Raw genomic sequence first — 72089 nt, 5'->3', positions numbered from 1 at the left:
TATATCTAGGTTTTGGAACTTTGTTAGGAAGTTAACCACCTGGAATGGGATTAGAGAATCCTATGAAAGGAAAGGTCTCACCTGAATAATGAGGCTGAAGGGTTGACATTCCACATCTGATGTCTCTGGCCACATTCTGAAGTGAAGCATGGTGAAGTGGTACTCATTGCATTGATTAGATTAGGATTAGTTGATGCAATATCATTTTGTCTGAACTGAGAGAAGCATGTAGAAATGTGAGCCCTACCCTAGAGGTTCCAGGACTGAGAGAAATATAGGCTCTACAGAGGAAGTGGGAGGTTCCTGCTATCTTAGGGTTAATAAGACAATAGATAGTTATTGCTATAATTACATTATTTGGCAATTGGGTTATCTTTGAAATATCCCTTTGTTAGGATTTGCTATATCATACACAGCATCACCATAATTTATGTTTTTTGACATTATTTATGTATAGTTGTGCTACCAGTTGCTTCTTTTCTTCCTGGTCTAGGCTTTTAAGAGAGTCAACTTATCAAAGAATCAGCCTATCTATTAAAAAGACTCAGTCTGTGCTTTAAAAAGTTTGAGACATAAAATCAGTTTTTCCCCTCTCATATTAATTAAGTGGTGATTTATATGACTACAAATTAATAGCAGTGTACATAAACACCATTCCCACCACCAAAAGACTGTGTCCCATCCCATCCCTCTCCCCACCCCACCCTGGGTAGCTGAACATCCACCCTCATCCTCACCCTCACCCCAGGATTATTAATTTGGTGCACTACTCCAAATTCAGTCAACTCCTGCTTTGAGTTTCCCTTTCTGTTCTTTCTCAACTTCTGTTGATGAGTGGAATCATCCCATATTCATCTTCATCTTTCTGACTTAGCTCACTTAACATAATTCCTTCTAGCTCCATCCAAGATGGGTCAGAGAAGGTGGGTTCCTTGTTCTTAATAGCTGCATGGTATTCCATTGTGTATATATACCACTGCTTTCTCAGCCACTCATAAGTTGTTGGGCACCTGAGTTTCTTCCAGGTTTTAGCTATTAAGAATTGTGCTGCTATGAACATAGGTGTACACATATCTTTTTGGTTGGGTGTTATGGAGTCCTTGGGGTACATACCCAGGAGAGGAATTTCTGGGTCATATGAAAGGTCCATGTCTAGCCTTGTGAGAGTTCTCCAGACTGCTCTCCACAGAGATTGGACCAATTTACATTCCCACTAGCAGTGCAGAAGGGTTCCTCTGTCCCCACAGCCTCTCCAGCATTTGTTGCTGCTGTCCTCTTTGATGTATGCCATTCTCACAAGGGTGAGGTGGTATCTCAATGTTGTCTTTATTTGCATTTATCTGACAATCAGTGACCTGGAGTAATTTTTCATGTGCTTGTTAGCCTTTTGGATCTCTTCTGTAGTGAATGTTCATATCTTCTGCCAATTTTTGCATGGGGTCATTTGCTTTTTTGGTGCTAAGTTTGCTGAGCTCTTTGTATATTTTGGTAATTAGTCTCTTGTCTGATGTTTGGCATGTGAAGATCTTCTCCCATTCTGTGAGGGGTCTGCTTGTTTGTGTGATAATTTCTTTCTATGTAGAAGCTTTTCAATTTGAAAAGTCCCATTGACTTGTTTCTGCTTTAGTCTTCCTTGCAATTGGGTTTGAATCATCAAAGTGGTCCTTGAGGTTTAGGTTGGAATGTGTTCCACCAATGTTTTCCTCTAAGTATTTGATAGTTTCTGGTCTAACATCCAGGTCCTTGGTCCATTTGGAGTTGATTTTTGCTTCTGGTGAGATAAAGTTCACTGTTCAGTTTCATTCTTCTGCATGGGAAACCTCCACTTTCTTACCATCTGCTCATCTCTTAAACTCCTGCAAGTTAGGTTCAGAGTCCAATCTCTGCTGTGGCTGCTGTATGGAAGGTTTCTATTGATATACTAACTACTAAGTACAGTGGATTCCTCCCCTCCTTTCCCCTGCCTCCAGTGCAGGTAAAGGCTAATCTAAGGTTAAACAAATCAAAGTGGTAATAAATGTTTCTAGAATTGAGGAGGCTGCCTAGTGGTTGGATGTTTTCTAAATGATGATGGTAGCAGAAATGTGGGTTGGGGAGATACATTACCAACAGTGGCAAAGTCATGGTGACACCAAAAGTCACCATGTCAGGGAAATTTAGACTGATGTAAAGTGATGGTAATGGGGAGGAGGACAGTCTGTCCCATGATGAAAAAGAACAATCATTGAAAAAGAGTTGTGAGAGCCATGAATGAGAGTTCACCATAAGTAGGAGTCAAGTTTCAATCAAAATGATGAGTGGACGGAAACATGCATTTTGCTCATGGTACAGATATAACGTGGAAAAGCAGATGAGGGAAATGTAGGGAGGGAAAAAAATGCTTGGAATAGAGACTGGATGGGAATGAGATTATGAAAGGTAAACCAATGGGCAAAGTTTGTTGTAAAAACAAGGAGGAGATTTCAATGGATTTAGGATTTATTTTTTTTCCCCACTTAGGGTCATCACTGGAACTCAATAACTGCACAAGTCTACTGCTCTCTGAAATTATTTATTTACTTTTCCTTTAGGTAGGGTATAAGTGACAGAGAGATAGAGAGAGACAGAGAGGAGGGGAGACATAGAAGCACTGTTCCACCATTCATGAAGTCCCCCCCCCCAACTCCTAGGCCCAAACCTAAAAAACAAACAAACAGACAAAAAAACTCAAATGTAGGTCTTAGCACATGGTGATATGTTCCCTGTAGGCTGAGCTAGCTGCTGGTCTGGGTTGATTTAGGACTTTATTGGCCTGTTCTGTAAAAAAAAAAAAAAAAAATGGTGATGGCATAACTAATCATTTTAAAACCTTCAAGATTTCAGCATTACTTCAGAATATAAGACCATTCTCTATAAATATATTTATACATATTTGTAATCATCATTATTAGAAGCCACTATGATTATTGCTGGAGTTCAGTGCCTGCGGTTTCCCCCGCCCCCCATTCTCTTTGATAGAAGGCATAACAGAGATAGAGAGGGTCAAAGAGACAGGTAGAAAGATACCTGCAGGGTGGTCTGAGAGGTGGAGCAATAATAAATCTTTGGACTCTCAAGCATGAGGTCCAGAGTTCAATCCCCGGCAGCACATGTGCCAGAGTGATATCTGGTTCTTTCTCTCTCCTCCTGTCTTTCTTATAAATAAATAAAATCTAAAAAAAGAAAGATATCTGCAGGTATGTTCCACCACTCATAAGGCTTCTTCTCACAGCTGGAGACTAGGGACTTCAACCCTGGTCCTCATCTTGATAATGTAAATATTCTACTAGGTGCATCACCACCCAACTCCAACTATATATAAACATATATATATATATATATATACATACTTGCACATATAAGCATACATATACATGTATACACATATAAACATGCATATGTTGGTATAACACATTTTCCATTTACAATGGCACATTTACATATAAGATATTTAACAATTGCCTATATTTATCAGAAAGTCATACATTATCCTTTTTTCGGTTTGATATGTCTTAGTGAATATTTTGTGTATTTACTATTATTTATTAGCAGTGTAATTTTAGGACAGTTGCTTAACTCTTCTGTAACTTGGACTTCATCTTCTATTAAATGGGACTAAATGGAAATACATATTGTACAATGTTATGCAGACTGAATGAGTTAATAATGTGAAGAGTACTGAGAATAGTATTTGGCACACAGTGAATCATTTGAAAGTCCTGGCTATTATAAGTTTTATTATGAGCTGGTATGTCAAAGCAAAAGGGCAGATAGTTGGACAAATAAATATTTGTACCACTACATTGAAATATTGATAATATGCTAATGATAAAGAAAGGAAATTCTGAGAGGCAGAACTTTGCTACTGGAGGACATTTTAGGATGAACTAGTTACAGCTTCACAGTGGAATGCTGCAAATTTATGGGACTTACAGGACTTGCTCTATTTCTTAATCATGTATCAATTAAATGAAAAGTGAGAATGGTCTCTGTCCCATCACAAATGTCTCTCTGCTGAAGGTCCTTACTACTTCCTTCTCTGAAATATCTACTTCATCCTGCCTCAAATTATCTTCTGAGTGAGTACTTCCTCATCTTAGATCTTAACATTCATAACATAGACTTCCACAATGTAAAAGCTTTGCTAACCATATTGCACATAATGTCAGGTTTTCCACATTAGTCATTATTTATTAAGTGATAGAATAAAATGATACTCCTTTTAATGTTTGCACTTCTTTTGTTATTATTTTATTGCCACCAAGGTTATTGCTGGGACTTGCTGCCAGCACTATGAATCTGTAGTTCCCAGCAGCCATTTATTCCTTTTTAACTTTTAAAATTTCTTTATTATACTTGATAGGACAGAGAGAAATTGAGAGGGGTGGAGAGCTAGAGAGGGAGAGAAAGATAGCTACCTGCAGACCTGCTTCACTTTTCATGAAGTGCCCACATGCAGGTGGGGAGTGGGGGGTTGAATCTGAAATCTTGAACATGGTACTATGTGTGCTTAACCCAGTGCACCACCACCTGAAACTCCCTGCATTTTTTTTAGTAGGCATCCTATACCATGTAAGAGACTTTTGAAGTAGTGGCTTACTTAATTTTTCACCTAGTAAAAAAATAAAAAGGAAAAAGTTTTCATATTACCAATTTTATCTAACATTAATGATAAGTGCTAGTTTTCTAGGTAATTAAGATTACTGTGCCTTAAGTGCTAAGACTTTTATTTTAGCTATCTTTAAAAATATATGGGTGATGGTTTACTCAGTAAAGCATACACATTACCATGGCAAGGACCTAGATTCAAACCACTGATCCCCACCAAGTGGGGGTCATGGGAAAGATTCATGAGTGATGAAGCCGTACTTCAGGTATTTCTCCTCTATCTCCCCCTTACCTTTCCCCATCTTTCTATGTCTTACTCTTTATCAAAAAGAAAAGGAAAAAAAGTGGCAGCAGGATCAGTGGAGTCATTGTGCAGGCAAAAAGTTCTAGCAATAGCCTAGGTGGCAAAAAAAATGTGTATATGTATTTATTAAATGTGTATATCCTAAGTATCTTAGAGTAATTATTGAATAAAAGGTAATTTATCTTGATATATGAATACTATGATTATAATGATGAATATCAATGGTTTTCCTTAAAGTTTAGTGAAGTACAAGTTCATCTGTATGATCATACATAGGAAAGATTGGGAATTAGGTTGTTGAGCTCAGAGGGCACCATTAAGCTAGACATTTTTTATGTTTTCTGTACCACACACACACCTTTTCTTGCAACTTTTTGTTCTTACTGTGTAACAGCTAACTACAGAGGAAGCTTAGAAAAGTTTCTGTATGTTCAGGGACTTATTAGTCATTTGTGCACCCAAAATAATTTAGGATCTACTATATGTCAGACACTCTTCTAGATGCTTGGGATTTATCAGTTACAAAGAAGCCTGCAGTACAGTTGAAATCTTGTAGTAGTCAGCATAAAGATCTTCAATGAATGTTGGGGTGAAGGTAATCAAGATCTGAGCTCCTGGCTGCCCCTATATGAACAGGAGAAGGAGAGGTGAAAAATCTTTCAAAAAAAAAAAAAAAGACATGACTAATGAACAGAATCATAATGAAAATATTGACAGCTGATAACTTTCCCCATCACTGAGAAATGAGCTATTTCTGTATACTTTTAAGAAGTGAGTGAAAAGTTCAGTGGAAGCCAACAGCTTTCCCAATGATTATTGTAGTAGCAATAATCACAACAGAAAAAATAAAAATGATAACAATAAAATGAACAGTAGCAAATATTTACTGAGTAATTTTTACTCTAAGCTTGATATTTGATCCTTCATTGACAAGTGAGAAAAATGAAACAGAGAAGTTATAAAATCTGTCTCAGGCACAGAGATTTTGAGTCTCACATCTAATTTCACTGTTCAGAGGGACTGGCTTATATATATATATATATATATATATATATATTTTTTTTTTTTTTTTTACTTGCCAGATAATGACTTTGAAAATTCCATCTAAGTTAATACCCAATTAGGACATAGTCACTCATTTCTAAAATGATTTCTGTTTAGATTGATCTTGGTGCATTTGAAACAGCTGATAAATGCTCTTTTATCTGATGATAGCTGTTATATTCACCCTAAACTTTCCCTTTTCTAAGTAGTCCCTCCCAGCTGTCTCTGGGCACTTATTATTTTTAATGTCTTTTTTATTAATGATTTAATAATGATTGACAAGATTGTGGGATAGGAGGGGTACAATTCAGAGTTCTGTATCCCATCTTCTCCATTGGAAGTTTCCCTATTCTTTATGCCTCTGAAAGTATGGACCAAAGATCTTTATGGGGGTGTAAAAGAAGGTGGGGAGGTCTGGCTTCTGTAATTGCTTCTCTACTGGACATGGGCATTGACAGGTTGATCCATACCCCCAGCCTGTTTCTGTCTTTCCCTAGTGGGACAGGGCTGGGGCTCCAGCACACACTGGTGAGGTCATCTGGGCACTGCTTCTAATAATATCACTTGTGTATCATAACCATTTATATTATATTAATATATTATATTATATTAATTATATTATTTTATTTTATATTTATAATTATTTTATAATTATATTATATTAATATATTATGTTATTTATATTAACCATTTATATTATCTTTAACTTCAAGAATTACAGTTCCTAAGAACTAGATTTTAAAATAGAAATGGTCAAGAAAACAATAGAGGGAGTCGGGCTGTAGCGCAGTGGGTTAAGCGCAGGTGGCGCTAAGCTCAAGGACCGGCGTCAGGATCCCGGTTCGAGCCCCCGGCTCCCCACCTGCAGGCAGGTCCCTTCACAGGCAGTGAAGCAGGTCTACAGGTGTCTGTCTTTCTCTCCCCCTCTCTGTCTTCCCCTCCTCTCTCCATTTCTCTCTGTCCTATCCAACAACAACGACATCAATAATAACTACAACAATAAAACAAGGGCAACAAAAGGGAATAAATAAATTAAATAAAATAAAAAATAATTAAAAAAAAGAAAAAAGAAAACAGTAGAGGTGTTAGGAAATATATTAGGTAATTCTAGGGCTCCCAGGTTCTAGTTCTGAGGACCATCTCAACTGACTTGAACTTTTGAGGTTTGGTGGAAAGCAAAATATGACACACAGTTAAATGAATTTTTTTGAAGTAAAAGAGACAAAGATTCATATGAAATGTCCTGATGATAGAATAGAAGTTATCTTAAATTATTCTACAAAAAATAAACTTCCCATGTGTTCTGATATACGTAACACTGATTAAAGTTCTTGCAGAAAAAAAATTATATGTGTTGTATTAGCAGAGCAGACTACACTCTCATCTGCCAACAGCTGAAAAGCAAATTCTTGTGGTAATTTTGAAATATAAATAATGCCATAATGACACTTGTAATTTGCGATATCATCTGCTAAAGTAAAAGAAAATTATTACAAATCGCACTGCTAGTATTTGAGAAAATGAAATCTAATGTTACTAAATCAAATTCCTATGAATTTCACAAGGTACTAGGAACATTGTAAGATTCCACTGTGCTTTAGCAGGTCCTCATTAAGTCTGCTGACTACTGTGATTTTATTGCTCCCCTGGGAGGTTTATTGAATTAATGCTGCCAGGAAGACTTAGTGTTTTTTCTAACCTCCCTGGCAAAACTGACTTCTCAAATAGGTCTATGGCTCATAGATGTGCTAGGCTAGGCTATGACCATGCATCTTTGGCACCTTCATGAAAAGTGTTGACATTCATCATTTTTTCTTTTTAATACTCCACTGTAGTTGTTTCATAGTTGACCTCTTTTTTAAATATTTATTTCTTTATTCCCTTCTGTTGCCCTTGTTGTTTTATTGTTGTTGTTATTGTTGTTGTCATTGTTGGATAGGACAGAGAGAAATGAAGAGAGGAGGGGAAGACAGAGAAGGTGAGAGAAAGACAGATACCTGCAGACCTGCTTCTCTGCCTGTGAAGCGACTCCCCTGCAGGTGGGGAGCCGGGGGGCTTGAACCGGGATCCTTACCAGGTCCTTGAGTTTTGCGCCACTTGCGCTTAACCCGCTGCACTACCACCCGACTCCCGCATAGTTGACCTCTTACAAACAAATTTACTTTGTATTTTAATATAATGGTTTGCGATTGGTTTCTGTGTATCATCTTTGCTATATTACTTAAGTTTTAATTGTTATTTCTGAAAGGTATTTCCTTTTTTATCATTGTATTGGGATTTATAGTATAGTTATTGACACGTGAGTACAATTTCTCATCTTCCCATGATATATATCTGTAGAACATTCTCACCCTCAACTTAGATTTTATTCCACCACTGTGCATCCGGACTCCAAAGCCACCCTCTTCAGCAGAGTCATTTGCTTTGGTGCAACACATCAAATCCACTCCAAGTTTTACTTTGTGTTTTCTCTTTCTGTCCTTGTTTCTTAAATTCCACCTATGAATGAGATAATCTGGTATTAACCCTCTTCTTTTTGGGTTATTTCACTTAACATGATTTCCATCCAAGAAGATATGGCTTTATCATTATTAATGACTGAGTAGTATCCCATGGTGCATGTAATGCAACTTTGTTAGCCACTCATCTGCCCTTTGAAACCTGGTTTGCTTCCAGGTTGAAGCTATTATAAATTGTGCAGTTGTGAATATAGGTCTCTTTGGATTGATCACATACTTGGAGAAACTGTCAAAAAATGATATAACTTCTTTTTTGACAGTTTCTACAAGTATGTGACTCCTCCCTTCTGGAACATGTATGATTTCACTACTCTGGGAATAGAGCAGATAAAATTAGGGGTCTTCTAGTGGGAAGAATCTAGGAAGTCTATTATGTTCCAAGGGGCCCATGACTTAAGTAATTTTTGCCTAACCCGATAGCTAATATACATGTGGACTAAAAATATTGTCTGAGAAGATGGTTTCAGAGTTTAAGCAACATTCTCATTCATTTTTGCCCATCTACCAGATTTCCATAGCAGTCAATTGATTCCCTGCTATTTTCTGTGAGCACTAATTTTCATGTTATTTTATTGCTTTTATCTCCTACCAGAGTCCTCATTGCTCTGTACTGCAACTATATTTGGCTTGTTTACCTCATCTGTTGCGTTGTAAGATCCTGATTCTTTTTCTTAAAAACAATTAATTAGTTAATTAATTTATCAAATGGAAACACTGACAAAACCATAGGATAAGAGGGGTACAATTCTCACCACCAGAACTTCATATCCCATCCCCTCCCCTGATAGCTTTTCTGTTCTCTATCCCTCTTGGAGTATGAACCCACGGTCATGGGATACAAAAGGTGGAAGGTCTGGCTTCTGTAATTGCTTCCCTGCTGAACATGGGCATTGACAGGGTCAATTCATACTCCCAGCCTGCCTCTCTTTCCCTAGTGGGGCAGGGCTCTGAGGAGGCGTAACTCCAGGATACACTGATGGGGTTGTCTGCCCAGAGAAGTCTGGTTGGCATCATGGTAGCATCTTGAACCTGGTGGCTGAGAAAAAATTAACTATAAAGCCATATAAATTGTTGACTAATCATGAACCTAAAGGCTGGAATATTGTGAGATCCTGATTCTTAGTCACAGTTGTCTGGCCACTACCTAGTTCAAGGTCAAGTATGTAGTGGGTGCTCAGGGAACATATGCTGAACAAAGCAGAGCATACCTGGTGCCTGTTACTTGGGAAAGGTAGGCTTTACCTAGCACGTTATGATTGGGCCCTCCTCAATCGCTATCGAACAGGCCATGGCCGGTGCGCCGTTATGTTCCATCGCTGGGGAGCCAGAGATGACCCGAACTGCCCCTGCGGCTACAGACAGACTATGACCCACATAGTCAACGACTGCCACCTCTCCAGATTCAAAGGAGGTCTCGAAACTTTCCATCAGGCTCAACCTGACGCTGTTGACTGGCTATGGAAGAAGGGCAAACGCTAGAAGAAGAAGGTAGGCTTTACTGTAGGACAGGTGATTGGTCTTAGGAAGCAGAATTTTCCATTTAAAATCTTAAGTATCCTACAGATTATTGGGAAACTGACTCAGTGACTGGCATATTGCCACACTTTGTAATCCTCTAGAAATTGCATTTTGAGAACGCAGTCTCCCTTTGTGACAGGCAATTAAATAATACATGACTAACTGAGCAGAAATTATATAGGTATTTTGATTTTTTAAAGTGTTAGGGTCACTTAAAATTTCAAAGTATTTTTTATATCCATAATGTATTGGTTTAGTCTACAAATACTTCAGTTTCTTCTGTCTAGTTTTATTCATGTACCTGGACTTGGGTAATTGTCTTAGATTTGTAGGATTCAGTCTCTGTTTTTTTTTTTTTTTTTCTTTTCTTTTATAAGGCAGGGCTGTGAATGGCAGGGTTGAAATCAGGGTATTGTTATAAAAAGTAGACAATGATCTTTATTTGAAATCAACGAGAAATTTGTTATCCAGGAATTTGGGTCCAAATTCTCTTATTTGAACAAAATGTACACTTGTACTTTAGAGTTCATTAATGGAATATAAGGTAATGACAAAAAAATGAAATTGGGCTTTTTATTGGCATAACTAGGAATTTATGTGGTCCCAATAATACCACTCTCTCCCCTGTCTGTTTTAGTGCAGTTTCTTTTCCACACTGCTCTTTGGAAGTTTCAGAACTGAGTGGTAGACTTAACAAAAAGTAGAGGAGTTAAGGACTTTATTGACATTCTTAAGTAATTTAACTCTACAAGGATGGCATATTAACAGAGATTTTTTTTTATTCGTCTATAATACCTAGATGAAGGTTAAGGAGTCTTTGGCTTAAATCTTCATTCTCCCTATAAGTTATTTTCTAGACTTTTATTGATTTTCTGAGTTTTGCATGCATGGTCTCTCCAGACCTGAGCACAAAAGTAGTTTCTCATTAAGATGCTTTGTTCTTTGGTTTATTGTAATGGTTGGGCCAATGTACATGATCAGCTGCAATGTAGTTCACACATACATAACTGTACTCTAAGTTTCAGGGTAATTTTTGAATCTTTGTGAATATTTATGGGGACTCTAAGAGTACAATTATACCTAAGTAAAAATAAAAAATTTTGATTTATGTTTATAAATAAATCACCAGTAGACAAAAGTCTAGAAAATGTGATCAAGAAGATACTAATCTTGGACCTGGGATGTAGGGTAGCCATGGCACACAGCATTTGTGTGCATGGAAGTTCAGGGGGCCAAGTGGAGATGCACTCGGCTGAGCACACACATTACTATGCACAAGGACCCAGGTTTGAACCCTCCATCCCCACCTGTGTGTGTGTGGGTGCTGCTTCTCAAGCAGTGGAGTGGGTCTGCAAGTGTCTCTCTTTTCCTATCTTCTCCTCTCCTCTCAGTTTCTCTCTGTCTTATCAAATAAAAAAATAGAAAGGAAAAAAAATCCACCAGGAGCAGTATATTTATAGTACTAGCTCTGAGGCTCAGCAGTGACCCTGGTTGTAAAACAAAACAAAACAAAATAAATTTAAAGTTAAATCCCTAGTACCACCAATAATGAGAGCTATATAGTGATCTGATCAATATTGAATGGCTGAGGAGATATCTTAGTCTTTTACAGTATCAATTTATATGCTGGAAGACTCAGAGACTGTAGATTCCATTCCTGACACCACTTTATGCCAGAGATGAGTAGTGCTATGATTTTCTCAGTCCTGCCTCTCCCATATTAAATACATTTTAAAACTTCCTTTTAAAGTATAAAATGCTAATCCTGAGAAGGGGAGCTAGGGTGGTCAAATAGAATAGGTCAATGTATTCCTCCTGGCATCAAAGAAAATCCATACCATGACATGAAAAATCCCACAGAAATCTTATCCAAGAAGTCCCCCAATTTGAAGTAAGGAACAGACTCTGACATCCCAGAAGCTCTAAATGTTGTAAACAAAGTAAATCCAATGTATCTCACCAATGTGCACAATTCTTGCACTGACAAAGATATAAGATTGAGAAAAATAAAAGCCACCTTTAAAGGAACCCCTCTGAAACTACCAACTGATTGGCTAGAGGAATCTCAACAGGGCAGAAAAAATTGGCATAAAATATTCACAGTTTTGAATGGAAAAGACCTCCAACCATGAATAATCTTTTCTGCTAGGTTTTCACTCAAGTGTGAAGGATTGAAGAAGAGCTTTCCAGAAAACAACAATTAAAGGAATTTATAAAAAGTACTGAATGGCTTTACTTATATAAGTACTTATATAAGTACTGAATGGCTTTACTTATATAAAAATAAAATATATAATACTTTCACCCATATGAGGTAAAGAAAGAAAGAAACCAAGGAGAATGAAACCTAATGGAGGCAAATGTTAGTACTTGGACCTGAGAGCTAAAATTCCTGAAAGATATTAGTTAGAGGAAAGACAGGTTTCAAAGAAGGAGTGGGTCTCTGGTCTTTCATGGAGATCTACTGGCATTTTAGTGGTATGTGTGGTATAGTAACATTCTGAAAAAAGAGTGAAACCATACTTCTAAAACACAGTTTTATAAACCAAATTTTCCAAAAACAAAGACAATGTAAAAAACACACTAATGTTTTACAAGATAGTGGGGTTTGAACTGTTAAATTGAAAGTCCAAGTTTTCTGCATTTGATAATTCAGCAACTTACCTATGTGTTTGAAGTATAGGCAAGAGCAGTTGCATGAGGAGCCAGATAAATAAACAAAACAAGAGACATATTAATATGATAAGCTCTATGATAAAAATAAAGTCTATTGATATGGAAAACAAGGATACCTAACACAACTTTGCTTTTAAGAATAATTTATTGAGTTTCTATTTCAGTGTGAAGCACTGAAATACCGTATATAGCTTGTATTTAATCTTCAGTATATCACTATACATTTATTTTATGGTTAATAAACCCAGTGGAAACCTAGCAGAGACACTGATGTTGCCATTAAATTTGATCATCACTTTTACTGGCATGATTTTACTTGCCATATATCATGAAGTGAGATCATAGCAATAACATTCTGGCATAGAATTTGGCTAGAATTAGAACCATACTTGGGCTAATTCATTTCCCCTGATCCAGACAAAAAGGAAGGCAGATTATAATAGGACTGCTGAGCTAATTACTTAGTTCCAAGCTGTGATTCCAAAACCACAAAAGAAGAAGGCAGAAGAAATTCTAATAAAAAATATGCTGCAACATGGCCTCAGGTCATATGGTGTAAACATTTGCATGGATTTTTGTTTTGTTCTGCAGTCTAAATTCCATGCAGTAATCAGGAATATGCAGCACATTTTGAACAAAGAAATCTATACCCAACAAAGCAAAGAGGCCAAGTTGCCAGCCAGACAAATCCTAGAAACATATAGCCATTTACCAGGCAGATTATAGTGACATATGGCCCCAATGTGGAAAGTCATTTGGGTGTGTTTGCAGTCACTTTTTGCAGACACATGAAACTAGTTTCACTGTCAGTGCAGTATCAAAAACATAGCACAACAATATGTAAATTATAGCCTTTTAGTCAAAGAATGCATTGTCTTATTTTTATTTTTTTGTAGTCATCAGAAGTGAGCAAAAACTAAAGCCCTGATAGAATCTTTTGCATTTCAAAGGTGTAGGTTTGACAGCTATCCAAAGGCCATATCCTAGGGATTCTGAAGTATTTTATTTTACCCAAACACATAGTAGCCACCCACATTTTCTGAAATTCTGTTCTTCCCAAAAGCTTGGAGTTGTTTGAATACTAATATATTCCAGTCTTTACTGGTATTCATCAAAATGTACCTTTGCTCATATCCTCTCCTCAGATTTAGATGGGGTCATTTTTGTTGTTGTTACTGAGTATGGTGAGCTCTTTATATATTTTTATTATTAACCTTTTCTTTGATGGATGGCATATAAAGATTTTCTTTCATTCTATAAGGAGTCTCTTTGGGTGGTGGTTTCTTTGCTGTGCAAAAGTTTTTTCAACTTGATATAGTCCCATTGTTTTGTTTGTATGTTTGTTTTTCTCTTCCTTGCAATTGGACTTGCATCACTGAAGATGTCTATAAAACTCAGATAGAAAAGAGTCCTGCCAATATTTTCCTCTAAATATTTCATAGTTTCTGGTCTAACATCCAAGTCCTTGATCTACTTGGAGTTTACTTTTGTGTGTGTTGACATATAGTGGTTTAGTTTCATTCTTCTGCACATTTCAACCCATTTTTTTTTCTAACACTATTGAAGAGACATTCCTTTACCATTTAATAACTTGGGCTCCCTTGTCAAAAATCAGATGTCCATAGGTGGACTCATTTCTGGGCTTTCAATTCTATTGCACTGATCAGTTTGTCTATTTTTTTCCAGTACTAGACAATTTTGATTACAATGGCCCTATAATATATAGTTTGAGATCTGAGAGTGTGATGCCATGAGTTCTGTTCTTTTTTTCCTCAAGATTGCTTTGACAATTCTAGGTATTTTTTGGTCCCAGATAAACTTTTGTAGCTTTTCTAAAAGGCCAACAAACATGTGAAATAACGTTCCAAATCATTGATTCACAGAGAAATGCAAATAAAGACAAAATGAGATAAGGATATCATACATCAGAAAAGATGGTACCAACAGATGCTGTAGAGGTTGCTGGGGTAAAGGATCCCTCCTGCACTGCTTGTGGGAACTTAAATAGGTCAACCCTTATCGATAACAGTGTGGAGAACTCTTACAAAGTTAGAAATGGATTTACCCTATGACCAGACAATTCCTTTCCTGGGATATATTCTGAAGAATCAAACATGTCCATCCAAAAAGATCTGTGCTTATAACAGCACAATTTGTAATAGCCAAAACTTGGAAGCAACCCAGATGTCCAACAACAGATAAATGGCTGATCAAGTTGTAGTATATATACACAATGGAATACTACTCAGGTATTAAAAAATTTTGATTTCACTGTTTTTAACCCATCTTGGATGGAGCTTGAAGAAATCATGTTGAGATAAGCCAGAAAGGAAAGGATGAATATAGGATTATCTCTCTTATAGACAGAAGTTGGTAAATAAGAAAAGAAAGGTGAAACACAAAGCAGAACTTGGATGCATTTTGTATATTGCACCAAAGTAAAGGACTCTGGGGTGGAAGTGGGAGTTTCAGGTCTTGGAACATGATGGTAAATGAGGACCTAGGCTGGAGGTGAGTGTTCTGCAGAAAACTGGTAAATTTTATACATGTACTAACAACTTTGTTTACTGCAAACCATTAATCCTCTTAATAAAGATATTTTTTAAATGTACCTTTGTTTCTCAAAACAAGTAGAAACATTCACAATCTAATAGTCAGGTTGATAACCTGTAAAGCTTAAATGTAATTTCTGTGAAAGATAAAAGGAATTCTTCCTTTTCTTAGATGGTTGCTGCAACAAAACATTCAGGCCAGTGTGTAAGTATCTAGGATTGATGTAATTGAAGCTTCTTATCTTGATTTGTCTTGTTCCCCTCATTTTTGCTTTTCTGATGTGCTGCCTTTCCCCCTTAACTCCTAACTATAGTTGCTGTTTCCCATTTCATGAAATCAAATAGATGTAGAGTTAAAAATAAACTCAGAGCAGATGGCCCTCCTTTGATCCCCTATCCAATCTACACATTCACTGTCCTCTCTATGTCTTTCCTGGTGGGTGGTCATACCTATGACTGAATACTCCACTTGAGGAAATTTGCAAATACAATTCCCAGTTTGAATGACTATTTCCTTCTGCTCAGTGAAATTTACCTCCCCATTTAAATCCCTTTAAAATATATTTGTTGATCCTAAGCCATCTCCCTGGAGCTAATTCCACTTAGACACAACAGCTGATTCTCAGAACATTTAATGCCAGCTCTTGTGTTCTGTTGTTGTGTTGTTGTTTTTCCTACTTATGAGTTCTCCTCTCCAAAGGCTAAATTTTCCATTTCTCTAGATCTCCCATATGATATGTACTGTACTCATTTGTGCCCAGATTTCTCTGAGCGACTCTACTCCTTTATTATCATCCATATTTTAGGGTCGAGTTTTTTTTAGCTAAAAAACTGATTCTGGATTTGTTTGGGCAGTCCCAGGTGATGGACTAGTCTCCTAACCACATCCACCTCTCCTGAAGAGATTTAAGTTTTATGCTTTGTTTCATCATTGTCTCAGGTGAGCTTTCTATTTTAGTGATCTTCCTAAATTCCATATTCTCTTCATATTTTGCATGGTGAGCAACTTTTTTGTGCCACACAACATGACACTTCCTGTGTCCTCTTCTTTTTGTGTATTATTCCAGGCTTCCAGGTTTAATTTTTGATTTAAATCTTTAGACAGTTGGCTTATATTTATCTATGTCTAAAAATTACTAAACATTATAGCATCAAGGATATAATCAAATGGCTAAGAGGGTAGGCTTTGGAGTTTGAGAGATTTGGAGTGGAAGACAGAATCTGCCTCTTGTGTGATCAGAGCCAATTCATTTAAGCTCTCTAAGCTTTAGTTTCCTCATATGCAAAATGGTGGCACCAATAGCTCTTTCCCCAAGAAATGGTTATGCAGATTATATGGGATAAAGTGCCTGGCACAGTGTACATGGTCACCAAAAAGGGCTCATGAAGTGTTAGCTGCTATTGGCATGTTAATACCATCAAAGACTTTACTATAAGTCAATGCAGATGTAGTTTTTCTAATAACTATATTCTCTAGTTCCTACTGTACTGTTAGGAGGTGAATGTATCCTGGGGCTCCAGAGATGCTGGAGACTAATTAAGAGTTGACAGCAAAGATATGAGGACTCAGTACTGCCTCTTACTTACCAGATGACCTAAGTAAGATATTTAATTTCTAAGTGTTTGCATGGGCTCATTATGAAATTGGTATGACAACAGTACTGACCTAATAGATGACTGTGAAAACTTAATTGAGCTAAAAAATATAGACCTGTACCTGACACATTAGAAACACTCAATAAATGTAGAAAATTGTGATTGTAAAATTCCTAATGTGGCCACATTTCAAGATTCTGACCAACTACTTATTTTCTAATTCTGAGGATATTAAGGCTTTATTTTGAGACTGTCAAAGTGGTCCACAATTGGGGATTAACCCAGAAAAGGAGAGGAGCAACTGAGACAAATTTTAGCCTTACTATAGATACTTGGATATCTGAGAGTGTTATTATGATGATAGTATTGTAGTTATAAATTGTTATATATTGATTCTAGATCTAAATGAAAGTGTAGGAGACTGCAGTTTTCTTAAAAATACATTATATATGTGTCTCAAATGTTATAAAAAAAAGAGCCTTATTAGTTTTATCATAATAAAAATGTTACTGTCATAATAAAATAAGGGGGCTGACTGGTGGCTCGCTGTAGAGAGCACACACATTATTATGCACAAGGACTGGGTTTGATCCCCAGGTGGGAGTACCCAACATTGAGAATGATTCATGAGAAGCGGGTCAATGTTGTCATGTTCCTCTTCCTCCTTCCTCCCTTTCTGTCTCCCTTTCTTTTCTCTCTCCCTTCTTTGTCTCTTACTTTCTAAAGAAAGGGAAAAAATGGCTGCTGGGAGCAGTGGAGTTGTACAGGCATGAAACCCCAGCTAAAAATTCAAATAAATTGGCGAAAAATTTAAATAAATAAATAAATAGGGACCAGAAAAATAGTTCAACCTGTTGGACTACTGACTTGCACACTTGAGAGAGACAAGAGGCTACAAGTTCACTCCTTGGCATGACATATGCCAGAGTTCAGCAGTGCTCTGGTCCTCTTTCTCCCTCTCTCCTATCCTTCTGCCTTATTCTCAGCCCCTCATAAAAAATAAGTAATAAATACATACATCTTTTAATGTAAGCAAATCTATTCCTTCCACTCCCTCTTCCCACATGACTTTTTTTTTTAAGGTTTTAATTCATCCGTGAGCCTGGATATTTTTTCTTCTTCTCCTCTGTTGTAATGGGGAGCTCTACATTCAGAGTCATGTACAAGCTCTCATAAATTATATTGGTGTAAGTAAAAAGGTTGTAACTGTGGAATCTTTTATGCTTTTTAAATAGTGAATTGCTTTGTTGAGAACCCTATCAAGCATATACTTTTGATAAGGGACCTTAAAGTATTTTTAAAGATTGATCACTAAATTATGATCTTACTTTCATCTTCATTTATAACACTCTACTGTCCAAGTAATGAAAGGATGATGATTGAGAAGTGGGAAGAATAAGGGACACCCAGAAATGTCCAAATCCAAAACTCTGCAACATGGGCAAGGGTTACTTTACATACAAAAGGGATTTGCCAAAATGTAGGTTTAGGTCTCCTTGAGAGGGGAGATTAGCCTGGATTATATAGGTGGATCAATTTAATAACATGCATTCTTAAAACCAGAGACTATTTTCTAACTACCGAGTACCAAAGAGGTGCAGTGTGAGAATGACTCATCTGTAACTGACTTTGAAGATAAAGGAAGAGAGATAGAAACCAAGGAAAGTGGAAGCTGGAGAAGGATTCTCCTATCCAGGTTCTAGAAAGATATGCAACTTTACCAATAGTTTGGTTTAGTCCAGTGAGATCTGTATTCAATTTCTTCCCTACAAACTGTAAGGTAATAAATGTGCCTTGCTTAAGACTCTGAGGAGGTAGTAATTATAGCAACAGTAGGCTAGGGAGACAGCATATGATTATGCAACTTTCATGCTAGAGGTTCTGAGATTTTAGGTTCAGTCCCCAGCCCCACCACAAGCAAGAGCTGAGCAATGCTCAGTCTCTCTCCTCATTAAAAATAAATAAGAAAGTAAATAATATATATATTTAAAGGAAAGCCAATGTAATAAAGTAACATATCAGGAGCATTACATTTTTAAATGTATTTTCTCATTGAGTTAAAGTTCAAGGAAGTGGTATCACATTTATGTCTAAAGCTCACTTGTCCATTTTTTTAAGATACTAGAAAGAAAGGCCTCAGTTAATTACTTTAACGTTGAAATGTATTGATGGTTATTATAGGCAAATGGGAAAATGACCTTGTGCAACGGGATACCATGCAAACATGAGAAAATCTACTTTGACAACCTCTGCCCTCCACTTTGAGCAGAGGGAGATGAACTGACAGTGATGAAGCAGTGATTTAGTTTAAAGTTCTGAATAAAAGTGTTACTCCAATTTGTGCTCAATTTTCACCTTCCCTTACTATAGCGATTATAGCTGTGTTATACACATGCATGTGAAATATGACATTTTGAAAGATACTGTCACACTTGTTAACTTCATTATTAAGAAGATGTATATTTTCTGTATTTTACAGGATACTGGTGCTTATAATTGCTCTTCACATAAAGGAATTCTATAATTAGATTACGGAGAAAGTGTGAATTCACAGCAGTGTGGCTAAAAAGAGTAGGTGTGAACACAAAGAGTAGGGATGAAGAAAATAGAAACACAACCCAAATTTTCTGAAATGATATTTAGGTAGAAAAAGGCTATATGAAATATATTGATGAGTATACAAGGGTTCAGTCTTTTGCTGTTGACGACTGCTCATTCAGGCTTTAACAGTGACTTGAGAGCATGATGTTTGAGAATTAGGAATTTTGGAGGGACTTTTCTTTGTATTTACTATAAAAAATAGTACATTCATATGGATACCAAATGGTGTAGATGATAAAGTGTCTTCCCTGGCTGACTTGTACTCCCTACCCCATGTTATCTTTCCACCTACCCAAGTCCACAGATAACCTCTCCTGCTCTTTTAGAAACTGACTGCAGAATGTAACATAATTTACATTTACCTTTATTGTCTGCCTGTTTAGAAATGAGGAATTTAGCACACGAAAAGTAATTCTATCCTGCCTCAATTTTTATTTCTGATTGTGTTTTTCTATATTCAGATATCCTACTGGAAATTTCTTTCTTTTTTTTTTTTTATTTAAGAAAGGATAAATTAAAAAAACCATAGGGTAGGAGGGGTACAATTCCACACAATTCCCACCACCCAATCTCCATATCCCACCCCCTCCCCTGATAGCTTTCCCATTCTCTATCCCTCTGGAAGCATGGACCCAGGGTCATTGTGGGTTGCAAAAGGTAGAAGGTATGGCTTCTGTAATTGCTTCCCTGCTGAACATGGGCGTTGAGTGGTTGGTCCATACTCCCAATCTGCCTCTCTCTTTCCCTAGTAGGGTGTGTCTCTGGGGAAGCTGAGCTCCAGGACACATTGGTGGGGTCTTCAGTCCAGGGAAGCCTGGCTGGCATCCTGATGACATCTGGAACCTGGTGACTGAAAAGAGAGTTAACATACAAAGCCAAACAAATTGTTGAGCAATCGTGGACCCAAAGCTTGGAATAGGGGAGAGGAAGTGTTAGGGGGATACTCACTGCAAACTCTAGTGTACTTCTGCTTTCAGGTATATATTTTGCAGTAGTTTACGGATACGTGTGAACAATGCTCTCTCTCACAGAACCTGGTGTATATCTAGGTTTTGGGACATTGTTAGAAAGTGAACCACCTGAGATGGAATTAGAGTATACTATGAAAGGAAAGGTCTCACCTGAGTAATGAAGCTGAAGGGTTGTCATTCCACACGTGAAGTCTCTGGACACAGTCTGAAGTGAAGCATGTTGAGGTGGCAGTCGTTGTGTTGGTTAGGTTGTGATCGGCAGATGCAACATTATTTGATATTTTGGAAATTTCATAAGCTCTAATGGTGTGGGGTCTGTCTCTTGATTTATTACATGTAGTTAGCACTTTTAAATACATCAGCAAATTAATGTTCCTTCTTGTCCTATTTTCTGCCTATTCTTTTAATTTCTTATTTTGCTTTGTACAAATACATTCTCAAATGTCAAAAAAAAATCCTTTAAGAAGATCTCTTCATTGACTATGGATATGTGTGAAAGTTCATATTTTACATTTCTACTCAAGTAGAATTTTTCTGCATATATTTCTGGATTTTAACCTATTCCTCCATCCAAACCTTAGAGGTCTCAGTCCATTTTTTTAAGTCTCAAGGTTGTTGATAAGTGTCATGTTAATCTCTATTCTTTGTAAGTAGCTTGGTTTTCATTTCTCAAAATTAGAGGGAGTATCTCTTTATTCTTTATGTTTGAGAGTTTCATGAGCCTCTCTTCCCTTCATGTTCAGTACTTTATAATGTTTTCACTTTAAAGATCTTGGGAAAGTTCCTTTTGTTTCTATTACAGGATTGTAAGATAAAAAGGGTACAATTCTATATAATTCCCACCACTAGTGTTCTATGTCTCATCCCCTCCAATGGAAATTTCACTATTCTTTATCTTTTTGGTAATATGGACCAAAATTCTTTTGGGGGTGCACAGGTGGAAGGTCTGGCTTCTGTAATCGCTTCTCCACTGGATATGAATGCTGGCAGATCGATCCATACATCCAGGCTCTATCTGGTAGGGCTCTAGAGAGGTGAGACTTTGGGACACATTGGCAAGATAATCTGCCCAGGGAAGTCAGGATTGCATCAAAGTATCTACAACTTGGTAATTTAAATGTGGTAAGATATAAAACGACAAATTTTTTAGTGAACAGGAACCCAAAGGTAGGAATAGAATATATGAAATTAGGGGTCTTCACGTGGGAAGAAACTAGGAAGTCTATTATAGGTATGTTCAAAGGGACCCATGACTTTAATAATTTTTTCCTGAGCCTGATAGCTAGCATTCAGGTAAACTAAAAATATTGTCTGGGAAGGTTGTCAGGGTTGAGAATAGGGTAGAAAGCTAGACTAGACCAGAGAATAGCTCCCAATACATGAGTAAAATATATAAATTACCACTGACTTTTACCCCATCTATCTAGGGCCCATTCCAGCTGGTTTCGATCTTTCCCTAGTGGGGTAGAGCTCTGGAGAGGTGAGATCATTTACCCAGGGAAATCAGCGTATGAGAATATGGGTCTTAGGGTGGAAAGAAACTAGAAAGTCTATGGTAGGTATGTTCCTAGGGGTCTATGCCTTTTGTCATTTTGGCTTGAGTTTGATAGCTAACATGGAGGTGGACAAATATATTGCATGACACAACTTTACATCTTTAAGTATTCTTTGTAGCCTATGCTTAAAAGGAAATAGTATTTAACTGGCAGCTGAAGCAGTCTGTCATTGGCATCTTGACTGCTAAATTAATTGCTAATCTTATATTTTCTTTAATGTTTGCCTACCCTCACTTGCAATGTGACTTGGACAGATTTCAGAGATTTGCTTTTGATTGACAGTGCTGGCTTTATGGTGTGTCTGAGTGGAGGGAAGTAGTAAAATCTTATCTTTCATTCATTTTAACAAAGTTCCTACTATGTGAAAACTATTGTGCTAAAATTAATATGGCATTATTTCCAATGGGTGATAAATGAACAAATAACCTCAAGAGGAGAGAGAGCCAGTACAGTTTCTTTTCAGTCTGTCTCATGATTCTAAAGTTAGAAAAAAATTAAAACTTTATTCCTTTGTGTCGGGAGGTGGCGCAGTGGACTAAGCGCACATGGCGCAAAGCACAATGACTGATGTAAGGATCCTGGTTCGAGTCCCCGGCTCCCTACCTCAGGGAAGTCGCTTCACAGGCGGTGAAGCAGGTCTGAGGTGTCTATCTTTCTCTTCCCCTGTCTTTCCCTCCTCTCTCCATTTCTCTCTGTCCTATCTAACAACAACGACTGCAATAACCACAACAGTGTTAAACAACAAATTGCAAATTAAAAAAAAAAAAGTTAAAAAAAAAACCTTTATTCCAAACTCTCAGCATCTTGACCTTCATTTCTTTGGACATTTGTACCATTATTTCCTTATTAAAAAAATTTATTATTACATTATTATTATTATTATTTTACCAAAGCACTACCCAGCTATGGCTTATGGTGGTGTTGGTGATTGAACCTGATACTTCAGAGACTTTTGTCTGAGTCTCTTTGCACATCATTTTTAAGTCCTCAAGCCCTAGGACACATCCTAGATTCATTATCTCTGTTAATAGCTCTGTGAAGTTTTCAAAGACATTTGGAATTCATGTGTTCTCTGATTCTACTAAATCTTCTTTTTGATTCATGAATTCCTCAGACCATGTATAGTTGTCACACTCTGTCTTAGAGTAACAGTTTTCTTATCATTTCCTTTTATGCTGTCTGATTCACTTACATTATTTTTTATAATTTCCTTATAAGTTTTCTGATTCTTTCTTACTATAATTCTTCCATATTACACATCAGCAGCTCACACAACTTTTATGATTTTTCCTATAAAATTTCTATTCCCATTAATTTGCTCTTTTAATAGCTATTCTTTGCATATATCCTTTATCTAAAGGATATATTTTATATTTTTATATTTTAATATAAAAATATATTTTTGTATTTTAGTGGGAAATAAGATTAACACAGTTCAGAAACACAAAAGATCTTATTTTTATAATGAGAGATAGATAATACATGGATTAACACAGATTAATGAGAACAAAGCACACAGCAACAGCAGTGGAGGTGGGCACATGCTATATCTGTGGCTTCTGGTTTTAGTGAGTTCTCAGCAGTTATCATTTACTTAAACTGGATTTGATCAGCATTTTTCTTTTTTTAATATATTTTTAAATTTATTTACTATTGGATAGAGACAAAGAAGTTAAGAGTGGAGGGGGAAAGACATAGAGATAACTGAAGCACTACTTCGCCACTTGTGAAGTTTTCCTCTTGCAGGTAGGGACCAAGTGCTTGAACCTGGGTCCTTGTGCACTGTATCATGTGTGCTTAACCAGGTGTACCACTGCCTGGCCCCTTGATGAGCATTTTTTCTAATCCTTTTGGCAACTCTTTTAAACCGTTCTCCCCTTTATCTTACAGATTATCTCCCTTTATACTTTTCTGAGAAATACAAATTTGCAGGCATGAACTCCATAAACCTCATAGTTTCTCCTCATATGGAGACAACCTTTTATTTTATTATATATATTATATAATATATATATACATATAATATATATTATATATATATTGCTGCGCTGGGGCTCATTTCCTCTTTGAATCCACTGTTCTTGGCAGCCATTTTTCCCCCCACTTTTTTGGATAGGACAGAGAGAAATTGAGAGAGGAGGGGGAGATAGAGAGGAAGTGAGACCTGCTTCACCATTTGCACAGTTTCCCCCTAGCAGATGGGGAGTTAATCTGGGGCCTCAAACACTGATCCTTGCTTTGGTCCTTGCGTTTAGAATTATATGCGGGTCAACTGGGTGTGCCACCGCCTGACCCTGAGGCAACCTTTTATGTTAATAATTATCCTTTCAGCATCCTCTTTAGCCTTCAGTCATGTTTCTTTCTTCCTGTTCAAGATAAGTGTCTCTACCTAGCTACTTGATCTTGTTTAGTATGGTCAACTAGCCTTTTGTAATTTTCTCTTACATCCATTACCTTAAATCCACCCCTACTAGTTAATTCTTTCCAGCCTGAAAATATTCTCAATTTCTCGTGATCATCCTTTAATCTTAGCAGTTACTATTGGGTTGTTGTAAATGTCATGACATATTTTTTTTTTGCACAGAAAAACAGAAAAAATACATGATGACTTAGGACAGCACAATATTTGTAAAACATATGCCTGTGCTCCACACTCTCTATTCTTCATCTAATTTGAACCTTACAAGAATCTTGCAAGGTAGTAATGATCTCTAACAGAATTAGGAAGAGACACACAGAGAAGATGTGCCTTTACTAAGGTTATATGATTTTTAAACTGGTTCTGTTTAATTATAAAATTTAAGTTTTTGATCTTTAAAGAGTTAAGCTTTTGCTTCATTGTAGTACTTATAAATTATACCATGTTCTTACAATTTCTAAATCCATTGGACACTTTCAGTCTCAGTTATACATGCATAAACACAGCATGAAATACATGAAAACAACACATGGTTTTGATCCACTTGGAATTCTTGGCTCCTTTGGCTTCATAATTTTATTCTTTACTGATTCTCTTTTTATTTCATAGCCATTCCTTCCCAATTTTCTTCTTTAGATTACTTTCTCTTATCCCCTTTATTTATTCACATTCTTTGGCACTCTTTAATCATTGTTCCTTCTCTCTCTCTCTCTTCCTCCCTCCCTCCCTTCCTCCCTCCCTCCTCAGGATTCTCCTTGAATGATCTTTAGCCCTGCCCTTCACAAAAGCTTTATCTCTAACTCTGATGCTATTTATAGCTAAGATTGAAAAATATTAATTAAAATGAGAGCAGTTGAGGTCTTTGTTGACATAAGTTAAGTGCTATATTGATGCACTGGGAAGACAGAGACCAAATAGGGCAGGCTGAGGAATGGGAGAGAAGTGAAAAAAAAATGGAAACAGCAAAGACAAAGATAAATAACTCATAAAAAGCATGAGTATGAGGAGATTAAAGAAGATGGTAGGCAGAAGAGGTAGGGCAATTGAATGTTTTTTCTTTAACATTAGAAGAAGCATAGAATATTTAAATACTAGTGGTATTTGAAAGAATCTATTGGATGGAGCAAGTAAAAAATGCTGGAATGAAAAGAGAGTGGATGCAAAAATGGACTCCAGAGTAGTATAAGTTTTGTCTATAGACAGGAGAGGAACTGTACCTTCATCAAAGGAAGCAAAGTGATGCACAAACAATGATCTTTCCTGAGGATGAGAAAGCTCCTGTTGGTGAGGTAAGGTCATAGGTAGAAGTGGAGGAAATTGCTGGAGTTATTCTTGAAGAATGAAATCTACCACAGGATTGAAGATGTCATGGAACTGGAAAGCAAGAAGTATACCTCCAGCCACAGGTGCTTGTTATAGCCAAAGTTAAACATTTATTTATTTATTTATTTATTTATTTTCCCTTTTGTTGCCCTTGTTGTTTTATTGTTATAGTTATTATTGTTGTCATTGTTGGATAGGACAGAGAGAACTGGAGAGAAGAGGGGAAGACAGAGGGGGGAGAGAAAGATAGACACCTGCAGACCTGCTTCACCACCTGTGAAGCGACTCCCCTGCAGGTGGGGAGCTGGGGGCTCCAACCAGGATCCTTCCACTGGTCCTGTGCTTTGCTCCACCTGCGCTTAAACCACTTAACCTGCTGCGCTACCGCCCAACTCCCTAAAAAAAATTTTTTTTTAAGAAATCTGTGGGAGTTGGCTTGCTTGGAGATAGCCAGGTTTTAGTTAATGAAAAGAAGTGGAGGAGTATATACACACCAGTTTCTGTGAGAGAGCATATCTTCACACGTATCTATAAACTACTGCAAAATATATACCTGAAAGCAGAAGTACACTAGAATTTGCAGTGAGTACCCCCCTAACACTTCCTCTTCACTATTCCAAGTTTTGGGTCCATGATTGCTCAACAATTTGTTTGGCTTCGTATGTTAACTCTCTTTTCAGTCACCAGGTTCCAGATGTCATCAGGATGCCGGCCAGGCTTCCCTGGATTGAAGACCCCACCAATGTGTCCTGGAGCTCAGCTTCCCCAGAGACACACCCTACTAGGGAAAGAGAGAGGCAGACTGGGAGTATGGACTGACAGTCAATGCCCATGTTCAGCAGGGAAGCAATTACAGAAGCCAGACCTTCTACCTTCTGCAACCCACAATGACCCTGGGTCCATGCTCCCAGAGGGATGGAGAATGGGAAAGCTATCAGGGGAGGGGGTGGGATATGGAGATTGGGTGGTGGGAATTGTGTGGAGTTGTACCCCTCCTACCCTATGGTTTTGTTAATTAATCCTTTCTTTAAAAAAAAGGAAAAAAAAGAAAAGAAAAAAAAGAAGTGGAGGAGTCAGATGTAAGGAAATTTGAGGTTGTATCTGTTAATTTAATGGAGAAGTGTTCTGAGGCTTGTGAGAGGGAGATATAAGATCATTTATTGGGGAATAAAGTAGGACATGTTATTATAGTGACAGTGAAACTAGTTCCTAGAGAGTAGATTAAAAAGAACAGGGAAAGTAGGCTTTGGGAGATTTTTTAAATTTTTATTTTATTTTATTTTTAAGAACAAGAATGAAAAGCATGAATGGGTTGAAATCCAAGTTTTCTGTTGGAGGGTGAGCACACTACCCAAAAGCTGAGTATCTGTGAGATTGAGGTAGCTTCAGTCTGATCTTTGTGGTTTCTGAGTAGAAAATGTGAAGGATATAGAGGCTAAAATATCTTAGTGGCTTGGAGCATCAGCCCTTGTCTTGTGCTCTGGTGGTGGAGACAGAGGGGGACTTTTGATACCAGGACTCTGTCTTCTTCGCTTTGGCATCAGAATAACTTTTGTCCAGATGGCTGAGTAATTTAAAGATATGGTAGAATATGAATTCAAGTCATGGCCTGCTAAAGCCCAAAATTCTACTTATAGCACATCACCTTACAATTCTCTGTTTCCAGGGACTATAATCAGAGAGTCAAGTGGACATTTCCTCTTAGGTTATGTTTGAACAGCACAATGTGTTGATAAAGCCTGACAATTTCTCAGGGATCAACGTAAACAATCAAATCAGATATTTCAGGGCAAATTACATAGACTCGGTATAATGACTTAAAATCTACTCTCCATTCCATGCTGCTGAAGGCATATGGTTTCCCTTCAAAATGTAAAAAAAAAAAAACAAAAAAAACCCCCACAAACCTTTAGGATAAATACTGTACTACAGGATTTGTGACAATGTGCTTGATTAACAGCTGCTACCAATTAGGCAGATATCTGTGAAAAAGATAACTGTAAGAGCCAAATCATGCATGTAAGATATGCCTAGCAATTTAAGACCATAGGAGCAGATGGGCATAATATAAAAATATGTTTACGAGATTTTGTTTAGGAAAGGGAAAAAAAAAAGAATGCTGCCTTGGTATCAGTTGCTACTCTCATATCATTGCCTATAATACAAATAAAAGCTTTTCATGAATTTATTCAACTCTTCATACATCTGTCAATAGTGAGCTTTACAAAAATAGCATTTTTGCATTAAGTCAAACTTTGGGCATGATCTGCTATAAGGAAATATGAATGTACTGAATCAGATTATAAAACCCCTAAATGAAGGAGTAATTATTTGCATTACCCAAAAGGATACATATATCCAAATTATTTACATAGACTTTCTTCAATTGTGAATTCCCTATTTTATTTAAAATGCAACTTGATTGTAAAAATTAAAAAGTCATATCTATAGTCTTTCTTAGTGGATACATTAGTGTTGAGTGAAATTAACACACAAATTATAGTGGAACTATATTATTTGGTCAATAGCCCCCACATTAGTTAAATATATTGGACTCATTAAGTTTTTTTTCCAGGCTCCTTTCAGGATCCAAAATATTATTTTGGTTAGTTTAAAATCTTCCAAACTTATGATTGAGAACTATCAGAAATACACCCTTTCACTGTGGTTACACCTGATCTTTTAAATGTATTTCCAGCAGTCTTGGAGGTGGCATAGCCATAGAAGGAAGGTAGGACTTGTAAGCACGAGGTCTTGTATTTGCTCCCTGGCACCACATATGCCAGAATGAGACTCTGATTTGATACGTATTTTGAAAAGTAAAATGTAATTCCAAGCTGGAGATGTGATTTATCCCAATAGGTGAAATACCAATCTGGGAACCAGAACAGCTAGATCTACTCACACCTCATTTAATAGTTACTCACTCATTATTGGCAACACATTCGACTTGTCTGAATTCAATCTTCCCTTTGGGAGATGCAATAAGAACTGTTCACAGTTTACTTGCTTCATAGGAGTGTTGAGCTTGTATGATATCACAGGTGGTCATGGACCATTGCAAGTAGTTATCAGATGCTTGATTATTTTAATATTTTATTTGAAATTATTTATTAATGAGAAAGAGATGGGGACATAGGGTAGGGTGGAGGAGAGAGATATGGAGAGAATCACAACACTCTGACTCATGTGGTGCTGAGAATTGAACTCAGGACCACATGCTAGAGAGTCCAGTACTTTATCTATGCCCCACCTCCTGGGTCACAGAAGCTTTATTCTCTCAGGTTTCTTGAGTAGGAAACTTGGAACCCAGGCAATTTGGGGTTTTCCATGACCTTAGAAGGTGCTGACAAAGAAGGTAGCACTTTCATTCACTATTCTAGGGAAAGGAGAAACAAATCACGACATTATTATTATTATTATTATTATTATAAAGAATCATATCATAGTATTATCATAACATTGTCATGTTATGATAATAATATTTGATAAACTCCTGCAAGATAGTATAGCCACGGTGGTGTTTCATTACTGGCACAGAACAACATTTTTTCTTGCTCAAGGATATTATATGACCCTTTGTACTGAAAGGGTTAGGTGACATAGGGTTTTAGATAAATATTATGATTTCTGAGTCTGCCTCAATATTCTTGAATGTGTCGGTTCTCTGGCTACCACTGCAGATTTCAACCCCACCTTTAAAAAGTTACTGAATCTGATTTACTTTAAGTTCACAATGTGTCCTTGTATGCAGCTGAATTACCCTCTGTGAGATGGAAGTCCAGTAGCTTAACCACACTTCTTTTTTAATACTTATTTTAACAAGTCTTCGTAATCAAAACCCAGATTTTGCTTTTGGCTTTAAAGTCTCTTAAAACTTCAGAAAAGTCAGGAAGCAAAATATGGAAGATGCAACTCATCACCAAAGAGTATCAAATCATAATGCTATTATAAACCCTGCTTCCCACAATAACCTCTCTGCTCATTGCTTATGTCACTTTTCATGATTTCTGAACTTTTCTGGAGGATAGTCTGTCCTGGTACAGCAGAAGGATGGATCTGAAATAATGGTATAAGACAGACACCGTGATCTTGTCTTAGTGGGAGGGAGCAGGAGGATCGGAGGAATCTTGCTCTAGTCAATCAGAGATTAAGCCTGTGTGCTTTATGTGCATTTTGGTCTCTCCCACTGCCCAGACCCAGGCATTTGATGATGATTGGACTGAGGAAGTATGAAAGGCATGAACTAAGTTGTCTCTCTCCTAAGTCAATGCATACATTGTCCCCAGAGAGTGTTCTTCAGGTTCTAACAACGTAATCTGACAAGTGCAAAGAATTCCTTTGCTCTTGGGCTTGTTTGTATGTATTATCCATGGGTCTGGGGCCTTCACTCTTGCACCCTCTCGATGCCTCAATTGGCCACTCCTCTCAGTGGTAGACAGCATCTGCCCTTGACCCTTTTCCTCATTCCTTTTCTGACTCCCCAGCTCAGTCATTTGTCTTTGTGGTCACTTCTTGTCCTTTGATGTTTCTTTTAAAAGACTTTTTAGATTTATGTTTATGAGAGAGAAGATGAGTGAGAGATAGAGACCAGAGCCCCACTCAGCTCAAGCATATGCTGTATCAGAAGATTAAATCTGGAGACTCAGGCTTGCAAATCCAGTTCTCTATCAGTCCCTGGCTCCAGGGAAGTTTCTTTATCCTCTGGTGCAGGTGGCTATTCTCTGCTATGAGGTTTTGCCTGCCCAAGAGGAATCCCAGATACTGAAAGTGTGTTGCTTGTATATAAAAGTTTTTTTTCATGCTTGTTTATTGACTATATATACTTTATATACTTCACTATGCTATGGAGTGGCTGACTCCATCTTAGATTTGAGTTAAACATAATAATTTCCATCCTGTTACTTTATTACTGTGCTGCAAACTTCCAGAAATACAAGGATTGGGAGAGAACACATATATCAGTCCCAAATGAGCACATACTGCTATTGCACATTACACATTACTAGCTTCCTTCCTAATACGATAGATGCCTACTAAGCATGGGTGAATTGAATTTATAATTACTCTCATATATTTTACCTTGTATTGTTCTCTGATAAAAGTTGTGAATTGGGGCTGGACACTGGCCCACAAAGTTTCCAATAAAATACACAAGTTACCATGCTCAATGACCTGGGTTCGAGACCTCAGTCTCCACCACTAGTGAGGAGGCTTCACAATTGGTGGAGTAGGCAGTAGGTGCCTCTCTTACTCTCCCCCTTTCTCTCCCCATCTCTTGCCCTATTTCTCTCTTTAATAATAATAATAAGAGTAATTTTTAAATATATTTCTTAAAATTCCTCTGTTATGTTGTCTGTTTCACATACTGTCCTGATTGCTTTAGGCACAATAGCAAAATGCTATAGACTGGGGAGGGGGGGGGTCTCCAACTTCAGGCATTTATTTACTATAGTATTGCAGTCTGGCAAGTTCAAGATTAAGGTGCCAATAGATTCTGAGTTAGGGCAGATCCAGCTTCCTGCTTCATAGATGCCTACTTCTCCTTGTGTCCTCACATGGTAGATGGGGTGAAAAGCCTCTCTGAGTCCATTTTTTCAAAAATTAAAAAAAATCTCTTTATTGGGTAATTAATGTTTTACAAAATTTGACAATAAATACAATAGTTTGTACATGCATAACATTTCTCAGTTTTCCATATAACAATACAACCCTCACTAGGTCCTCTGTCATCCTTGTTGGACCTGTATTCTCCCCCCACCCACCCACCCCAGAGTCTTTGACTTTGGTGCAGTATGCCAATTCCAGTTCAGGTTCTACTTGTGTTTTCAATAAGAGTAATTTTTAAGAGAATTTGTGAAATAGTTAGGACTGCTTATAAATCTTTTCTTTGTAAGGGAGGGTTTTGGTTTCATCTAAAGTGACATAGTTAATGGCAAAGGTGGAACTAGAATGCAAATATTTTTTTCACTCTTTATATGTAATTAATAGTGGATCACAAGACTGTAATATTTTATTGTATAATTCCACACCACACCCAGCACCTAAGCTCTGTGTCCCCACCATCCTATTTCCTAAAGTTAAAGAACTCAACCTTTGAATTTATTCAGTGTGCATTCCAGTTTTGTGATAACTCATATACATATTAGTGAAGATCCCTCTGTTTGGGGAGTTGGGCATGGAAAGAATAGGTACTGAAAATTACAGTAACTACTTTATTTCTTTTAATTCTCAGTACTTACTCAAAGTTTCTTCTTCAGATTGCAAGTTGGTGTGTTATTAAACATTTAGTTTCCATCATTTCAATTGATTATAGCCAACTTTACACTGAGGCTTTCACTTTTACTTTCCAGGTCTATTATTACACCTCCATACTGGTATCTGTTGTTTCTCTTCTCAAAAGGAAACTAGACTATGAAAATTCTTAGCTTTAAATTCTTCAGAGGCTTAAAAAAACTATAACAGTGTCCTCTGATCTTGAAGTGACTTCATAAAAAGGAAGGTGTGCTAGGTTTTTTTTTTCTTGAATTTTTGTGTTTCTATGTAAATAGAAAAAAAAAACCTTCTAGAATCTGATTGTATTTTTACGATCTAAATACCTGTACCACTGTCATAAATGATGTTACAGATATATTTGTGATCTTGTTGATGTCATATTATATGACTTTGCATGTTATCAGGATCTCATGAAAGATGAACAGAAGCAGACTTAATTTGTAATGGTGAGGTTGGTCCATGTGAAGGCCAAATGCTGTAGCAGTGAGTTGTTTTGAAGACAGATCCTATGATTCTGGGGGAGAAAAATATAGGGAGAGTTTAGTCACTTTGTGTCATATTGCAGACTGACAGGCCTAACTACATTGCAAAATCATTAATAATACCAAACAGAACAAACAAAAAAAGATGCTTAGTTCTATATTTTTCTCATTATGAATGGTGTTTTATTTTCGATAAAACATTTAACACAACATTCACTGAAACTTTGCTGGCCTTATAACTTTCCTGTGGAATTAGTGTTGTGGCTTTATTTTACTTATTTATTTGCCACCAGTGTTATAGCTGGGAAAGGGGCCTGCACAGTTAATCCACACCTCCCAGAAGTCATTTCCCCTCAGCTCCCATCCCCTTATATCTTTTCTTTCACTTGATAGGACAGAGATATTGAGTGGGGATGGGGGGGGGGTGAAGAGGGAGAAAGCAAAAAAGGAATCTGTAGCCCTGCTTCATCACTTGTGTAAATGGGAACTGGGGACTTGAACCTGAATCCTTGGGCATGGTAATGTGTGCACTTAATGGCTATGCCACCACTTGCCCCCTGTTGTGGCTTTAGACTAATAAAATCTATAAGCAAAAAAAAAAAAAAAAGAGTTAAGACTCAGTTGCCAATCATACATATAATTCACTTATTTTTCACAAGTATTTCTTGTCTCCCTTATTGGGATCCTTCTTATAGGAAAATTATACTTCCTACTCTCTTGGCTATAGGTTTGCCTGTGCCATTCAATTTACAAAATTAAAGTGATGTGAAAACTTTTCAGGCACAAGCTCTATGATTCTCTGCATTTTGGTCCTCTGATCAGTGCTGTGATGGTATTTCAGATGTGTAGGACTGGATTATAGTTTATGATCATATTTTATGCAACTTGCTAACAAGTGGCAACCATGGAGTGGGTGAGTTTCTCTACCTTCCCAAGTTCTCTAACCTCACACAGAGGTGCCAGAAAGTAATGAAGTCCCTAGATAAGAGTACCAGTCTTTGAATAATGGAGAGTTTGACTGTATTCATTTCTAACAGTCCCTTATAAAAATGACTGCTAGTGAACTCTGTCTTTTTGTTCTCACAAAATGCATAAATAGGACATTATAAGTTACGATGTTTGAAGCCTGCTGCTACATTTCAAATCTTTCTTAGATATGTCAGGGACTATGCTTAAGTAAATTAAATCCTAGGAGGAGTTAAGTAATTGTAATCCTAGAGAAGAGACTGTACCCTCAAGGCCTTGCAACCACACACATCAAAATCTCCCATTTAATTTATATCAAGCATGGAATTAATAAGCATTGGTGGTAATAAAGTATCAGGGCAAGAAATGGAAAGTAGATATCATAAAATATTTATGTAATAAAAAGTAATCGTCTTCACTAATACAACCCACATTTTTTTCTTGATAGGACCTGGTAATAAAAGCTTTCAAATCACAATACGAAAGGATTGTTATACTCTATATGATATGCTAAAGACACAGTCTGTTTATCAAAAATACAATATCTTGAAATATATCATCTTCAGGAGAGAATAAAACGTGCTGCTGGATATTTGTCAAGTTCTAATAGCAAATTCAAAATCTATTTAATGAATTATCTTCCTGGAACATTTCTGAAATTTTGTAATGAATGCAGCTGGCAGACAAATTGAAATGTAATTGAGTGACATCTTTTAATCATCTGTGAAGGTTGGAGATGGGAAATATAAACAGGAAAGGTGGCTCTAAGATTTCTTTTATATCACTCATGTTCAATGCATTCTCCCCCCCTGCACAAATCCATTAAGGTTTTATATGGAGACAAGCTAGTTTTGTCTTGGAAGGATAAGTTATAAATGACACCTATGTATCTTCAACTATGAATTTCTTATCTTTCTGCTGGCATAATATGTCATTTCAATTTAAAAAGTCTTCTTTAGAGAAACTGTAATAAAATCATCTCTAAGTGGAAGAAATTTGATTAGGGAATGAAGGATCTTAAATCTCATTTAATTGCTGTTTAAAGTAGCTTGTGTGTGTGTGTGTGTGTGTGTGTGTGTGTGTGTGTGTACATGGATGTTCTACCATCTACCACAGTCTTTTGATACATGACTGGAACTAAAATGTTAGAGACTAATAACAGCGTTTGACACTCTGGAGTGAGCACTTTCGGTGATAATTTTAAGCATTCTATCTATGTACATAGAAAGCCATCTTGTTTTGTTTGGATGCTTTTTCCAGTTGTAAGTCATCTTAATGGAGGTTTCTGTGATAGGAATATGAAGATAGACATGCTATGATCCTAAAGCTGCCATCTTCTGTGATCAAGTTTTTTTTTGTTGTTGTTGTTGACAGCCTTTGCTTTTAGGAAATTATTCTAAGTTGTTCGTCCTAATTTCCTTAGAATCTGTGCTACACAGCAAAATTATAAAAAGTTGCTTTTGATCCTTAGATGGTAAGAGACAGACATGCCTTGTATTAAATTCTCCTCTAAGGAGAATTAAGGTTAATGACACCTCCAGATAGTTATAAGTAGTGTTGCTAAAAGATAATGAGGTAATAGCTTCAGGCTGGGCCTGTTGGTACGCTTCTAAAAACCCCTTCTGTTTCATTAGTTTAATCCCCCCTGCTTAACACTATTCTATTTACATAACCACTTCATTCTATTCACATAACCGCTGTTAACAAGCACCACCCTCCTTCCAGGGCATTGGTGGTTCAGTGGTAGAATTCTTACCTGCTCCGCCCCCTCTCCTTGTCATACCCTGATTTTCACCAGTCACTTTTCTCTCCACCCTCTCTGCATCACATCCTGTTCCCACCCTACTGGGCTAGTACATTTATAAGGACAAGATTGTTTGTAGTAGTTAGTTTAGCTTAGTATAGATTGCGCTGCGTTCTGCATGAATAAAGAGATACTGCGTACAACCCAGCCATGAGTCCCGGGTCGTCTGTTACCCGCCCGTGAAGCCAGCCCGGCGAAAACAACATGGGCCTGGTGTTTTTATGTAATGAATGAACAAAACACATGGTTTAAATTTTGCTTTTAGAAAGAATATAAGCATTTATAATTCTGTGTGCCAGTTGTCTTAAATACTTTTTATTTGTGGCCACAAATTCCATTTACCACACAGATTTTGTTATGAAAGTGGTACTCAATAAATGCCTAAATACAAGTCTACAGTTGCAAAGTGGAAATTTACTTGATTGCTGAGGTCAGAGCTGGCCTGTCCTTTCAGGAGCTGTGATGTCTCAGAGATCCTCAAAGGAGAGGAGAAGGGTGTTATGACTAATTTAATATGTGAACTTGGATAGGCTTAAGTTCCCAGTTATTTAACCAAACTCTAATCTAAATATTACTATAAAGGTGCCTATAGATGTGGTGACAGCTGTATTAGTTGAGTTTAAGTAAAAGAATTACCTTTCCCTTGATAATATGGATGGTATTCATCTAATCAGTTGAATACCTTAAGTATAAAAATTGAAGTTACTCAGAAAGAAGAAATTATGTCTCACAACTAAAATGTCATGTCTTACTTGAGTTTCTAGTCTTATTAATCTGCACAACAGATTTTGGAGTTTCTAACTTCCACACAGTCCTGTGGTTGATGTCCTTGAATTAAGTCTCTTTTATGCATATATCCATCCTACTGGTTTTATTTCTCTGGAGAGCACTTACTGAAATGTAAAGTGAAGGAAAGATGGAAATAGGTAACTTACAAATTGACTTTTACTGTTTCTTTGATGCCAGAAGATGTGGGATTAGTCAAGTCTAGAGACCAGAAATCATTTCTCAATTTATAGAAGCAAACACCCACCTCATTGCAGCACATTTAACAGCCCCTTCCCAATTCAAACCACCTCCTCACACGTCTCATCCATCCCATTGTTGGCAGGAAGCAGCATATCCTCAAATACATTCTTTACCAACAACCATTGCCAGTATAGTGTTATCATATATGAACCGGTGGCTCTTTGGTATGGAGAAGCGCTAGTAAATGTTAAGTGTTTCCAAATTCTTGGCAGTAGAGGCCTTGCCTACAATCATAGTGTTCTTGCTAATCGCTTTCTTGTGTTTTATCTCTACACAACTGAATATCTTGAGAGACTTGCCTAGACTTATGGTCTTCATTTCCATATTTGTGCTCACTCTGTTACTAATTGCAATATGACCTTACCTTTTATTTTATTTAATGTCTTAATTTGACTAGTCCACTACTGTTGGACACACCCTCCTAATAATATTTTTGTCTTATTCAACCAGTATATTCTCATGCCTTTTTAAAATTACAAATGAATTTCCTTTTTCAGAAATTTTTATTTATAAAATGGAAATATTGACAAGACTATAGGATAGGAGGGGTACAATTCCACACAGTTCCCACTGCCAGGCTAGCTTTGCTGGGGAGAGAGAGAGAGAGAGACAAGGAACTTGTGGCGGCATGGTAATACAATTCTTTATTGATGTGGGTGCTCCAGAGTGGGGTGTGAGCACAGTGAGTTTAGGCCACATGGGGCTAGCAAAATAGCTGCCTCCTGCTATGCACACCAGCTCTTCTCCAGGTCGGGACGTGGAAGAGAAACAGGGAGAAACCAGGAACAGCAGCAGGCTTTATAGGGTAAAAACGGAAGTGGCAAGTCGGTAACAAGATTGGCTAGGAAAACAGGTGGAGTAAATAAGGCACTCTGGGAAGGTAGAAAGCTTCCATAGCAGCTGTTGCGAAGGTTCTAACCAGTGGGATTAACCAATACCCTGCAGGCAGGGCAGGTCTCAGGCAAAACAGTGATTATGTAAATAGACCACAGCATCAAGCAATGCAGGGGAGCTGGCGTAATGCCCAACACTCACCACCAGAACTCCATATCCCGTCCCCTCCCTTGATAGCTTTCCTATTCTTTATCCCTCTGGGAGTATGGACCCAGGGTCATTATGGGGTGCAGAAGGTGGAAGGTCTGTCTTCAGTAATTGCTTCCCCACTGAACATGGGCATTGAGAGGTCGATCTATACTCCCAGCCTGTCTCAAGAGAGAATTTCATATTTAAGACAGAGAAAAGTTGCAACACTACTCAGGTACACATGATGTCAGGGATTGAATTGGGAGCCTAGGCATGCTATCTATGAAGTGACTTTATTTGGAAATTGAATCCAAGCAGATATATCTAAGTTACAATTAGAATGGATACTAATCTGATATGACTAGTATCCTTGTAAGAAAAGAAAATATTGTTGGAAGACAGAAATACATAGAGGGAAGGAGACAATGTGATCACAGAGACAGAGGGTGGAATTAAGCCAAAAAATGCCAGTGATGGTTGACAGATACCAGGAAATATAAGACAAATGAAATATCACCCCTAAACCTTAATTTCAGACTTATAACCTCCAGAGCAGTAAGACACCTTTTTGTTGTTTTATGCCATCTGATTTGTGGTATTTTGCTTCAGCAGCCTTGGGAAACAAATACACAGTCCCACACAATAGCCTGAAATGAAAATACACTTAATATGTTTTCTAGTGGATGTTTCTTCCTTTGGCTAATAACATCTAGACTCATGTGTGAGCAATTTCTCTTAGTGGAAACAGGGTGGCATGCTTAGTGCAAGTTGGCACACGCACAAGCTGTCGTTCTAAATCCCACTGACTTGTATGGAGGAGCTGTGGTATACAGCAGCTCAGCCCCTGGAAGCAGGACCTTTCTATGCCTGTCTGGACCGTGCAATCCATGGATTTGCCTGGAATGGCGCACATCAATCTGCCTGTTGTTTGCTTGTGGTTCCTGGGGATTTGATGATGATGAAAGGCCAATATATTCTCAGGAAAGATCCTCACAGTTACATTCTACCACTCAGGCTTCCTAGCTTAGTCACGTCTGCAGCTGAATTTCAATTTCTAATACATTCCATAAGAAGCATATCCTTGGGCAACTCTATCCCCACTGGAATTATCTGATGAAGTGGGCTCTGTTACCCACTCAGGAGGCCTCATATGCTTTGATTACTGCTCATGAGATTTCTATTTCTTCAAGGAGCTTAATGAGGTTTTTTCTGGGGGGCAAAAATCATAAATTTCCATTTTTTAGTAGCTCTCCTGATAGGAGTACAAATTGCACATCCTTTTCACAGCCCATAAAACAATGTTTCTCATTTATTTTTCTTGTAGGGTAGTAATTCAGATCTCTTCTGGCCCATCACAGCTAAGAAATATTGAAAAGAAGCATAAGTAAATATAAATGTTAATTATTTTTAAAGGTATATACTGTGAAACGTACTTTCTGAGGTTTTCAAAATATGTGGTGGTGAATATACTTTGAATAAACATCAGTTTCAATAGCCAAAAAATGATTTTGTAGGCTGAAAAAGGAATGCTTGCATTCATGTACTTTTATTTGGATGTGCTTATAAAGGAAAGGCAGGCCGTCTGGTAAATTCTAACTTGCTTAAATTTTTTTTTTTTCTCTTCACAGTCCATCCTCCCTCCCTCCCTTTCTCCTTCCCTTCCTAACCTTTCTTCCTCCCTTTCTTCCTTCTGTCCTTTGTTTATTTTGGCTCTTGCACATAAAAGTTCTTTTATAATTTAAATGATTGTGATCAAATCCAGGGAAGACATACAAATGTAACAGTGCCCTCCCCTCTCCCTTCAGTCTGATGACAAATGCATCCCTGTAAGCTCATCTGCCTGTCTGATCACTAGCAGTGGCATTCATTTCTCTAAGGAGGCTAGGAATATAAAAAAAGATGCAATCAGAAGCATTTTAAATGATATGGCAAATTTAGCCAATAGAACGTGCAGAATACTAATGGAACGTGAGCAGTCAGCCAGCCCTGCTGTGCACTCCTGCGTTGGAGGCTGAGAATAATGAATGACCTTGCTCAAGACTTTAGCAGAGAGCCAGCTCAGTTGGTAATAAATAGATGCCTCTGATTACACTTCACCACTTCCCCTCTCCAGGGACCTTGATATCCTAGCTCTACACATGAAAACTGCCACTTCAATTCAGCTCACATATTTACACACTGGAGGGGCTGGGGGCAGACCAAGGGAATGATTGGGGGAAGAGGGTGTCCACAAAGTCCACTATCATCCAGCTTTAAAATATGTGACTGTCTACTGTCAGATTCTTGTAATTAATGAAAAACTTAAATGAAGCATATTCACTTCTTTGTCTTGTTCACCCAGCTTTTAAAAATATATAAAAAACATCTCTTATGAGACATCTGTCTTCTATAAAAATTTATAAGGACTAAATAATCTTTTTAAAGTGGGAGAAGAGGGAGGAGTGAATGAAATTGGTAAGAACTTCCTACTCTTTTGCCTTGTGTGGGAAACAGAAACATGGTAGCTTTATTACAGGCAAGGATCACACTTGGCAACAAAAGTTCTTTTTACTGATTTTCATGCAACAAAGCTCAGAGATTGCTTTTACTTGTGTGCCTATTAAAAATATATTTTCCTCCTTTTTTCATTATTATTATTACTTATTTTATTTGTTAGGACAGGGGGAAATTGAGGGAGCCATGAACACCCATGCTCAGCCCCCACAATGGGAATGGGGGGGCTTAAACTTGTATCATTGTACATGCTATGTACCCATTTGATATATGCAAAAGCTGACACTTTGAGCCTCTGTCCAAATTCAAATAAGGACTTGTGCACAGAATAGTGTGACTCAGTTATTTTTTCCCCTTTATTTGGGTAGGAGGGTGTTAATGGATTAAAGTATGGTTGTTGACACATAGGTACAATTTCTCATTTTGTGATAGGTATCTGCAAAACACTTTTACCCCTAATTTGGGTCGTTTGCTACTATAATGCCTGTGATGCTCCAGGACCCCAGTGTCCCTCTCCCACTTCTTTTCCCAAACAGATACACCCAACCCAGCACAATTTGTAATAGTCTGAAGTTGGAAGCAACCCAGATAGTCAACAATAAGTAGCTAAGATTATTGTGGTATATATGCAGAATCTGAGCCTTTATTCCTCTGTGTTGTTACCTTTCAGTTTATCAATGGCTACTACTATTAGAATAGTGTTATTATTATTTTTAGTGTTATTATTTTTTGTTGTAAACTTCCTGACCCCTTCCTGCCTTCCACTGCCAAAAACAAAACAAAACAAAACAAGAAACTGCAAATTCTAGTAAGGTCAATATAACAGATATACTTTCTGCTCAATAAAGCTAATAAAAGGGATAAAAATAATTAGAATTAATTTTTATTTAAAATAATTATTTTAGAAGATTGAACTTTAAATGCATTTTTTAAGAATCATTCTGCTGCTGGCTAGGACATGGAAGACTGTCAAATACTACTGCTATTGAGATAAAAATAAATCACTGCATAAACAAATAAGTCACTTTTTTTACAAAGCTCTAGTAGATGACATCTAAAAAGACCCTCAGTGTTCCCTGCCTCTTATGCCTTAGTCATACCCATATGTGATAGTCACTTAAGTAGAAAAATCTGTATAACCAAAAGAATATGGCAGAAGTGACAACATTTCACTGTTATGATTATTAAATAGTATGTGACTTTAATTTTGGTAGTTGTCTTGCAATCTTGCCCTGTCTAGAAGAAGCACAGTAAATGTCAAGGATTGCAGCCATTTTCCAATAGCCAGCAAGAAACTGAATCCTGCCAGCCAACTTCTGGTCAACAGACACACCCTGGTCAAACTTTCAGATTACTGATGAGCAATGTCACCACTGACTGCTAGACTGTAAGCTCATAAGAAACTCTTAAGTCAGAACTAGCCAGCTAACCCATTCTCAATTTCCTTAGCCTCAGTGTAAGATATGTGTCATCTTGCACTGTTGTGTTTGGGAAAATAATTTGTTTAGCAGTAATATATAATTAATGCAAAAACTGCCAGGAGTCGGGCGGTAGCACAGCGGATTAAGCGAACGCAGCACAAAGCACAAGGACTGGCTTGAGGATCCTGGTTCGAGCCCCGGTTTCCCACCTGCAGGGGAGTTGCTTCACAGGTGGGGAAGCAGGTCTGCATGTGTCTGTCTTTCTCTCCCCCCTCTCCATCTTCCCCTCCTTTCTCCATTTCTCTCTGTCCTATCCAGCAATGACGACAGGGCAACAAAAAGGAATAAATAAATGTTTTAAAAAATTAAACAAAAAAGAAAAGAAACTACCAAGATGCTTAGACACAAATAATTTGAAGAAAATTATGTCCAAAGGCCATGACCTTCTTATGAAAGGAAGAAAAAAGAAGGCATTTTCATGTGTTTGCTAATGGTAAGGCAGGTAATAAAAAGAAAGTGATCTTGTTAAAGAACAGGAAAAAATATAGCTAAGTATTTTACAACTCATGGGGTGGCATATTTAATATATATTTTCAGGGACAAAAGAGACAAAGATAATGCTTTCCATTAAGTAATTTTCTTTTTTTAAATTTTTAACATATTTATTTATTTATTATTGGATAGAGACAGAATTTGAGAGGAGGAGAGTGAGAGGGAAAGAGACAGAGAGGCAGCTGCAGCCCTACTTTATCACTCACAAAGCTTCCCCCCTGCAGGTGGGGTCTAGGGGCTTGAAACTGCCTCTGTGTGCACTGGGAGTAGAGTTAGAAAACAAAATGATATCCAGTAATTTTTTATTTGGTATTAGTATTCTGTTACAAGATTGTAAGTTTACAATGTATAGTTCCACACCGCATCCACCACTAGCATTCAGTATCCCCACCCTCCAACCTCTCAAAGATAACCACCATAGTTCTCACAAGCCTTACAGTTTGCTTGCTTATGTTTGGTTTGGATTTTTTTTTTTTGGCAAATTCATGTAAATCAGGTCTCTAGATTCCACATATTGGTGAAACTATCTGGTAGTTTACTTATTTCAATAAGTTCCATCTACTTTGTCCAAGGACACAATATATTTTTTGATTGTAGAGTAGTATTCCTTGGAATATATATTCCATAACTTCTTAAGCCAGTCATCCATTGCTGAGCATTTAGACTGCTTCTATTCATTGGCTATGGTTAATAATGCAGCTATGAACTTAAGGGTTCATATGTCTCTTCTAATTAGTGTTTCAGTGTTCACTGTACAAATGCCTAAGAGTGGTATTGCTGGGTCATAAGGGAATTCCATTTTTATTTGTTTAAGGACCTTCCATACAGTCTTCCAAGGGGGCTGTACAAGTTTGCATTTCCATCATCAATGTAGCAGAGTTGCCTTTTCTCCACAACCTCTGCAACACCTGTTGTTTCCTGGTTTGTTGGTGTAAGCTGTTCTCTCAGGTGTGAGATGTTATCTCCGTGTAGTTTTAATTTGCATTTCTCTATTGATAAGTGAATGGAGCATATTTTATCTTTTTGGGTTCAACTGTCAATGAGATTAAGTCTTTTATTTCTGTTTCCTCTGACTCCTTGTTTGTATACAGAAATGCCCCAGATTTATGTATATTGATTTTGTATCCAGCTACTTACTCTACTGAATTTATTAATTATTCCCAGTAGTTTCTGGTGGAGACTTTGGAGTGCTCTGAAAATAATATAATGTCATTAGCAAATAGTGATAGTTTGATATCTTCTTTTCTAATCTGTATGCCTTTTATATCTCTTTCTTATCTGATTGCATTTGTGAGAACCTAGAGAACTATGTTGGGTAACAGTGGAGATAGTGAACATCCTTGTCTGGTTCCTAATTTTAGGAAAAAAGCTTTCAGCTTTTCCCCATTGAGAATGATGTTAGCTGTGGGGTTTCCATAGATGGTCTGTTATGTTGAGGAATGGACTTTTTATTCCCAGTTTCTGAAGGGCCCTTATCATAAGTGGGTGTTAGATTTTGTCAAATGCCTTTTTGGCATCAATTGATATGACCATGTGATTTTTACCTTTCTTTTTTGTTGATATGATGAATTACATTGATTGATTTGCAGATGTTGAACCATCCATTTCCCAGGGATGAATTCCAGTTGGTCTTGGTGAATTATTCTTTTGACATGTTCTTTGGATTTGATTTTGTTCAGGATCTTTGTATAAATGTTCATCATGTATATAGATCTATAGTTTTCTTTTCTGGTAGAGTACCTTCTTGCTTTTGAGATCAAAGTGATGTTCACCTCAAAGAATGTGTTTGGTAGTGTTTGCCCTTCTACAATTTCTGGAATAGGCTGAGGAAAATAGGTGTTAGTTCTTCTTCGAAAGTCTTATAGAATTCATTAGTTAAACCATCTGGGCCAAGGCTTTTATTCTTGGGAAGATTTTTGATGACTGATTTGATTTGGCAGGTTGTATGATTCTAGGAATGCATCCATTTCATCTAGGTTGATTAACTTATTCCCATAGAAATGTTCATAATATTCATGTATGATTCTTTGTATCTCTCCAGCTTCAGTTCTAATTTCATCTTTCTGGTTCCTAATTGTTTGTTATTATAGCTTTCTCTCTTTTTCTTTTTGTGAGTCTAACAAGTGGTTCATCTATTTTATTTATCCTTTCAGAGAGCCAACTTTTGGTTTTAGTAATCCTTTGAGTCATCTTTCTGGATTCTTTTTCATTAATTTATGCTCTGATTTTGACTAGTTCCTTTCTTCTGCAGACTTTTGAATCTATTTGTTTCTCTTTTTCTAATTGAGTTAGTTGTGATGTTAGATAACTTACTTGAGATCTTTGCAGTTTGTGACTATGGGCCTGTATTGCTATAAACTTCCTTCTTAGGACAGCTTTTGCTCATCCCATAGGGCCTGGTAGCTGATCTCTTTACTTTTAGTGTATAATTTTCCATTTTTCTCTTGATTTCTTCAGCAACATATTATTCAGAAGTGTATTGTTCAGTCTACATTGTCTAGGTGTATTCTTTGTTTCTTTTAGTGACTGATTTCTAAGTTCATCACCTCATGGTCAGAAAAGATACTTTCCATGATTTCAAGATTCACGTACTTATTAAGGCTGTCTTTGTGTCCCAACACATGGTCGATCTTTGAGAATGTTCTATGTGCACTTGAAAATAATGTATATTCTTTTTTTTGGAGGATTAAAGGTTATGAATATATCTGTTAAACTCATTTAATCTCTGATTTCATTTAAGGCTTCTATTTCAATGTCGATTTTTTTTTTTTGGTCCTGATGATCTGTCTCTTGCTTTGAGTGGTGTGTTGAGGTCTCCATCTAGTACTGTGCTGCTGTCAATGTCTCCTTTAAGGTAAGTAAATACCCCTTTTCTATGTTGGAGTGAAACATATTGGGAGCATATGTATTGATGACTATGGTTATGACTTCCTTTTGGATCAATCCTCTGACCAATATGTAATGTCCATGTCTGTCACTTTTTACCTTCTTTGCCTAATTTATCTGATATTAGAATAGCTGTTCCTGCCCTTTGGTTTATACTATTTACTTGGAATACCTGGTTACAACCTGTCACCTGGAGTTTCTGTTTGTCTTTCTTTTGAGTGTGTGTTTCCTGGAGACACAGAACAGATGGGTTTGCTTTTGAATCTATTCAGTCACTCTAAATCTTTTGACTGGTGAATTTTAGACATTCATATTTAGGGTAATTATTGACAAATGTGGTTTGCTTATAGAAATTCTGGTTTTTGTTTTGAGATTGTTTCATGTTCTTGTTGACTCTGTTTCTGTTCATTATTTTATGTAGATGGTTTTCTATAATGGTCTTACCTACTGTATATATGTTTGCTATTTGTCTTTGTGCTATATTATTTTATGGTTATATGAATATTATGTCTAACTTACAATATCTATGAGTCTTTTTTAAGCTGGCCTTGGTTTGCCAACATTCAACTGTATTGCTCTATTTTGCTCCCTCCTTTCCTCTGTCTGTTTTTTCCTGCTGTTGTATTCCTGATTCTATTCTAATACTTATCATCTCATTAAAAGTTGAAATTACTTTGCTTCTTCTTTTCATGTGGACCTCCTCTCAGTAATTCTTGCAAGGTAGGTTTGGTAATGGCAAATTGCTTCAGTTTCTGCATGTTTGCAAATATCTTTATTTCTCCCTCCTATTTGAAGGATAATTTAGCAGATACAGACTTCGTGGATGGCATTCTTACCTTTTAATACTTTGAATATGCCATTCCACTTCCTCCTTGCCTTTAAGGTTTGTGATGAGAAGTCTAATGAAAGTCTGATGGTTCTGCCTTTGTTCATGACTCTCTTCCTTTCCCTGGCAGTCTGCAATATTTTTTCCTTGTCCCTGGGTTTGGGTAGTTTTACAATGATGTGTCTGGTGTGTGTGTGTGTGTGTGTGTGTGTGTGTGTGTGTGTGTATGTGTGTGTGTGTGTGTGCGCACTTTGGATTTAAAATTTTAGGTGTGCATTCACATTCTTATATTTCTACATTTTACACATTGCTCAGGTATGGATAATTCTCTGTCAAAAATTTCTTTGAATATGCTCTCTCCTGTTCTTTTCCTCTCCTCTTCCTCAGGAATCCCAATAACTCTGATGTTCATCTTACTGAAGGAGTCTGCTTTATTTTTCCCAAGTGTTTCCCTTCTAAGAATTTTAAATTCACAGTGTGTGATATTCTCTCCTCTGCCTGATTTAGTTTACTTCTGAGACCTCTTACCTCAACCTGACCTACATTGAAAGTGTTCTTTAGGTCCTTCAGTTCTATTTTGAAATTTTGTTGTTGTTATTGTTGTATTTCATAATTCTTTTGTAAAAGGATCACTGAGTTCTTGAATCTTAACTTTAGTTTCTTGAAGTGATTTTATAATGAGTTTTCTGAACTGTATCTCTGTCATTTTTCTAGATCTGTTTCTGGCTGGTCAATTGGGTTTTCTGCCATTGCTGTCTGTGTACTTATCAATTTCTGCATCTAGTGTGGCTTTAGTTCTGTCAGCAGGAGGTGCTGTGGCTAAGGTGTTCAGTTTCCCTGTTTATATAGCTTGATGAAGGAGGGGAGATTTTGTCCTGAGTTACCAGGCTTGATCAGTGTCCCTGATGTCAATATAGAGTTCCGTGATCCAGCCTCTGTGGGGCAACAGCATTGGAAACTCAAGAACTAACTGTTGAAATTGGTGAGTTTTGTTGTTGTTGTTGTTGTTGTTGTTGTTGTTTTTTAGGTGATTTTAAAAAACAGTCCTTTGTTGCTTAAACTCAGACCTGGAAGTGGTGCAGCTCAGCTGCCAATCTCCCAGTTTATCTCCAGCTTTCCTGAGCACCAGTTTATAGTCCTGGGAATCGCTTCACCTCCTTTCCATCCACAAGCCACACGTTTGTACTTACCTGTAGCTTAGATGGTTTTCTTTTTTCCTTCTTTTTTAATTTTAATAGTTTTTTTGTTGCTTCAGACCCAGAAATGGTGTGACTCAGTTGTCACTCTCCTAGTTTGGTGAGTATGTATCCCTGAGTACGGCCTTTCAGTCCCAAGAATCTCTCCCTCATGCCTTTTCTGTCCACCAGCTACATGTGTCTGTACTCACCTGTGATTTGGTCAGTTTTTGAAGAAATCATGGTGGTATTTTGTTGAGTTTTCAGGTGATTTTTTTGCTTTTCCTAGTTGAATGAGAAAAGCAAAATGCAGCTGCTGCTACTCCATAGCCATGCATCCAGAAGGCCCCTATTTTGAAGTGTCATTGCTTAACAGTTTCAAAATCTCAGTGACTGAAATCTAGTAGTTTTGAGACCTTGCACCACTGTCGTATTCAGCTGCTGGTCCCTAGTGTTTATCTCATATAAACATATGCACACAGCACACATACCTGAACATGTGTATATATACAAAACATTTACCTCAGTTTCTGTAGATTTTAGACTTAGTGTTTTGCACTCAAATAAAAATTATGAAGCATACAAAAACATGAGGAAGTGACCTTTAATGAAAAGTCTGTGTATGGAAATGGACTCATGATCCAGATATTAAAATCAGCAGAAAGTCACATAAAATAACTATGAAAATTTTGAGGGGGAAATTATGAGAGAAAATTTACACAGTTAATGGAAATATGGTAAAATTCAGGAGAAATATGTAGGCTTTAAAATGAAAGAACCAAATTTAAAAAAAGTGAAAATAATATCTGAAATTAGAAAGAGATGAATGACAGATTAGGCCCTACAGAAGAAAGGAATAGAGACTTTGAAAGTACGTCAATAGAAATCAGTAAACCAAAGCATAAAAAGGGAAACTGTTGACATGAGGGACATTATTAAGAGATCCAGTGCACATGTAATTAGAGTCCTAGAAAGAAGGGGTTGGAGCTGGGCATAAAAATATTGCCCTAAATCTTTTTCAAATATGAATAAAAAATGGTAATTCATTAATCTAGGACTCTCAGCAAAGTCAACTTAATGAAAAAAAAAAAGACACTGAATAAAGTCATACTTCAGCAGGCCATATAGGAAAGTTGTTATAAACAAACTGTAAAAGAAAAATCTTAGAAGTAGTGGGCAAAAAGGATATAGTATATATAGAAAACATATACATTTTATAGAGAAAATACAAATAAATGCACAATATACATGTTCAGATAATCAAAGACAAGTAAATATGTTACCAGTAGACACACTGTAAGCAATGTAAGGAACTGAAATAATATGGTGTTGTGGATATGCAAAAAGTAATGAGGAAATGTATACAATGTATAGTGTGTAAGTACAAAAATATTTGTACACATACATGCTTTCCATTATTTTAAAATCTTTACATGTTTAAATAAAAATAATAAAAATTTGTCTCATTTGACAATATAATATATGCTAATGAAATATATGACAAAAACATAACATAGGACCAAGGGCATTATATCATAGTATTATAAGGTTATTCCTCATTCCTTTAAAAATTTTATATGAGATAGAGATTCACATGAGAACAAGGGGGAGAAAGAGAAAGAAGCCAGAACACCACTCTGGAATGTATGACACTGGGGATTGAAGCTGGAATCTCAGTCATGCAAATTCCCAGGCATGGAAACACTGCCCTCTATTAGTGAGCTACTTTCCTGGTTGGTGTATATCATTCAAGAAGTAGTCTGAAGTATTTGAGAACTAACCCTGACTATATATGCATATAGGGTCAGAGAGATATCTCAGCAAAAGAACATGAGACTGACATGCATGAGGTTTCAGATTTGATCCCTGGCACCACTATGATGGAACTTTTTATGATGGAACTCATAAAAAGAGAGAAAACAAGCATGTGTGATGTAATTTCTACCAAGGCTTAAAAGCAATGAAAACTATATAGGCAAATATTTAGTGGGGAAGATAAAATGGAATATTGAATAATACCCAATCTGGAAGTGGACAGAAAAGGAGAAAAGTAAGAAAAATAATAGATAATAGATATGGGATTTGAAAAAGAAACCCAGACCAAACTATAATCACTCTACAAGAAAGTAATTTTAAATACAAAAAATAAAGTGGTTAAATGCGGAAGGAAAAGATATAAATATTAATCAAGAGAAAGGCAGAGAGTTGTTTAGAAAAAGGAAGAATCAGATTAATAGGTATTATTTCATTTATCTCTAGTGATAAAGAAGACTTAAGCAACAGAGAATATGGCCTGGGAGGTGGTGCAGTAGGTAAAAGCATAAAGAATAAATTCATGAAAGAGCTGTAGCAATCCTAATTGTATATAAAATATACCTAAGTGTAAATGCACATAGCACTAGAACTTCAAATGGTGCAAATCATGCATTTGACAGAATTAAAGAATAGATAAATCTGTAATCAGAGGATATTTGAACTCTCTCAGTATTTATCAAAATAATTGGGAGAAAATCACTAATGACATGATACACTTAACAGCAGTATTTTTCCAGTTTGACAAAATTGACATTTATATAAATGATACTCACCATGAATAAATCACTATCGAACAGGCCATGGCCGGTGCGCCACTATGTTCCATCGCTGGGGAACCAGAGACGACCCGAACTGCCCCTGCGGCTACAGACAGACTATGACCCACATAGTCAACGACTGCCACCTCTCCAGATTCAAAGGAGGTCTCGAAACTTTCCATCAGGCTCAACCTGACGCTGTTGACTGGCTACGGAAGAAGGGCAAATGCTAGAAGAAGAACCATGAATAAAACAATAGAAAATTAAGGGGGAAATTATTGTTATGATTTCAAGAAGCCTAAGAGCCCACCCAAGAGTACAACTCATCAAACATGTACAGAACTTGTATACAAAAAAGGCACACTAACAAGTATAAAAAAAAGTTGCCTAGCATAACTGTTAGTATATTTAAAGCAATACAAATTAAAACTACAATAAAAAATAACACTTCACTCCAATATAACGTTTTGAACTTAAAAGACTGAAATATCAAATATATAGGGATGAATAGGAACTGGAACTCTCCAATATTCCTGGGGGGTAGTTGTGAAACTATGCATAAGCTTTGAATAACTATTTGGCAGTTTCTTACAAAATTAACTTTATACTTAGTTTATGCTTATCAATACTATTCCTTAATTTTTTTCCTGGAGAAAATATATATATCCACAGTAACATATGTACAAGACTGTGTGTAGTATCTTTATTTATTGAAAAAAAAAACGTTAAGCCGGAAATAATCCAAATGTCCATCAACACAATGGATAATAAAACTGTGGCATATGCCTACCACTGAAGCACATACAGACTACACACTGACAAAAAAGAATGAGCTGCTAATGCACGTAACAACTTCAGGAAATCTCTGAAAACATCCTGCTGCTTGGAAGGAGCTATTTATAATATTTAATCTCGAGGGATAGAAACCAGATCCATGGGTTCCTGGAGGGATGAGGACTGACTTGGGAATACGTACAGGACTTTTTGGGATTTTAGGAACGATTCACATTTTGGTGGTTTTGATGGTTGCCTACTGTACTTACATACTGTATGTATTATGGGTCTGCAGCTCAGTGATGTAGGTGGAAGGGCAGGACGATAAAAAAAAGGTCTCCAAGATGGAGACCTTTCTGCAAAAAAAAAAAAAAATGGTACTTTAAAAAGAACTGGGATAAAGCAGACCATAGAGGGAAATACTTCATTTGTTTTGGTATTCTACAGCATAACTAATGGTTCTTAGGGCTTTAAAGCATTCTTTCTTCCCCTTCTGAGACTCTTGGGACTCTTCTAGCCTCTATGACCGTGACACACAGAGTCAAATGTTTTAGGGGTTTAATGCAGCCAGGTTGGGGCAACCTCATAAAGCATGTTGGAATGATGCAAAGAATAATTCCCCTGGAGTCATGTACAAGAACTTCCACAGAAGCAATAGCCTCTTTGATTATTTTTTCCATAGCTGGTGAAAGGAATTCTATGTTAGAGTTATGCATGTGGTTGAACTGCTATTGAAAATATGTTAAGCCACAGAAAATAACTTGGGCTAGATATGTAGAAACACTCTGTCTGGATTCTGAGCTTTTCTATAGATAGTTTATCATTATTTAGCATGAGGAGTATCTGTTTATGGCAGATTTTAACTATCTTTGTGTGACAAATGAAAAACAACATGTTAAAAAGGAAAAATCATGTGGATCGGGGATGTAAGGAAGAGATTATTCTTTCTCTGAGCAGTACGCTGAAAGCAGCAAAGAATAAATCCTTTTTATTAACTACAGTTGGAATACTTTAAACCTGTTACTTGTGTTTTTTGAATTCTCCATTAGGCTCTACTGTTTCACCACCTAAACTGTGAGCACTGCTTGAGGTCCTAGACCTGATTGGCCTTACTGATAGTCTATTGAGTTGTTTCTAATTTTTCCAACCTATAAAAGCAACATTCTAAATTTGTTAAGGGGTTATTGACTTGCTACTGTAATAAGCTTGGAAAAGACCAGTTTTCAATGCAAATCATTAACTATGTGTATTTTTCTAAGTCTGTCTATTTTTATGAATATATGCCCTTTCTTATAGTTGCCTGAAAAGATTAAATGAGTGCTATTTAACTGTTTTGTACACATTATACTCTATTCCACTCAGGCCCTTAATATTTGCTTCCCACAGCTGTTTATTGGATCCTTCTGATTGGTCACTTTTACAGCCTCACTGTTGCCCTGTTTTAGACTTTCCTTACCCTCCTCTGTACTCAACTCCTTGAGTATAACAGAGAAGACTGTTTGATGACAAAAGCATAGTTCATCATGGGGAGAAATTCCTTGGGAGTTGCTTTAATAAAAATCTTATGGTTATTGAGTATATTCTGGATACTAGATTAAAACTCAGTGTGGATTATCTCATTTAATCCTCACAATATTCCTAGGATGTTGAATTTTTTAAAATTTCTATTAGTGATTTAATAATGATTAAGAAGATTGTAAGTTAAAAGGGGTAAAATTCCATAGTTTCCAACACCAAAGTTCTGTATCCCGTCCCCTCTATTGGAAGCTTCTTAATATTTAGAGTTTATATATAGCACCACTAAGGGTCAGAGTGAAGTCACATAGCCTTTTGTCAACTCATTATAAGTGCTATTGATCTGCAAAATGCTCAACATGAACACAAATTTGAACCTTCTCAGCCTTCCTCCATAGATTGCTCCTTATTCTGGAGATAGAATGGGGTAGAGTGTATGGCTATTAAGTAGGTATTGGATATCAGAGAGATAGTGGTCAGACTTTCTTAGTCATAGGGTAATAGTTTCCTCTTCATAGAATACAGATAGATATAGGAGGCACTGGTATGAGTGAGTGCTACCATTTGCTGAATCTGAGAAGTCAAGGCAGATCAAGACTCAAATTACCCTCAACTGGCTGCATAAATCCCTTCCATGTTGGGGAGAGCAGTCCACTTTATTCAGTCTACCAATTCTGATACTATTCTTTTTCAGAAACACTTTCACAAACATACCAGGAATAATGTGTAACCAGCTATCCAGTAATACTATGGCCCATTTAAATTGACACATAAAATTAACCTTCTCAAGTCCACCCTTTGTCAGCTAGATATTCGTTCACATTCTTTTTTTTTTCCCCTTTAAATTGTACTCTTTATTCTGGTAAGGAATATCTATGGGTATGCTTGCTCAGTTTACATAAGTTTGTTTTATGCATGATTTGGGAAAATCTTATTAGAAACTGATATATTAATGTCTTGATTTATCTTATACAACCAGGTTTCATATGGTACATTCATATATGTCTATGTAAATTTAACATAGTTTTTATTTATTATGTTTTTATTAGTGATTTAATGGGATGCATTGGATCGACCTTCTTGTGGTGCATCCCGTGAGTACCCATTCATTGGGGAAGCAGACGATCCTTCCTAGCCGACTGAATCCACATGGATCCCAGTCACTTTCAAAGCCAGCAACAAGCAGCTCCTGAAAGCTTTCAGCCTGACCTGTTGACTGTCTATGGAAGAAGGGCAAACGCTAGAAGAAGAAGTGATTTAATAGTGACTTACAGGATTGTAAGATAATAAGGGTATAATTTTACACAATTCCCACCGTAAAATTCTGTCTTCCCAGCCCCCTTCAATGGTAGCCACCATAATTCTCCCAAGGTCATGGATGGATATAGGTTGACTATATATTTTTTTCTTTTTTCAAGTTCATATGTTTTCATTCTCTTATACTCCACATATGAATGAAATTATACCTTAGTTGTTCTTTATTTCCTTACTTTCCTTACTGCCAGTTCCATCCACTTTTGCCCCAAAGGACAATATAGTCTTTTTAAATGACTGAGTAGTCCCTCATTGAGTATATGTCCAGTGACTTCTTTTCCTCTGTATTTATAAGATTCATATGAATGATTTTTATTTCACTCTTAAAGGTTTCTCTGCCCACTCCACCTCCACAACTCTAAGTATTCCTCATATTTTCTTTTTATCCCATTATTTAAAACCTTTAATTAGGAAAATGAAAAGACATGAACCAAAGAAGCATGTGGACCATTTGGGCAAAGATGGGTGCCCCTATATGGAAGCTGGTGCCCATTTTTATTTACTTCTAAGCACCTGCCTTTACTTCTTTTCTAAGCCACATGTACACCTACTACAACTTCTGATTGTGCCCCTATTGCGTAAGGGAAATAAGGCCTGATTTCCTGAGATATTCTTCAGATTCTCTGCCCTCTCAGTGATAGGGTGAAAACAAAGGTTCCTGGTTACAAAAGTTCTGGGTACTGGTGGAAGTAGGATTCGGAGCCCTTTGGTCATCTTCTCCTAAGATTTTTCCTTTCTGGGATTATAAACCAAAATTCCTTTTGGGTATAGAAGAAAGGAGTTCTGGCTTCTGTAGTTGCTTCTCCACTGGACATGAGCATTGCCTGGTTGATCCATACACCTAGCCTGTCAATATCTTTCCCTAGTAAGATAGGGCTCAGAACACGTTGGCTAGGTCATCTGCCCAAGGAGGTCAGGATAGGATCATACTAGCATCTAGAACTTGGTGGCTATAAGGCAGTGTAACATAAAGCAAGACAAAATAAACAATGACCAAAGAGTAGAAACAAAGCAGATGAGAACAGGGACCCTCAGGTGGAAAGAAGCTAGATTGTCTATTTTAGGTATGTTCTGAGGAACCCAGGACTTTAGGTTAATAACTAACATGAAAGAAGGACATGCCATGTTATCTGGGAGGATGATGTTATAGTGGAAAATGGAATTTGAGAGCTGGGTAAAGGCAAAAAGTGGCTGCCACACTTGAACAAATATATAAAGGCAAATAACTATTTATCACATCAATCTATCCCAGAGTCCAATGTATATTTAGCACAAGTGCCTGTATAACCTCTTGGTTTCTGTCAGTCCAAGCTCACAGATCATGGTCAAAGCTGGGAACATTCTAGGCTGCACACTTCACAGGACAAGTCCCCTTTGAGTGGCTGAGTAGGATAATCCAGCTCCCCTTCAGAGAGTGGGGCAGTCCTATTTAAGTTTAACATAATTTTTTAAAAATTATTTTTCAAATATTTTAGAAAAAAACACTGTATTTGAACATTTTTTAATAACACAAGTATTATAGAATAATTTGAAGGCATATTTATATAACTGACACAGATTTCTTTCAAAATATTATTATTTTGTATTATCTCTGGTTTTCACCAGAGATTCAGAGATTAGGAAAGAAAGAAGTAGATATAAGTGAAATCAAGCTTAGGGGTTTTTATTTGCTGTTCATCTCCATAATTAAGTTATTTGTTACTAGAATCCATTTTACTGATAATTAAAATATTTGCCCTTATTACTGAAACTTTTGAGAAAATAATTTAAACTATTTATATTTTTCATATAGTATCTAATATAAAACTACCTTCAAAATGAGTTTAAGGTAGGCATTGAGTGGTGGGTGGTTCAATAGCACATGCTGTTGAACACAGCCATTACAATGCCCAAGGACCTGGGTTTGATCCCGACTTAGTACTTTCAGGAGAGACACTTCACGAGTAGTAAATTGGGTCTGCAGGTGTCTCTTTCTCACTCTTTATATCCCCCTCCCATTTGAATTTCTCTCTATTCTATCAAGTAAAGTCGGATAATTTAAAAAAAAAAAAGGAAGTCAGTGGTTGCTGGGAGTAGTGGATTCACAATGCTGGCATCCAGTGATAATCCTGGTGGCAATAAAAAATAATAAATAAAGTTGGTGTTGATGTGTAGTCCAAGCATTCTAAGCTTTGACATTTGAAACAGAATGCTTTATTTTTATCACTTATCATTTATTCTATAATTAATGGTTTATAGCACAGTTGTTGGCACATGGGTATGACTCCTCACCTTCCTGTGGTAGGTGCCTGTGGAGCACTTTCACCCCAACTCAAGTCCTTTCTATCATTATGCACCAGGACCCCAACATCCTTTCCACCTGCTCTCTTCCCTTCTTGCCCCCAGAGTACTTTGCTTTGGTACAATATACCATACCAAATCCATTCACGCTTCTGTGTATCACACTCTTTAAATAAAGACAGTGACAAGGTTATAACTCTGCCTAACAATGGTGAAACTATCTTACATAAGACTAAAAACTTGTTCTCCCTTTCCCAAAGGAGAAGGTGAAGTTCTTGAGTGATATTTTCTCACTCCTTGGTATATTATAAGCTAATTAGTATAACTTAAAAATCCATAAATATTTGAATGACTGGAATTGTGGCTCAGCATGTAGAACACAGGAGTTGCAAGTGTTGAGGCCTGCAACTATATAACCAAAGTGGAGTGGTGCTTCTCTCTCTCTCCTTATGTACCGCTAATTTAAAGCCGTAATAAGTAATTACGGCTTTAAATTAGCAGTACTTAAAGTCACTACATCTAATATTGTAAAAAGAAATGTAATAAAGGAATGACAGAAAAGATAAAAATAAATCTTTGTCTATATGCATATACTTACTTGTTGGGATATTGTACAGATGTGGTTGAGTTAGGCAGGACCCACAAACCACCATATTTTCATGCGAGTATTATTATTTACGTATCAATCTTCTACTTTGTTTTAAAAATGACTCCTCCTGTTATGGTTTGCTGTACAGTATCCAGTATCTTGTATATAGCTGTGCTATTGGATGCTTCTAATCTACTTGGTCTAGGCTTTTGAGAGAGTCCGCATATCAAATACACAGCCTATATATTTTCAAAGTTAACCCAATTACCAAATAATGTGATGATAACATTAACTATCGATTGTCTTTTTGAACCCTAAGACAGCAGGAACCTCACATCTCCACTATAGAGCCCCTACTTCCCCCAGTCCTGGAACCCTTGGATAGGGCCCACTTTCCCGTATGCATCTCCCAATCCAAACCAAATAATATTGCATCCGCCAATCACAACCTAACCAACGCAACGATTGCCACCTCAACATGCTTCACCTCAGACTGTGTCCAGAGACTTCACGTATGGAATGACAACCCTTCAGCTTCATTACTCGGGTGAGACCTTTCCTTTTATAGTACACTCTAATTTCATCTCAGGTAGTTCACTTTCTAACAAAGTCCCATAACCTAGATATACACCAGTTTCTGTGAGAGAGAGCTTATGTTCACACGTACCCATAAACTACTGCAAAATATATACCTGAAAGCAGAAGTATGCTAGAGTTTGCAGTGAGTACCTCCCTAACACTTCCTCTCCACTATTCCAAGCTTGGGATCCATGATTGCTCAACAAATTGTTTGGCTTCGTATGTTAACTCTCTTTTCAATCACCAGGTTCCAGATGCCACCAGGATGCTGGCCAGGCTTCCCTGGATTGAAGACCCCACCAATGTGTCCTGGAGCTCAGCTTCCCCAGAGACACACCTTACTAGGGAAAGAGAGAGGCAGACTGGGAGTATGGACCGACCAATCAACGCTCATGTTGAGCGGGGAAGCAATTACAGAAGCCAGACCTTCTACCTTCTGCAACCCTCAATGACCCTGGGTCCATGGTCCCAGAGGGTTAGAGAATGGGAAAGCTATCATGGGAGGGGGTGGGTTATGGAGATTGGGTGTTGGGAATTGTGTGGAGTTGTACCCCTCCTACCTTATGTTTTTGTTCATTAATCCTTTCTTAAATAAAAAATTAAAAAAAATAAAAATAAATAAAAGGAAAAGGTGGTACCAGTGGATATTATATATAGCAGTTGCCTGAGGACATAGAGGTCACTCTTGCTTTCAATCCTGACAGTACCATACAGCAAGAGTTTAACAGTGCTCTTTCTTTTTTTTTTTTAATATTTATTTTATTTATTTATTCCCTTTTGTTACCCTTGTTGTTTTATTGTTGTAGTTATTATTGTTGTTGTCGTTGTTGGATAGGACAGAGAGAAACGGAGAGAGGAGGGGAAGACAGAGAGGAGGAAAGAAAGACAGACACCTGCAGACCTGCTTCACCGCCTGTGAAGTGACTCCCCTGCAGGTGGGGAGCCGGGGTTTGAACCGGGATCCTTATGCCGCTCCTTGTGCTTTGCGCCACTTGTGCTTAACCCGCTGCGCTACAGCCCGACTCCCAACAGTGCTCTTTCTATCTGCCTCTCTTTTTTGTTAATATACAATAAATAGGGTAGTAAAAAAAAATGACTCCTCCACCACCATATTACCCCCTCAGGGAATCGCCCATTCCTGCCATTCATTGCTAGCTAAAACCCTAGCAACTGTTGCTACAGGAGCTTTCTACCTTCCCAGAGTGCCTTGTTTTCTCCACCCCCTTTTCTAGCCAATTCTGTCCCAACTTGCCACTTCTGGAATTCACCTATAAAAGTCACTTCTGTTTCCACTCTCTCTCTCTTTCTCTTCTGCGTCCTGACCTGGAGAAGGGCTGGGCTGGCGTGCATAGCGGAAGGCGGCCATTTTGCTAGCTCCAAGTGGTCCAAACCTGTTGTGCTCACACTTGACTCTGGGGCGTCTGCATGAATAAAGATTTGTTTTCCTGCTCCACCACGAGTTCCTGGTCTCTTCTCTCTCTGGCGATGCTAGCCTGGCACTTACTCTGTAGCCAGATAAGTATTCTGGATATCCAAAGCTCTGGGTTTAGAAAATACCTGATAGTAATATGACTTCTGAGTGCTTTTGAAATAATTGGCAACTTTTTGTATAAACATCAAGGATATTCTGGTATTTTTCCATTCATTAATTAGAGTGCTGTCTTTTTTTTTTTTTACTGTAGCTTTTCATGTGACATAATGAGGTGCGATGAATATCATGATCTTAAAACAATGGAGTCAGTACTTTGATAAGGATAATGTATCTCATTTTCCATCTAAGTATCATAATATATTTGCATCATGTACCTTTTTAACAGTTTATGTAATTCCCCCCAATTTTGTCATTTTATGATTTACACAAAATATAATGAGGGTGTTTAATTAAAATGGTATCAAATTGATTTTCTTTGTAGCTTAAAGCTAATGATGACAGGAAAGCAAAAAGTACAGTGAAAATGCAGACTTTATAGGTAGTGTTCTTGAATTCTATCCCAAAGCTAGCACTGCCTCAGCCTATGTGAATTAGATGGACACTTTACAACTCTGTACCTTAGTTCCCCAACCTACAAAATAACACATTTATTATCCCTTAAGGATGCTGTGGAACTAATATGATAACATATTCTAAAGAGCTCTGAACACTTAGCAAAAAAGATGTTATAATCTGTCTCCTATTATTTTGTGTTATAGAGGGGACTTGCGTAAAGAATAATTTAAGACCACCATGCTATAAAAATAATTGTGTACATTTACTCAACCTTTCTCTTACTCTTCCTTATATATGCCTATTCTATTAATGTCTATCCTGGAGTGGGTAGATATGATAGAAACACTCCTAGGCTGGTTGGCATGGAAACTCACCCCAGAGCATGCTGGGAGCATGCAGGCAGTCCTTGGCCCCAGCTGTGTAGCAGGTGTGACAACATCACTCCTCCTGAAAAATCACTGTGGAACTATAGAATGTTTCATCTGAAAAGCACTAGAATAATAGAAATGTAATTGAGTTGTAAATGTGCTATTATTCCTTCTCTTTAAAGAGGAAAAAAAAAGCACTAAAATACCTTATGATGAGATGAGCTTTAAATCTGTCTTTCTTGGCACAATCTGCTTATGAAATTATTCATTTAAAGACATACTAACAAGAGCCTACTATCTTCTATGACAAAGGCATACTCTATACCAGTATCCTTTATCTGGAAACTTCTTCTTCCCAATGAGTGGTGAATTGCAGGGAGCCATGCTTGTACATTGAGTATCACTGACTGACTGTGTGAGACTGAACACCTGATTTAGATGGACAATTTGAGTTTCTCTTTGAAATTAGACATTTAGATCAATTAAAGTAATTTATCAGAGGTTTACTTTGTAGATTCTGGGTGCCAAATTATAGCCTAGGAAAGGAAGAGAGAGAGAGAGAGAGAGAGAGAGAATGAAAAAATCATAAGCTTGCTACTTTTCTTGAAAGTTGTAGGAAAAATGTAGAAATGCCTTAAAATACTGCCATAGAATATTGGTCCCAGATCAAGTCGATGGAGTCTACAGTCCATAATATTTATACACCTTTCCCATATTTGGGAGCTACTCTCTTCCCTGATCCAGCTTTCTAGCCATGACATCATCTCCCCAGATAACTTGAGTACACCTGCATATCAGAGGTCAGGCTCAGGAAAAAATAGTGTAGTCATGGGCCCTTTGCAATATAACTAAAATAAGCCTACTAGCTATCTACAAAGCGGAGACCCCAAATCTTCATTTGCACTATTCCAGACTTTAGGTTCATGATTAGTCAACAATTTGTTTGGCTTTATATGTTAACTATTTTTTAGCCACCAGGTTCAGGATGTTACCATGATGATAACCAGACCTCCCTGGACAGATGATCCCACCAATGTGTCCTAGAGCCCCACTTCCTCAGAGCCCTGCCCCACTAGGGAAAGAGAGACAGAGTGAGAGTGTGAATTGACTTGTCAATGCCCATGTTCAGCAGAGAAGCAATTACAGAAGCCAGACCTTCCTCCTTCTGCACCCCATAATGACACTGGGTCCACACTCCCAGAGGGTTCAAGAATAGGAAAGCTATCAGGGGAGGAGATGGGATATGGAGTTCTGGTGGTGGGAATTGTGTGGAGTTGTACCCCTCTTATCCTATGCTTTTTTCAGTGTTTCCTTTTTATAAATAAAAATAAAAAATACTGCCTCTTATAAGAGCCAGCTCTGTAGTCTTGCACAAACTGTACTTCCATGAGCTTTCACTTTCTTATAATGAAGCCAGATTTTTGTAGCACCCCCCAAGTTTTACTGAGATATAATTGACATATTATATTTTGCAAATTTTAGACACACAACTCATTGATATGACACATTGTATATTGAAAAATTATTATCATAGCACTAGCTAGTACATAACATAAGCTATTTCATGACATAATAACCATTTTTATGGTGAGAATATCTTTTCCACTTTATTAGGAGGTTAATGGCTTACAATGCAGTTATTAACAGATAGCTAAACCTTTTTATCTATCCATAATAGGTGTGTGTAAGACATTCTCTCCTCTAATCTAGGACCCTTTCCACCACCATACAACAGGAGCCCAGAGCTCTTCCACTCTATCTCTTTCCTTCCTTCACCAGAGTTCTTACTTTGGTGCAAAACACCACACCCAGTCAGTTTCACCTTATGTTTTCCCTAATTGTCTTTGCTATTAAATTCCACCTATGAGTGAGATCATTTGACATTTGTCCTTCTCTTTATGGTTTAATCTCACTCAGCATGAGACTTTCAAGTGGTGAGAACAGTTAAGATTTACTTTCTTAGCAACTTTGAAGTATGTAATACAGTATTATTAACTATACTCACATGCTATACTATAAATCCCCAGAATTTGATAGTCTTTTGACCTGTAGTTTGTATCCTTTAGCCAAAATCTTCCAATGGAAATGATGATTTTAACCTAGTCAGGACCATTTGTTTAAATTATGTCGTACCCAGGAAATATGACAAAGATTAGCCTGGTGAGTTTTACTATTAATTATACACAAGTTTATCTCTCCTAATACTTTTGTAAGAGAATTGGAAATAAGAATTTATTATTATTATTATTCTAGCGTTTGCCCTTCTTCCGTAGCCAGTCAACAGCGTCAGGTTGAGCCTGATGTAAAGTTTCGAGACCTCCTTTGAATCTGGAGAGGTGGCAGTCGTTGACCATGTGGGTCATAGTCTGTCTGTAACCGCAGGGGCAGTTCGGGTCGTCTCTGGCTCCCCAGCGATGGAACATAGTGGCGCACTATTAACCCAGAACTCAAGCTCTGGCTTATGGTGGTGCTGGGGATTGAACTGTGCATCTCAAAGCCATGAGGCAGGAATATCTTTTTGCATAAGCACTATGTTATCTCCCCATCATGGTGCAATAATTTACTTTTATTATCTGACTTTATTTAAATTCATCAGATTGAGATCTTTGATATACTAGTCACGTGATCTTACTACCATAAACAGCTCCATCATTCTTCCTGGAAATTTGAGTGGTTTCAGCTTATATAGAAAAGTTGTAAGAATTGTGAAGAAAGATGGTTTAAGGGAGGGTGGTGTTCAGTGACTATATTAGGCAGGATTCTGGCAGGAGTTGGTGTAATTATCTCATAATTTTAGAATATAACAAAAGAATTTTTTTTTTTTTACAATGAATGTAGTGTAGGGAAATCATAGGAGCAGTGTTAAGACCTTGTAGGTAGTTGACTTTCCCTACTACTTGTGTGTTTGAATGGAGATGGGTAATAATAGTTTCTGGGAACTAGAGGAACAAGAGAAAGTGAAAATTTAGGAGAGAGAGAAAAACCTCAACAGTTCTCTGGAGATCTACCACCAAACAGAAACATAAAGCCAACACTGGCCTCCACAGATAGGGAATTGGAATAATAAATATCTAGCTGGTCTCATATTCTCAAACCCTCTTTCTTTTTGAATTAACTTCTGTTGTTTCTCACTTGTCAAATCCAACTGAAAGTTAGAGGACAAGAGGGCAAATGAAAGAACTCCTTCAATTCAGCCTCCTGGACAATGGGATGAAGGGAAGAAGGCATGTGTTAGAGGAGGCCAACCAAACTGGAAATCTACAGATCCAAATTACTGACCAGTGGTCTCTAAACTAGGTTCTCCTCTCCTTTCTAGACATTAAATATAAAGTAACTTCTTACTAGGTCTGAAAATATGACTCACCTCTCTCTGTCCTAGCCCTAGCCTAACTTTTATTTATTTACTTTTTTCTTGCCACTTACTACTTCACACTGACTACTTACAATTTTCTCTCATGGATCTTTATAAGTGCCATAGAGTCTGCCAAGAATGCCCTCTGTATCTCTTGACTGCTTATTAAATTTCCCTTTCATTTTCACAAACTGAAACTTGCTTTTCTGTGTCATATCCCTGTCGCATCCCAGAGTGTTAGACATTTTATTTACAGTTCTTCCAAGTCATTCACCCCCACTCATATTCACGCATGTCACACTGGGTCATGCCTCTTTCTCTTCTCTGTGTGTGTGTGTGTGTGTGTGTGTGTGTGCGTTGATTGATTTAATAATGATCAACAAGACCACAGGATAGGAGGAGTGTAATTCCACAGAATTCCTACCACCAGAGTTCTGTATCTCACCCCCTCCATTGAAATCTTTCCTGTTCTTTATCCCTCTGAGGGCATAGACTCAGCATCATTATGGGGTGCAGAAGGTGGAAAGTCGAGCTTCTGTAATTGCTTCTCCACTAGACATGGACGTTGGCAGGTTGATTCATATTCCCAGCCTGTTTCTGTCTTTCCCTAGTGGGAGAGAGGTCAGGAGAGGTGGGGTTGACCACAGAATGCAAGCTAGGACCTACAGGGATACAGAGGTTACACAGGCTCCTGTGCTAAATATGGGTCCCAGATCAAATTAATGAGGTTTACAGTTAACAATATTTGTATACTTTCCCCATATTTGTTAGCTACTCTCTAGGCTACACTCATTTCATGACCCATCTTCCTGGCTGACTGTTGACTCAACCTCCATTTGGAGAATGGGGCAGTCCCTACCAGTGTTGACCCACGTTGAGGGCAAGTTCCTGTAGAGGCCCACAGAAGGGTCCATGATGCTGTTCCTTATGGAGATGACCAGTTACAGTGGAGAGAGGGATTTGTTAGAGGTCTAGGCCTGTCATGTCTATCTGGGAATCCCTGGATTCCCTGACAAGGGCCCTGGATGATGGGGTGGCCTGGTAGTGGCCATCATTAATGTATATTGGTCTCTTTCCATGATCCAGCTTTTGCATTCCTTTCTTTATCTAGCAAGATTAGCCTTGGTGTGATTGAGGGAAGTGAAATAGGAAGTAGGTGAGGAAAGTATCTAGGTCTAAGAAGAAACTATTTGATTAAGTACTTTATAGTACCTAATTTAAAAAGTGTCTTATTTAGGTCTTTCTACTTGCTTGATATACTTATTGAGTCACTGCAAACTATTGTGCGCTTTTACATTAAGATATATTTTCCCTTAATTTATGGATACATGTTCGCATGTGTTCTGTTGCATGGATCCTGGTCTATCTCTAGGTTCTGTGACTTTGTTAGGAAGTGCACCTCCTGATATGGAATTGAGAAGTCCTATGAGCTAGGAACAGAGTGCTGGAGCTGAAGGGTTGACATCCCACACCTGGCATCCGTGGACACAATCCAAGGTGAAATGTGTCAAGTAGCACTGGTTACTTTGATTTGGTTGAGCTTAACAGATGCAGTATCAAATGGTATGGATCAAGACAAGTGTGTAAGGAAGCAAGCTGTACCCCAGAGGTTGCAAGACTATGAGATAACATGGGTTTTTACAAAGAATGGGGAAGATTCCTGCTGTATTTGAGTTTGAGAAGACAATAAATAGTTATGATAACCAATTTTTTGGGAACTTGGTTTACTTTGAAAATCCCATGGTTAGGATTTGCTGTATCATATGAGAAATTACTATGATTTATGCCATTTAATACTATTTACATACAGCTATATCTTATATAGTGTTCACACCCATCCAAAAAGATGACACCTATGTTCATAGCAGCACAGTTTGTAATAGCCAAAACCTGGAAGCAACCCAGGTGCCCAACAATAGATGGATGGTTGAGAAAGTTGTGGTATATATCCTCAATGGAATACTACTCAGCTATTAAGAATAATGAACCCACCTTCTCTGACCTATCTTGCATGGAGCTAGAAGCGATTATGTTGTGAGTTAAGTCAGAAAGAGAAAGATGAGTACGGGATGATCCCACTCAAAAACAGAAGTTGAGAAGAAATAATGGGAAGGGAAATGCAAAGCAGAATTTGACTGAGTTTGAGGTATTTCACCAAAGTAAAAAACTCTGAGTGGAGAGTGAGGGCAGATTTTCTGCTTCACTATATTAAGGTGGGGGTAGGGACACAGATTTTTTGGTTGTAGGAATGGTGTTAATATACACTCCTATTAACTTATAATATTTTTAAAAATTGTCTTTATTTATTGGATAGAGATGGCCAGAAATCAAGAGGGGAGGAGGAGACAGGGAGAGAGACAGACACTTACAGCCCTGCTTCGCCACTCGCGAAGCTTTCCCCCTGCAGGTGGGGACTGGGGGCTCAAACCTGAGTCCTTGTGCACTGTATCATGTGCACTCAACCAGGTGCACCACCATGCGGCCCCTAACTCCTGATCTAATTCTGAGAGCACATGCATCCAATGCATTTTAACCTCTTGTTCTTTCTTGCCAGTATTATTTAATTGTTTTGTCTTGGTTCACTTCTTAGCAAGCAGAGGAGGAGCAGCGGTTCAGAAAAAGAAATTTTATTCACACCATCTGGCAAAGTTCTGTTTGCTGTGTGAATTGGGATTTTTTTTTATATTAAAAGAGCTGAGATTTCTTTATTAGATGAATTTTTTAGGGAGCTCACCATGAGGAGCCAGCAGCCTGTGGTTATATTCTGCAGCTATTAAAAGCTGGAGTTGTAGTACTGATATGTACATAATATCTCTTCAGGTTTCCATGGCAACAGTGGCAGTAATTCAGTGAGTAGCTTTTCCTTCAAGACCTTCAGACTGTCAAATTGTTTCAGAAGAAAATCCTGTTCTTCCTTTAAAATATAATATATACATTTAGGTTCATCTAATGAGATGAGGAATATTCCCAAGATATGAGTCCAATAAGTAAGTGCTACTGGTAAAAATGAACTGTATAACCTTGGCCAAGTCAATTACACTCTCTAAGCTTTGTCTTTTCTGTAGAAAATGAACAAAAGTATCTATATGATCGAGCTGTGGGATTACTTAAAGGATTTACAGAGATTACTTAGCACAATCTATGATTTACAGTAAACTTTTGGTTATTTCACTGAAAGAACTCATTCAGCCAGTTATGATGCAATGCTAGGTTGTCAGTCTACTATATAAAAATCACCAACATGTTCCTTTGAATATCTATAGGATCTATAGAGACAGCTCTTCAAGCATTCCTGATATAGAAATTTGCATTCCTTTAAATTTTACTAGGTGTTTATTTGTTATCTTTAAAGTGCACCATTTTTAAACAGCATGTGTTTGGGCTTTGTTTTTTGCTCAAAAAAACTTTATATTTATTTGGGGCTTTTGTTTACTTTCTTCAGATAGAGAGATCGATAGAGGGGGAGGGGCAAGAGACACCAAAGGGCTGTTCTGCTACTTCATCCAGTGTCAGAGGTCAAACTCAGGGCCATACACCTAGCCCTTAGTATAATTATTGATATGGTTGGGTATGAAGTCTATTTTTTTTTTATTCTCTTGGTTCTTTCTTTTTCTTTATTTTTAAATATTCTTAATTAAATTTTCTTTATTTAGTATTGGATAGAGACAGAGAGAAATTGAGAAGGGAAGGGGAAAATAAGGAGAAAAGCAGAGAGACACCTGCAGCCCTGCTTCACCACTCATGAAGCTAGCTCCCTGAAGGTGGGGACTAGGGGTTTGAAGCCCAGTCCATGCACACTGTAGTGTGTGCACTTAACCAGGTGCACCTGGTCCCTCAGTTCTTTCTACATTCCTTCTTTCCTGCCTTGTTTTGGATTAATGTAATTACTATTTAGCATTGTATTCTGTCTTCTCTAGTGAATTTTTAACCTTGATTTTTTCTGTTCTGATTTCTTTAGTGGTTGCTCTAGGGATTACATTAGTAATTCTTATTTCATTTACCTTCCTTTTCATCTTTGTGTTATTTATTTATTTATTTATTTATTTTTATTTATTCCCAACAATATCGTCGTTGTTGGATAGGACAGAGAGAAATGGACAGAGGAGGGGAAGACGGGGGTTGGGGAGAGAAAGACAGACACCTGCAGACCTGCTTCACAGCCTGTGAAGTGGCTCCCCTACAGGTGGGGAGCCTGGGGCTCGAACAGGAATCCTTAAGCTGGTCCTTGCACTTTGTGTCGCCTGCTCTTAACCTGCTGCGCTACCGCCCAACTTGTGAAGGGGTGGTTTTTAAAAAAAATATGGATCTTAGGTGGTATGCTTTTATGATGTGTTTGAAGATTTTGGATTTCTGAAATAATGTATTACAATTCTAATTAATCACCAAAATATTTTGATGATTCCCCCCAAATAACTTTTTATTAGTGATACAATAGAGAAAAAGAAATTAATATCAAGGGGCCAGGTGGTGGTACACCTGGTTGAGCACACACATTACAGTGCAAAAGGATCCGGGTTAGAGACCCTGGTCCCCACCTGCAGGGGGAAATCTTCAGGAGTGGTGAAGCAGTGCTGCATGCAGGTGTCCCCCTGTTTTTCTCCCTCTCTACCCCCTTGCCCCCTGGCCTCTGGCTGTCTCTATCCATTAAATAATGATAATTTAAATTTTTTTTCAAAAAAAAAAAGAAATGAATATCACAATATTCAGTTTAACTGCTTCTTTTTAAAAAAATTTCTTTATTGGGGGATTATTGTTTTACATTCAACAGTAAATACAATAGTTTGTACATGGATAACATTTCCCAGTTTTCCACATAAATATACAACCCCCACTAGGTCCTCTGTCATCCTTTTTTGGACCTGTACTCTCCCCCACACCCACCTCAGAATCTTTCACTTTGATGCAATACACCAACTCCAGTTCAAGTTCTACTTGTATTTTCTCTTCTGATCTTGTTTTTCAACTTCTGCCTGAGAGTGAGAACATGCCGTATTCATCCTTCTGTTTCTGACTTATTTCACTTAACATGATTTCTTCAAGCTCTATCCAAGATGGATTGAAATGGTGAAATCACCATTTTTTAATACCTGAGTAGTATTCCATTGTGTATATATACCGCAACTTGCTCAGCCACTCATCTGTTGTTGGACACCTGGGTTGTTTCCAGGTTTTGGCTATTGCAAATTGTGCTGCTATGAACATAGGTATACACAAATCTTTTTGGATGAGTGTGTTGGGTTCCTTAGGATATATCCCCAGGAGAGGAATTGAGGGGTCATAGGGTAGGTCCATTTCTAGCCTTCTGAGAGTTCTCCGGACTGCTCTCCATAGTGGTTGGACCAATTGACATTCCCACCAGCAGTGCAGGAGGGTTCCTTTGACCTCACAACCTCTCCAGCATTTGCTGCTGCTATGATAGTCTCACAGGAGTGAAGTGGTATCTCATTGTTGTCTTAATTAGTATTTCTCTGACAATCTAAGACTTGGGGCATTTTCTCAGCCTTTTGGGTCTCTTCTTTGGTGAATACTCTGTCCATGTCCTCTACCTATTTTTGGATAGGGTTATTTGTTTTCTTGTTGTTGAGTTTGGCAAGATCTTTATATATTTTGTTATTAGATTTTTGTCTGATGTATGGCATGTAAAGATCTCTCATTCTGTGAGGGGTCTTTTGGTTTGGGTAGTGGTTTCTTTTGCTGTGCAGAAACTTTTTAATTTGATGTAGTCCCATAGGTTTATGCTTGCCTTTGTCTTCTTTGTAATTGGATTCATTTCATTGAAGATGTCTTTAAAATTTATGTGAAAGAGAGTTCTGCCAATATTTTCCTCTAAGTGTCTGATGAAAAGAGCTCTTATACTTTCCCACATGCATACATGCCCATTATAGTAATTTTTATTCTCTCACATAGATGCAGATTTCCATCTAGCATCATTCTTAGTCCCTCTGGATTACTTTCGTATTTTAAATGTTAATTTATTGTTTTAATTTTAATGTTTATTTATTTATTTTACCAGAAAAATGCTGAGCTCTGGCTTGTGGTGGAGCTAGGGATTGAACTTTGGACCTGAGAATCTCAGGCATGAAAGTTATTTGCATAGTCACTGTGCTATTTCTCTGTCCCCTTTTAATATCTCTTAGACTATAGGTCTGTCGATGATAGAGTTACTCAGCTTTTATTTTGAGAGAGACTTTTTTGATAAATTAAAATTTCTAAGTTGCCATCTCTCTTTTTCTTCCCCTCCCAAATCTCTCTCATTATTAAAAATACTTGGCTTTACTTTACTGTCTTTAGGCTTCTGTGTTTCTGAAGGGAAGTTTGGTATCATTCTTATATCTGTTCCTCTGGGTGTAATTACCCTCCCCCTGATTCTATTAAGACTTTCTTTTTCTAGCAATTTAGCAGTATTGTGCCTTGGCATGGTTTCCTTTATGTTTATTTTGCTTGGTTTCTGTTGATTCTTGGAGCTGTAGATTTATAATTCTCATATTTGAAATATTTTGATGATAGTTTTCTTTTTTCAGTTATATTTTCTTTTTTATATTTTAGTTTTCTTTTACTTGATAAGATAGGGAGAAATTTAGAGGGAAGTGGTAGTTAAAATGGAACAGAGAGAGACAGCTGCAGTCACCTTTCATTAAGCTTGCCTCTTGCAGGTGGGGACTAGGAGCTTCAACCTTGCACATGATAAGGTGAGCACTTCATTGTGTGCTCCACTGCCTGGCCCCAATTTTCTTTTCTTTCTTTTCTTTTCTTTTCTTTTCTTTTCTTTTCGTTTCTTTTTTTTTTCTTTGTCGTTTACTATTTTTTTTAATTTAAGAATTAATTAACAAAACCATAGGGTAGGAGGGGTACAAGTCCACACAATTCCCACCACCCAATCTCTATATCCCACACCCTCCCCTGATAGCTTTCCCATTCTCTATCCCTCTGGGAGCATGGACCCAGGGTCATTGTGGGATGCAGAAGGTGGAAGGTCTGGCTTCTGTAATTGCTTCCCCGCTGAACATGGGCATTGACTGGTGAGTCCATACTCCCAGTCTGCCTCTCTCTTTCCCTAGTAGGGTGGGTCTCTGGGGAAGCGGAGCTCCAGGAAACATTGGTGGGGTCTTCAGTCCAGGGAAGCCTGACCGGCATCCTGATGACATCTGGAACCTGGTAACTGAAAAGAGAGTTAACATACAAAGCCAAACAAATTGTTGAGCAGTCATGGACCCAAAGGTTGGAATAGTGGAGAGGAAGTGTTGGGGGGGGTACTCACTGCAAACTCTAGTGTACTTCTGCTTTCAGGTATATATTTTGCAGTAGTTTATGGATACGTGTGAACATATGCTGTCTCTCACAGAAACTGGTGTATATCTAGGTTTTGGGACTTTGTTAGAAAGTGAACCACCAGCAATGTAAAAGGGTTCCTCTGTCCCCACAACCTCTCCAGCATTTGTTGCTGCTGTCCTTTTTGATGTATGCCATTCTTACAGGAGTGAGGTGGTATCTTAGTGTTGTCTTAATTTGCATTTCTCTGACAATCAGTGACCTAGAGCAGTTTTTCATATGTTTGTTAGCCTTTTGGATCTCCTCTGAGGTGAATGTTTTGTTCATATCCTCTGCCCATTTTTGGATGGGGTCATTTGCTTTTTTGGTGCTAAGTTTGCTGAGCTCTTTATATATTTTGGTGATTAGTTTCTTGTCTGATGTCTGGCATGTGAAGATATTCTCCCATTCTGTGAGGGCTCTCTTTGTTTGTTTAATAGTTTCTTTGGATATGGAGAAGCTTTTCAATTTGATGTAGTCCCATTGGTTTGCTTCTGCTTTAGTCTTCATTGCAATTGGGTTTGATTCATCAAAGATGTCCTTGAGGTGTAGGTGGGAAACTGTTTTACCAATATTTTCCTCTAAGTATTTGATTGTTTCTGGTCTGATATCTAGGTCTTTGATCCATTTGGAGTTGATTTTTGTTTCTGGTGAGATAAAGTGGTTCAATTTCATTCTTCTGCATGCTACAATCCAGTTTCCCCAGCACCATTTATTGAAGAGAGCCTCCTTCTTCCATTTAATCCTTTGGGCCCCCTTATCAAAGATTAGATGTCCATAGGAGTGGGGATTTATTTCTGGGCTTTCAATTCTGTTCCACTGGTCTGTGTGCCTATTTTTGTTCCAGTACCATGCTGTTTTGATGATGATGGCTTTATAATATAGTTTAAGGTCTGGGAGTGTGATGCCTCCATTTCTGTTTCTTTTCCTCAAGATGGCTTTGGCAATTCTAGGTGATTTCAGGTTCCAGATAAATGATTGTAGTGTTTGTTCTATTCTCTTAATATTCTCTTGGTGGAACTTTGATGGGAATTGCATTAAATTTGTATATGGCTCTGGGGAGAATATTCATTTTGATGATATTTATTCTTCCAATCCATGAGCATGGGATATCTTTCCATTTCTTGGTATCAGTTTCTATTTCCTTGAGTAGCGACTCATAGTTTTCAGTATACAAGTCTTTCACTTCTTTAGTCAACTTTATTCCTAGGTATTTGATTGATTTTGCTGAAACAGTAAATGGGAGTGATTTCTGGATGTCTTCTTCTTCAGATTTAGTGTTTGCATAAAGAAATGCCACTGATTTTTGTACATTGATTTTGTAGCCTGATACCTTGCTATATTGCCTAATAACTTCCAGTAGTTTTCTGCTGGATTCTTTAGGTTTTTCTATGTATACTATCATATCATCTGCAAATAGTGAGAGCTTGACTTCTTCCCTTCCAATCTGTATTCCTTTGATTCCTTTCTCTTGCCTGATTGCTATGGCAAGAACTTCCAATACTATGTTGAAGAGTAACGGTGACAGTGGACAGCCCTGTCTAGTCCCTGATCTGAGGGGGAATGCTTTCAGCTTCTGTCCATTGAGTATGATGTTGGCTGTAGGTTTGCTATATATAGACTCCACTATCTTGAGGAATTTCCCATCTATTCCCATTTTTGTACAGTTTTGAGCATGAATGGGTGTTGGATTTTGTCAAAGGCTTTCTCTGCATCTATTGAGATAATCATGTAGTTTTTGGCTTTGCTTTTATTGATGTGGTGAATGACATTGATTGACTTACGGATGTTGAACCAGGCTTGCATTCCTGGGATGAATCCCACTTGGTCGTGATGAACAATCTTTTTGATATGTTGCTATATCCGGTTGGCCAAGATCTTGTTTAATATTTTGGCATCTATGTTCATCAGAGATAATTGGTCTGTAGTTTTCCTTTTTTGTTCCGTCCCTATCAGCTTTTGGTATCAGGGTGATGTTGGCTTCATAGAAGGTGGAAGGGAGTATTCCTGTTTCTTCAATCTTATGGAAAAGCTTGAGAAGTATGGGTACTAACTGTTTCCTGAAAGTTTTGTAGAATTTGTTTATGAAGCCATCTGGTCCAGGACTTTTTTATTGGGGAGATTCTTAATAACGGTTTCAATTTCTTTGTCTGTGATTGGTGCATTTAGATTTTGTAGTTCTTCTTGGTTCAGTTTTGGAAGGGCATGTGTTTCTAGGAATTGTTCCATTTCTTCCAGATTCTCTACCTTGGTGGTGTATAGTTCTTTATAGAAGTTTCGCAGGATTCTCAGGATTTCTGTGGTGTCAGTTGTGATATCTCCTCCATCGTTTACAATTCTATTAATTTGAGTCTTCTCACTTTTTTGTTTGGTGAGTCCTGCTCAGGGTTTGTCAATTTTGTTTAATCTTTCAAAGAACCAACATTTGGCTTCATTGATCTTTTGTATGGTTCTTTTATTTTCGATGTTGTTTATTTCTGCTCAAACTTTAGTGATTTCTGTCCTTCTGGTTGCTTTAGGGTTCCTTTGTTCCTCTTCCTCTAAGTCCTTGAAGTGTGCAGTAAGGTCGTTCATTTGATCTTCTTCTTTGTGTTTAATATGTGATTGTATGGCTATAAGTTTCCCTCTCAGTACTGCTTTAGCTGTGTCCCAAATATTTTGATAGGTTGTGTCTTCATTTTCATTTGTTTCCAGGAACATTTGAATTTCCTGCTTGAGTGAATCTCTGACCCAGTGGTTCTTAAGGAGTATGTTGTTTAGTTTCCAAATTCTGTGACTTTTAATAATTTTCTGTTTGTTGTTAAATGTTAGT

This window comes from Erinaceus europaeus, chromosome 16 (genome assembly GCF_950295315.1).
Source record: "Erinaceus europaeus chromosome 16, mEriEur2.1, whole genome shotgun sequence".
Classification (NCBI taxonomy): domain Eukaryota; kingdom Metazoa; phylum Chordata; class Mammalia; order Eulipotyphla; family Erinaceidae; genus Erinaceus; species Erinaceus europaeus.
Note: the sequence above shows the minus strand (reverse complement) of the source record.